We start from the raw sequence: 72,089 nt of genomic DNA, 5'->3' as shown, positions 1-72,089 counted from the left end.
CTGGCTGCAGTTTTAAACTCAGGGAAATATTTACTTTCCAGAGTGCTTTGACATCTAAATTTCATTCAAGATGGTAGATTAGAAAAAATGGACCTATAATAGTTACATTATGACACTGAAATGTCTGTCAATAGAAAAATAATAACATTGATATTAGCAACCCTAAAAGGAGGTGGACACTACTTATAATGTATGCGTTCCTAAGGGCTCAGAATCCAAATGCCCCATTGAGGTAACTGATAATATTCGTGTGAAGCAAGAAGACTTTGAGTTGGTGCTCTAGGTGGAAGAGATCAGTTAATATGCAAAAGAAAGAGAGGCACTAAGAAAAGGACTGGTTTTGAGTAAACTCTAAACCTTAGATTTTCTCTTTCTTTGGCCAGGAGTCAGGTAAATACCAGACTAGGCCACTGGATTAGAAATTCTATGTCACTGTCCTAAAGTGGAATTTATAGAAAGCATTAAGGGAGAATTTATGCTGAAAGTTTTACATTCCAATGGACTTTGATCAGCATAGCCTGGACATCTCTTTCTACTATACTGCAGATAAATTAATGGTTTCTTGACCTAGCTATATATTACAATGGGGGAGTGTCTTAGCCAGTTTATGTTGCTATAAAGGAAGACCCGAGGCTACGTAATTTATAAAGAATTGAGCTTTATTTGGCTCACAGTTCTTCAGGCTGTACAAGAAGCATGGTGCCAGCATCTACTCTGATGAAGGCTTCAGGTTGCTTCTACTCATGGCAAAAGGTGAAGCAGAGCTGGCGTGTGCTGTGATCACATGCTGAGAGGGGAAGAAAGAAAGAAAGTGGGGAAGTAAGAGAGAAAGGATAAAGAAGAGAGAGAGAAGAGTCCCTGGTTCTTTTAGAGGGAGAATTCACTCAATCCATCCCCAAAGGGCATTGGTCTATTTGTGAGAGCTCCATCTCCATGACTCAACCCCCTCCCATTAGGTCCCACCTCTAGCATTGGTGATCAAATTTCAACATAAAATTTGGAGGGGTCAAATATCTAAAGTATAGCAGGAAATTAAAGTTTCTAAAAGTACTACAGACTGACCTCTTAACTATCATGTAATTGGTTCAAGGTGGGATTCAGGCATGGTTTTCTATTAAAGTGCTCCAGGTGAGACTACTATGGAGCCAGGTTTGAGTTTGAAGTTCTAACCAGATGGAGTATTATGCCCTCTAGAATATACCAGTAGTTTGCATATTGTTATTCTAAATGAATAGAGAAAAGGTTGAGTTCCAAATTGTTGGATTACCCTATTGACAAATAAACAAATGTTGTTCAATCTTGTCATTATCAATAAGTAAAGATATCAGCTCTTTGCGCACAACTGTGCTTAAGTCTGGTGACTATAGCTCTTGGCACCATAGGATGCCAACTTTTGGTTCCTAAGAGCAACTCATTTCCTAGGAAGTCCTATTTTCTCAAGAAATTGAAAATATAAGAGAAACACCAAGTCTCTGATATCAAAGCTGGAAGAGACAGAAGACCATGGGTACAAATCTGAATGCTTCATGCCACAAGGAGTGGTACCAAATCCATTCTCCCTCCAGGACATTTTGTAATATTTATCCCAAGTGACTGTGGGATAGGAAAGTGTGGTAAAATTTTTAATGGGATGAGCACCATTTTTGTGACATACATAGGTTTGAATTCTAAACCCTACCTGTACTAAGCAATAGGGAGCCATTTTCAGCCTGTATGCTGGCCAGATAATTCCATTTCTGGTGAGGAAAATAAAAATAAAAATAAAAACAAACTTCGAGGCTAGCTACTAATGTCTAATCTAATGTTTCTTGGCTTTCTTTTAATTATCACCTTCCCAAAAAACGTTTTCAGCTATTTTTCTCCTAATGGCCCCTCCTGCCCTCCTTAAAATTGTAATAGTACAGAGATACTACTATATATCTGTTTATGTACTAGAGAGCCACAGACCACTGTAATATCAAAGACTGTTTCACACCCAACAATCAATTTTTGCTCCCTTTAAAACACTATTGCCCCAACTGAGAATGCATGCTTTAGGCTTTCATATTCTGTGCTGAGTATAAACATTCTTCTAAATGTTAATAACAATTAGACAATGTCACCCTGTGATCATGATAGAACTAAATGAAAACAAGGCCATCTGTAATCATGTGTGTATATAGAACAAAACAAGGAAACTACACAACCACGAAAAATAACTGAACCTCTCCCAGCATCCCAGCTGACAGGAGTGACTACTACTTTTTTACTAGTGGCCTCTCTAACTCTATCTTCTAGAAAACGATTATTAAAATTCCCAATCACTGATTGTTCCTAACTTTTGATAACATTCAATCTGAAATAAACCCCCACTTTCTTGAACCCCTCCCCAAATAATTAAATACAAGGCAACTACAATAAACCCCTTCTAATTTTCTCTTGGGTACCATGGAGTTGCTGAGAAGCATCTTCCTTTGCTGCCTCAAGTTAAAAAAAAAAATCTAACTTTGCGTAGCCACAGGTATCTTCCTTGCGGTCTTTGATCACAGAGGTTTTTTTGTTTGTTTGTTTGATCACAAAGTTTTAATTAGATTTGATAACTTCTTTTCTAAAGGTTCATCTTTGAAATTTATGGGACTTTTTGTCTCATAACAGAAAGATGTAAAATAATAGAAAAAATGTATATTTTAACAGGAGAACATATCCTAATGAAGAACAAGTTTGTGAATAAGCTAAGAAATAAATATAATTAATTCAGAAGGTTTTCAGAATATGCACTCTGGAAACTAAAACTGATGATCAGTTTTCATGTTTTTTTTTTAATGTAGTAAAATGTATTATTAGTAACTTTATTATCATTGTTCCTAAGCAACTTATGCTAATAAACTCCAGGTTCTTTTTGTTTGAATTTAAAAAAGAATAAATTTATTTAAGTTACCCTTTTATAATTTTTTCTGGCTCCACTTCTTCTTTATCTATTTAGGAACAACTCGCCCTTTTTTTAAAGAAAAAAACCTGGGAAAGGTTCTAAGGAGTCCCTGGGAAGAAGAGAATTAAATTTTCTCGTGAAATTTAACCTCTGACTTCTCAGCTTCACTTCTATTTTTTTTTTAAATACACAAAACTCTCTTTCATTGTTGGAGCCAGTGATCTGATAATTCTGTTAAAACACATTCAAAGGGAATATAAAATGCCAAATGTGAGTGTAGGCTGATGCCAGTATTCTTCCCTTCATAGGTGTTGGACATTACTTTTAATAAGATAGAAAAGTTTGGTGCAAAGGTTGATTAGTATCTATTGCTAGCAATCATAAAATGTTTATGCCATGGTGAGTAGAATAATCAAAGTATAATATGCTCTGGCTGAGAAAAAGGATTATTCTGTAAGTTTTGGCAGGTTCCATAATGATGCAATTTTATGCAAACCCCCAAATAATAGATTATTTTCATGCTCAAAGGTTATAAATATTCACCCTTAACCTAAGAATTCACAACACAGCATTGAAGAAAGTTGCATTAAAATCAACAAAATAAAGTTGCTTATTATCACTATTGAATAGTATTATTATTGTATTAAAAGTCTAGGCTAGGCTGGGAGTGGTGGCTCACACCTGTAATTCCAGCATTCTGGGAGGCTGAGGCGTGTGGATTGTTTGAGGTCAGGAGTTTGAGACCAGCCTGGCCAATGTGGTGAAACCCCACCTCTTCTAAAAATACAAAAATTAGCCAGGTGTGGTGGCGCGCACCTGTAATTTCAGCTACTCAGGAGTCTGAGGCAGGAGAATTGCTTGAATCTGGGAGGCAGAGGTTGCAGTGACCTGAAATGGCACCACTGCACTCCAGCCTGGGTGACAAAGTAAGACTCCGTCTTAAAAAAAAAATAAAAAAAAGTTTCGGCCAATCTAACACTATCATATTAGTAGAGTGACTATCAGATAGGTTGTAATAAAATTTTTCATAAGTATAAACAATAACATACTTGAAAAGCTTAACTGAATAAAAGAAAAAATTGTTAAAGTTAATGAAATATTATATAAGAATCAAGTACATAAATATCAATCACAATTAAAAATAGCAGAGCATTTAAAAATATAATACTAATATCTCTAAAATATTAATGTGCTTTCAAAAGATAGTTCCATGATTAAAATTTTGAGAAAATACTCATTTAAAATAATAGAGCTTTAAAAATTCAGGATTCCAGTAGTTATACTAAGCTGATGTGTATTTTGAATCTCCAAGTTGAGTTTTAAAATCATCAGAATTCCATATTATAAAATTGTTCACTTCCTTGAACATCTAACAACATCAAACAACCTCTTGAGGAATGCTCCTGATTTTAAAACACAATGAAAAATGCTGAACTAAAATATACGAAGTGGAAAGAAAAAATATTGTATACATTATAGCAAGAAAAAAAGTAAAAATATTTTTAGGATCCTTTCTTAAATTATTCTGAATATTCTCTTGCAAAGTAAAATATAAAAAATTCCAAAGAGTGGGTGGGGGGAATGGGGGGGATGAGAAATTGGTCAGTGGGTACAAGGTTACAATTAGAAGGAAGCTCTGGTGTTCTCTTGCACAGTAGGGTGAGGGCTATTAACAGTAAGGTATTGTATATTTACAAAATAGCTAGAAGAGGGGCTTTTGAATGTTCTCACCACAAAGAAATGATAAATGGATGGGGTGATAAATACACTAACTGCCTTGATTTGATCTGTATACAACATATATGTATCCAAATAAATCAAATTGTTCAACATAAATATGTACAATTATAATGTGTCAATAAAAATATAAAAAGTTTAAAACACAAATACAAAATTAAAATAGTAGAAAACCTGATAAACAGATAAATATATTTCTAAATAATCTATCCTCCATAAAAGTACAATAAAATTTAGGAAGCATAATTGTTTCAACTTACCTTAAGCTTTCTGCTTTCTTGTCTGCTTTGTATACTTACCTAGAAGTCCCTTGAAAGTTGCTAATCAATCAGTGGAATAGAGTTGAATCCGGGAGGTCAAAGAAAGTAGAAATAATTTAGTGTACCTTTCTCTCTGCTGCTGCATCTGATTTACTCTGATCCCTTACTGGATATTTTCTTCCTTAGCTAAAACATAATCAGTACCTATGGGGCCTTAAACTAAATCTGCAATATTCCTTCACTCCAGCATCTAGCTCTTCAAGATTTAATGAATCATGAAAATGAAATTCATTATGTTTGAATTCAAATATCTCTGAGCCTTCACTTTACATCTATGAATGTCATAGTGAAGGCCACTAAGGTCATTTCTATTTCCGACATGAAGATTTTATTTTAGTTAGTCAGGTACAATGTAAATGGTTCCACCAGAGCCATTAAGCTTGGTAATCCAGGTATTTTGATGCTCTTTGTGGGAGCTAATTCAATGGAAGGAGGGATAAGGACAGTAGCCAAACGTTATAGTAGGCTGAGGATGGATGAATAGTCAGAAATGAAGACAAGGTATGGAGATAATTTTATTCTGGTAGTTGAGAGGAAAATTAGAAAGAAAGTAGCATTGAGTGGGTTATGTAGAGTAATAGAAAAGTCTTATTTCAGGTGAGGAACTTTAGAAATCATTTTTATTAGCTAAGAAGAATAGTATAAAGTAGACGAAGATATGAAGAGTAACACATGCAAAAATGCAGTGAGATAAGTTTTAAAAAATGGGGTATAGCCATCAAGCAGAGAGAAAATATTCGAAATGAGGAACAAGAGATTTTATGGTTTGTCAAAAAATATCAGTATGCAAAGTTCAGAATAATGTATTTTGGCACATTCACAGTGAAGCCCAAATTGTGGATCCTGCTGATTTCTTCCTCTTTAAACTCGTGATTAAAGGGATGGAGATTTCAGCATTGTGTGTCAACATCCAAGTACGCATGGCATTAATAAATAGGGATTTTTAAAGTTGTTTCTTGTAGTCTCAGGATTGTCTGTTTTCAGGCTAGCTGCACAACTATTTTCCTGTGGTATTGCTGTGATGGTTAATTTTATGTCAACTTGGCTAGATCATAGTACCAAGCTATTTATTCAAACACCACTTTGGATTTTGTTATGGATGTATTTTCTCAGATGAGATTAACATGTACATTAGTAGACTGAGTAAAGTATATTGCCCTTCATCATATGGTTGGGCCTCATTCAATCAGTTGAAGGCCTTACGAGTAAACAGTCTGAAGTCCCTTGAGGAAGAGGGAATTCTGCTTCCACACTGTCTTCCATATTGAAGTCTAACATCAATTCTTCACAACCTACTAGGCTACCCTTCAGATTTTGGATGAGAGAGAGACAGAGACAGAGACAGAGAGAGAGGCAGAGGTTTATTTTAAGGAATTTATTTAGGAAATTGGTCCATGTGGCCGGGCGCGGTGGCTCAACCTGTAATCCCATCACTTTGGGAGGCCAAGGAGGGCAGATCACGAGGTCAGGAGATCGAGACCATCCTGGCTAACACAGTGAAACCCCGTCTCCACTAAAAATACAAAAAATTAGCCGGGTGGGATGGTGGGCGCCTGTAGTCCCAGCTACTCAGGAGGCTGAGGCAGAAGAATGGTGTGAACCCGGGAGGCAGAGCTTGCAGTGAGCCGAGATGGCACCACTGCACTCCAGCCTGGGTGACAGAGTGAGACTCTGTCTCAAAAAAAAGAAAAAAAAAAAAAAGAAATAGGTCCATGGGTTTGTGGAGACTGGCAAGTTCACAGTAATTCACTGTGTTATTTGCCACATTTTACTTACCTTTCCTCCTAAAAATAGACAATTAATTTGTCTGCAGTTTTAGGCTCATAAGGAATCTGCAAGGAAAAATCTTATATAAGATTCCTTATGAAAATGTGCATGGTGGCATGCGCCTGTAATTTCAGCTACTAGGGAGGCTGAGGTAGGAGAATCGCTTGAAACTGGAAGACAGAAGTTGCAGTGAGCCGAGATAGTGCCACTGTACTCCAGCCTGAGTGACAGAGCGAGATTCCATCTCAACAAAAATAAAATAAAAAGAAAATATGCAAACCATTTCTCAGGTTTTATATACTTAGAGAAGTGTTTGTCATAGAATATACACAATTTCACAAAACACATTTCGATGTCTTCCTGAATAGCTTTTTAAATTGATACTTCCTTCAGCAGTTCATGAGAACTCTGGGGTTCTTATTTCCAATATTCTTGATATGGTAATTACTTGACTTTCTTATTTTGGCCAAGTTGATGGTGTTAATGTCAAATCTCATTGTTTAACTTTATCTGATTGCTAGTGAGTTTGCACATCTCTTTATATCCTTGTTGGTCAGCCTTTCTCTGTTGTGAATGTTTTACCGTAGTCTCTGTGCTTTTTTTCTCTTGTGTTCCTTCCTAACCTTTGAATGTTTGCATATGAGCCTTACACTTTCTAAAAAATAATCTTCCAGCTTGTTTTCTGTGAGTAAATTTGTATATTGATTTTAAAGCAGCGATTTTCTTACTCATAATATTATGATTACCAGAATGGAAATATTCTGTTTTTTATCCTTCATACTTTCTGTGAAGCAGAGAAAAGATATCTGAATTCTTAAAGTACGTATGTCAAAAATTATGACAAAATTTTTCAACATATCTAGTATTTTGTTTTTAAACTCTAATCAAAATTATTGAAAAAATAAAAGCTTGTCTTTTGATTTCACTTATGCAATCCAAACACTCTGATATATCAAGCACAGTATGGAATTGAGGATTTATTAAGTGCAGATGGGGTCTTTAGTTATTCCAAGGTTTAGTATCTTCAGAAAACCCAGTGAAGAGCAGTGCTTCTCTAATAGCGTGCACACCTGTGTGCTGAGACAATCTTTTTAACCACTCTTACAGATATTCCTGTGATTAGGAAGAGGTGAGAATTGGGCCTACAATCTATATTCCACTCTGGATGTCCATATATACACACAACTCCTTTTAGAATTTGAGGAGTCATTTCCTAGATCAGAGACCAAAATTACTCTATAGAATCACCAACTTTCTTTCTTCTTTTTCACTGACCCAATCTCCACCCATATTTCCCCATTTCTTTCCATTCTTTCTCCCCATGGCTTACGCCTTATGTTATTGTACCCTGATTGCTTCATTTGGATATGACCCAAGAGCATACCCCAGAGCAAACCTGACTGGGCGTGGTGGCTCATGCCTATAATCCCAGCACTTTGAGAGGCTGAGGCATGTGAATTGCTTGAGGTCAGGCAATCAAGACCAGCCTAGCCAATATGGTGAAACCCTGTCTCTAATTAAAATACAAAAATTAGCCAGGCATGGTGGCGCATACCTGTATTCCCAGCTACTCAGGAGGCTGAGGCAGGAGAATTGCTTGAACCCAGGAGGCAGAGGCTGCAGTGAGCCGAGATCGCGCCATTGCACTGAGGCCTGGGTGACAAGAGCAAAACTCTGTCTCAAAAAAAAAAAAAAAAGATCAAGACTGCAGAGATAATTCTCAACCACAGTGAATTCCAGAAGGTGTAACTGAATTATTCTCAGGGAAAAAAGAAAATCCAGCAGAAAAGAAGAAATTTAAAAAAAAAGGTAACATTTATATCTAAATATTTGCATAACAATCAAATTATATACAAATGTAATCACAAACCAGGAAGAAGAAAGAAATGTCAGGATATAGATGTATCTGTATGTCATCTAAAATCAGTAATAAGAAAAGTTAGAATGGTTAAGAACATGATAAAGGGTTTGAAACTGTAAATTAATAGCAGAAGTCAACTCTATGAACTATAAAACATAAAAGGATGCTCAATTACCACAGTGACCTGGAACATGCAAACTAAAATGAAAGCAATGCATTTCACACTCATTAAATCATCAAATACTAGAGATCCTAACATTATTTAGTCTTAATAATGATATGCGTTATCCTGAAGACGCATTCAATGCTGGCGAAATGCAAATTATAACAAATATTTAGAAAGTTATTTGACAATATACATTTTTGATGAAATAACTATGCACTATGACTTGGGAATGCCAGTTCTAGGGAATATCCTAGAGAATCTCTCAAACACATGCATAAGGAGACAGAATAAGCATGCTGACTGAACTGTTGTTTATAACAACAAAAACACAAAGAGCAATTTAAGTTTTGTCAGGTGAAGAATTGATGAGTAAACTGTGGTTTATTTATGCCATAAAATATTACATGTATTCAATAAAATAAATTAACTTGAGCTACATGTACCAATGTTGATAAGCCTCAAAAACATCATATTGAGGCCAGGCGCAGTGGCTCATGCCTGTAGTCCCAGCACTTTGGGAGGCTGAGGCGGGAGGATCACCTGAGGTCGGGAGTTTGAGACTAGCCTGACCAACGTGGAGAAACCCCGTCTCTACTAAAAAAAAATACACAATTAGTCGGGCATGGTGGTGCATGCCTGTAATCCTAGCTACTCAGGAGGCTGAGGCAGGAGAATTGCTTGAACCCAGGAGGTGGAAGTTGCAGTGAACCGAGATCATGCCATTGCACTCTAGCCTGGGCAACAAGAGCGAAACTCCATTGCAAAAAATAAAAATAAAAATAAAATAAAATAAAAACATCATATTGAGAGAAAACAGCCAGATGTGGAAAGAAACAAATACTATTTATACAATTTTAAACTACAAAACACTATGGTAAATAATTTATGAGTATATAAATATGCACTTGAATTAAATATGCGTTAATATGAAAATATCTACTATATTCATAGTATTTACCTCTAGGTGAGAAAGGAGGGAAATCAGATTACAGAGAGTTGTTGCAGTAGGTTATTATATATAGTTTTAACTTCGTTTTAAAAGCTAGGAAGCAAATATGGCAATATTTGAACACTCATTAGTGCTGAACCATGGTCTGGTACTTTGTCTTACTATTGAGCTATTTCTCATTAGACAGTAATAAACAGAATGAGTAAAGAAATGACAGTGACTGTATATTTGTTAAACTTGTTTAAGAAGAAAATGACAGAGAAAACAGGTTTCCACTGTGTTGGATTGCAAGATCATTAGGACGTTTTTAAATATGAATGACTTTGAAGACATTTAGAAGAAGAAAGATGGAGTCCTCAAAGAGAGTTTGTGGGTAAATAAAGGAGAAAAGGGAAAACATGAGGCATAGATGTTTTGTCCAGCCTGAAGAAAGTGAGGTACAGTACGTCTTAGTATAGCTCAGCTCCAGCATTCAGGGAAACTGAAAAAGCCTGGGAAACAAGCCCTGCAGTTTAGGGTTGCAATGAAGAAAATACATTTGTGTGTGAAGAGCAAAGGCTGCCAAGAGGGAATGATTTAGTGGAAGTTATGAACAGCTCTGTGAGGGGAGGGACTGTGGAAATAGACAAGAGGCTCTTGGGCTTTTAGGGCTGCTTCACCAGCTGGTCCTGGGCATGGAGAAAAACAGAGTTAAGGTTAGGAAAGGATAAAAGTCTCATGATTCCAAAGTGGCTGAAACCAAACCAAAGGGCTAGAATTAGCACATTTGCTTAACTTACTGAAGTAGATGTTGAACCTTAGGAGTAACCTGACCCACTGCCCAATCTAGTCCAATCTAGCCCCTGTGGAGGAGCTTTGTGAGGATGAAGACATTTTCCTTTGTTTGGCCCCATCATCACCTGCCCTCCAAAACGTGTAACAGCCTAGTGAAATAAAAAGAGTTTGGAGTGCTGAAGAAGAGGTATAAAGCATTAGGAAAACCTGTCTTTGGGCTCTGATTTCCAACCTGCTCGTAACCCGTTCCCTGGGCTCTGGTAGATACATTTCAGGGTGGCGAGGAGGGATTTGTCAGTTTATTAGTGGATGTTGAAAAAGGAACTGCACTTTCCCCTGGCAGAAGCAAGAAACGGGAAGTGCTTAAGGGTAGTATAAGGCTGTCAACATTGATCAAGGAGAATGAGGCAGGTCAATGATCAGCATTTGAGAGGTGGCAGTGTTCAGTTGTTATCAGTTAGTGTCAACTGAAAGAGCAGTGAGCTTGTTGAAATGTCCAAGGTGAAAAGGCCAGTTCAGTCAAATGAAAATTGAAAGGAAAGAAGAAAGACATTTCAAATTTTATAAATCATACAATGATTATAATTTATGGGGGCTTATCTGACTATGCTGGATGGAGATCTTAGGTTGAAACTTTCAAAAGAGTGTATTTCTGATATTAACACTGCTTTGATATACTCATATTATTTGTAAAATTTCAGATAAAATTCTCCTTTTAATGGCAAATATCTTTCAGGCAATTTACAAATAGAAGGCTAGAGGAAAACAAATTATGTACATAGAGTTAAAATACCAAAATTTGGTAATTATAGTAATAGAGGTAAAACAATATGCTAGAGAAATTCAGGAGAGAGACATCTATTCTTTCTGAGAGATGTTGGGAAGATGTTTTAACTAGGTTGCCAATATCCTGGAAGAGTTGTAAGGTTTCAATCCTGAAAGCTGATTAAAGAGTGCTCATTGAGGGCAAGTCTTTAATTCAGCACATATTAGATCTACTACATTCCTATGTTAGATACTTTCTAGGAAATCAGACAGGAAAAAAGCAAATAAATAAGTTATAACCAAGAAAGATAAGTGCAGGTTAATACAGAAATATTTTATATAAAAGTAGCATGAGATGGAAAGAAAAATAAAGAGAGTGAAAGTTGCTCAGAAGATAAAAAACTAAACTTTGAAGAATAAAGAGCTATTTCCCAGATAAAAAGTTACAAAAATTTAATTTTGGGGAACATAACCATAGTTATTAGATAAAAAGGAAAATGTATTTTATGTTAATAGTATAGAATTTATATTCTTGAAGTAAGAAGTCCTTTTAAAAATAAAACCAAAATAACAAAAGGAAAGATTGATTAATTTGGTTACAGACAATATAAATTTTTGCACGAGCAAAGAAGTGCCATTAAAAAATGACAATTCAAATTTTAGACTGAGAAAATTTAGTCCTTATATAAAAGACAAACATTCCTCTAATATTTCAACATAAGAATATTTTTCAAAAATGTAAAAAATTATAACTAAATTGCAGAAAAGAGACATTTTAGATAAAGGAAAAATAAGCATGTCTAATGCTCAAAATTTCAGATTTAAAGAATCATAATTGAAAAATAGTTATTTTTTCACTTACAAAATGATGAAGAATAAAATGACTAAGAACACTCAGCACAAGGTCCTTCTTCGGGGAGGCAGCCAAATTCACCATTCTTGCTTTGCTCTCTTATGGAAATGGCCTTAGGCACACAGAAGTGGGCATCTAACCATGGACTTTTCTAAAAGAACTCACCTGGCTAGAGAAAATTGATTTTTTTTTTAAGGCCAAAAAGTCCTGAAACACACTAGGGCAACCATATTCTTTCTTTCTAAAATTTACAATTTAGGAAAAATTGCCTCAGAAAGGGACCTTCTCTGTTGTAGTAACAGCAGCACACACACATGCACACAGACACACACACACACAAAAAAACCCTGTATACTCTCAATGTTGTGTCACAGAAAGTGTCCTCCCATCCTTTGATTCCTTTTCTTTTCATTTCCTGAGATACACTGGGATCAAGGCCATATATTTCTGTCTTTTATTTATAAAGTCTTGGTAGGGTATAGACAAACAAAGTATTTCAATGTCAGTTTGTTGGCAATATCTATCAAATTAGCATCATTTTTATTTATTCATTTATTCAGAGTCTATCCAATTTTACATGAATACTAAAGTGGAGATGCCTGCATACTCCTTGCAGAATTGTAATAGAAAAGAATATGAAATAACCTATAGAATGGAATGCTACACTCTCCTTCAGAAAGTATGAGGTAGATGGAAATCCATAAAATGCTAGAGTTCTAGAAACATACTTATGTTTAATTTTGTGCAAAAATAATTAAGTTGAACAATAGTATAAAGAGTAATATTTGGTAAATGGTATACTTTCCTTTTTATATAATATCTTGCACCCTTATTTGGATATATTTTTCAGTAAACATGAGTCATGCTGTAAAATTTTTATTCAGGTTTAATGCAAATACATAGATATGCACCAATAATAATTATCAATTGAAAGAATGACCACAGCATGAACAAATATATGTAACCAGTGCTTCTATTAATAACTAGAACACTACCAATGCCTTAGAAGTCTTCATCATATTAATTCCCATTTACTACCCCTTTTCTCCTTCAGAAAATCGTAATTCATAATGCTGTATGTTTGTCTGCTTTTGTCATATACATTAAATCTTTGCTATGTATCTTTTTGTATCTGGCTTCTTTTTTCCCTAATTTATTTATTTATTTTATGTGACAAAAATTCTGTGTATTTATCATATACAGCATGATGCTTTGACGTGTGTAGATATTGTGGATTTAGCAAATAAAAGATTCAAAGTTTGTATGTACAGTTTTATTTGTGAATTATGTCCAAGTTGCTCTTTGGAGCTATAGTTTTTATATTTTATTGCTGGGAAGTTTGTACTGTTGAGATTCCAAATTATTGATCAATTTTACTTTTCCTGGGTATTTGGAGTATTTCCAGGTTTGGCTTTGGAAAATAAATAGCCTGCTGTGAATCTTGTTCAACAAAACATTTGAACATACACCTAAAAATTAGGGGGGTATATACTTGGAAGTAAGATTGTTAGGTGTACTTTGCGTGTATATTTTTTAACCATTGAAAAAACTGACAAAGTTTTTTCCTAAGTTTGTTGTATATAAAAATTTATGCTCCCATCAGCATTGCGAGAGAATTCCCACTGTTCCACTTCCTACTGTCATTTGGTATTATCGCTCTTCAATTTGTGACATTCTGGTATGCATTTAGAGGTAGCTAATTGCTGTGTTAATGTGCATTTCCCGGATGACTAATGAAGCTGAGTACTTTTTCACAAATTAATGACTTTTGGCTATAATACTATGTGAAATTGCTATTCAAGTCCCATGCTATTTTTTTTCCTATTGGGTTGTCTGATTTTTTCCTTATTATTTGTAGGAGTCTGTCAGTTATACGTGTTGCAAATATATATTCCCTGTATATGTATTACTAACAGAATTCTTTCTCTTGTCTCTTATTTTCTAAAACATTAAACATAATTGCTTGAAATTCATGTCTGAAAACTCCATTACAGTGTGTCTGAGTCCCTTGTAGTTCTGTTTCTCTTCCCCACCAAGACACATTCAAAGGGAAGTCGGAAATATTAAATACAGTCATGTGTTGCTTAACAGCAGGGATTCTTCTGAGAAATATGCTATTGGGCTATTTTGTCATTGTGTGAACATCATAGAGTGCACTTACACAAACCTAGGTGGTATAGCCTACACACACATAGGCTGTATGGTATAGCCTATTGCTTCTAGGCTAAAAACTTGTACAGCATATTACTGTACTGACTACTGCAGGAAATTGTAACCCAATGGTAAGTTTTTGTGTATCTAAACATAGAAAAGATACAATAAAAATATGGTATTATAATCTTATGGGGTGTCCATCATATATACAGTCTGTCATTCACCAAAACATTGTTGTGAGGCACATCACTGTAGTCAACTCTGACTCTGAATCATGAGGAGATGGGAATATTGTAAAGAAATATAAACAGAGAAGAGTAAAGAAGTAAAACAGAGAGCTGAAGTGGTTTAAACACAGCAGGTCAAAACTCATGTGTTATACAAAAGCTTAACTCTGTAATGTTTAAACTTTCCTTTGTAATCATCTATAATGCTGTGTTTTGACTCTTCTTATATTTTGAGTATTTAGTGTGGGTTGATTTTGTTATATTATAGTCACTTCCAGATGTACACTTTTGCTGCTGTAACTTTCTTTCAGAGAGATTATTCTATTTCAAATCATTTAAATGGTTCTTATAATGGTTTTATTAAAATATAATTTTTAAAAGAAAAAAAGGAAAAACAGTGGGGTGCTTTTTGGTCCTTAAACCACAGAATTGAAAGGAAACAACACACACCTGTCAAGTAAAATTAATATCTAGGAGAAGCTTTTACTAGGACTGCCCCATTTGGGGTTATCTTGGCATCTGTCCCGCCTTGTGAAAATTGAATCGCTATGGTAGGGTTAGGGTGAAAATTGTTCTTACACATGTAGTAAACACAATCATTCTGGAGTTTGCTCCATTTTTTCAAATATATGGGGTAGGAAATTGGTAGGGTTTTTTGCCAGATATCAAAGAAACTAAGAAAATAATATTATATAATCTTGAGTCTTTGTTTCCAGGAGCTTCCAGGTTTCACTAGTCTATTGCATTTTTTACTGATCTGATCAAGTTAGTGTGGTTAACAAAATGGACATCCATTTTGTTTTCCCTACTACAAGCATTGTATCAATTTTGTAGAAACTAATGCCTGGGGTAATCTAGAGTTTACTATCTTATGCACAGTCTAACTTTGACTGGATTGAGAATTATTCAGGCAACCTCATCACAAATCGTTCTTTCTGCCCTCATCATTTCTCTTGCTGATGTGGGCTGTTCAATACAGAGAGCAGAACAAGACATTATCAACAACTTTAGCATTTGAACCATCTTCCAACATGTAAAATATGCACACTACAGGAAGTTGACATATCTCATACCAGTTCCTCCTATTGAAATGGGAGTTTTCCCTTATCCTCCTCACAGGGTGTGCAATGGGGGTGTGGCTCGCTTCTTCAGAGTCCAGCTGCTCAAACCTCTAGGGAGAGCATGCAGACAGGCAGGTTGTGGGAGTGTGGGCTCCGACCCCACTGCAGCACCTACAGTTGAGTGTTTATAGCTTCCGAAGCCCCAATGGGCGTGTGTAACAGTGTGTTCTTTCAGCTTAGCTGTCCGCAGGTGGCTTGTGTTAATCAGCTCAGTTAGACTCTCTGCCTTATCACAAGGACAGAGAAGCCTTTCTGTATCCCAGAGTTCTTGCCCTAGCGTCCTGGAAAAATTGGATCATTTGTGGGCTTGGAGAATGAGTGCAAGGCTTTATTGAGTGGTGGAAGTAGCTCTCAGTAGTTGGTTGGGGAACCAGAAGGAGAATGGAGTGGGAAGGTGGTCTTCCCTTGGAGTCGGGCCACTCAGCAGCTGGGTTTTCCTCCAACTGCCCTCGACTGAATTCTCTTAGGCGTCCAGGTCATTTCATTGTCGATGGTCTACCAGAGTCTGTTGGTGTATTCTTTTGCACATGTGTTCCTCTCAATGTCCAGCCACTCATGTCTATGTCCACTAGGGTCTTGGGGTTTTTTATAGGCACAAGATGGGAGCATCGAAGGCCAGAGTGGTCTTGGAAAATGCACCATTTGTGCGTAAAAACAGGAGTGCCTGTCCTCACCTAGGTCCCTGGGCACAGGCCCCAGGGTGGAGCCCTCGCCGGGTACCCTGCCTGTCTCCTCCCAGCACTTCCCTGCCCACCTCGCGTACCACTATTACTAACATCCAGCGTTAGAATGTTATATTTGTTAGAACTAATGGATCAATATTGATACATTATTATTAACTAAAAAACATATGTTATTCAAATTTTCTTAGTTTTTACCTAATGTGCTTTTTCTCTTACAGGATACCACATGACATTTAATAGTCACATCTCCTTAGATTCCTCTTGACTGTGAGAATTCTTGAACGTGTTCTTTGTTTTTCATGACATTGATAGTTTGGTGAGGTAGTTTGGACTAATAGGTGTAGTTTTAAATTTCCTCAACTGGGATGTGTTTCATGATTAGACTGGGGTTATATCTTCCTGAGAGAAATACCATAAAGGTATAGTTTCATTTTATTTCATCAGATCAAAGGTACATAGTAACAACTTGACATCACTGTTGATGCTAATCTTGATCACATGTTGACCTTTCTTCACTATAAAGTAACTATTTTCATTTTAGAATATAATCTTTAGAAGAAATACACTCATTAGAAGAAGTAACTATTTACAGTCTACACTAAAAACAGAGTTTTGATCTACCTCGAGGGTAGAGTAGCTACAAAAATAATAATTCTTCTGTATGAAAAATTTCTATTTTATACCATATATTTATTTATTCAATTATAAATTTGCATCAAATAGAATCATATTTATTTATCTTATAGCTAGAATTATAATCTAATACTTTTTTTTATTATCATACTTTAAATTCTGAGATACATGTGTAGAACGTGCAGGTTTGTTACATAGGTATACAAGTGCCGTGGTGGTTTGCTGCACCCATCAACCCATCATCCGCATTAGGTGTTTCTCCTTATGCTATCCCTTCCCTATTCCCCCATCCTCTGACAGGCCCTGGTATGTGATGTTCCCCTTTCTGTGTCCGTGTGTTCTCATTGTTCAACTCCCACTTATGAGTGAGAACATGTGGTGTTTGGTTTTCTGTTCCTGTGTTAGTTTGCTGAGCGTGATGGTTTCCAGCTTCATCCATGTCCCTGCAAAGGACATGAGCTCATCCTTTTTTACGGCTGCATAGTATTCCATGGTGTATATGTGCCTCATTTTCTTTATCCAGGAAACAACATATGCTGGAGAGGATGTGGAGAAATAGGAACAGTTTTACATTGTTAGTGGGAATGTAAATTAGTTCAACCATTGTGGAAGACAGGCAATTCCTCAAGGATCTAGAACCAGAAATACCATTTGACCCAGCAATCTCTTTACTGGGTATATACCCAAAGGATTATAAATCATTCTATTATAAAGACACATACACATGTATGTTTATTGCAGCACTATTCACTAAATAGCAAAGATTTGGAACCAATCCAAATGCCCGTCAATCCAATACTATTTTTAAAGATAAATTGTTTCAGCTTTGGCTATTGGAACCTTTTTTAGTTGGCTTCTGTGTCATTTGACATAAACTCAAGGTTGTGTGTTTTATTGCATGTTTTGTTTTGTTTTCCTAAGCACTTCATTATTTCCTGGTCTTACAATATGCTTCAGGTTTATCTTGTATATTTTCTGCCCTAGTCATACAATCAGCCATTTCTTCAATAGTCCTGGTTCCTCTTATTGGAATATAGTATTATCAGCAAGATCTGGGTCCTAGGTAGTAGATGTTATTAATACTCATTGCTACTGTGGTATTGGTGCTTCTAAGCACTCTCAGCTAATAGAGCAAGGAAATATATGTTTGTGTAATAACCCTTATATATTCACTTATCTATAGTTTTTTCTATATGTAAAAATCTGTATCTATATTAGGTTAAATATGAATTCATGTGCTACCTCCAACTCTAATACATTGCTACATGGATCATTCTACTTTCTTTCTCTTGCTTAACCATAAATCCTCACTTCAACAGTTTGAGATATCTGTTGCATTCCCTATTCAACAGCCACTTACTTGTTTAATTCCAGTACACATATACAGTAGAAAGAAATTTTTGGTCCATCAGAATTGTTAATCTATGGGAAACAACTTTACAAACTAGAATATGGTGCTTACGTGCAACTTCTTTCACGTTTCATTTTAGAGAATTCATTCATTTCCAAAGTTACTTAGGTTAGCCTGTCCATACCCCCTTCCCCTTCAGTGACATTGTTTTACATGCTTATAATACTGTTAGATTGTTATCCCCATGTTATACATTCTATCCTGGGTACCCTGACCTTATAAAATATTTTTTTAATTTGTATTAATTGATGTTAACTTTTTTTGCTATAAAGGTTTATTGGTTTTGACGAATGCCCAATGTCATATATCAATCAGTAAACTATTCTACAGAATAGTTTCACCACCCTAAGAACCTCCTCTTCTTCAATTATGCAATTATCACTCTCAAAGCCTGATCATTTTACCATCTCTACAGTAATGCTTTTTTAGGAATATCATATAATTGGAATTATATAATACATAGCCTTTCTTGGCTGGCTTCTTTTACATAGCAATATTTATAAGAAATTTATGTATATTTTTGTGGCTTGATAACTTATTTATTTTTATTGCTGAATAATATTATGTTGTATGAATGTGCCTGTTTGTTTAAAAATGCATTTATTGAAATATATCTTTGTTGCTTCCAGTTTGTTGGTGGTTATGAGTAGAGATGCTATGAACATTCACGTGTAGGTTTTTGTGTGGTCATAAGTTTTCTAATCAGTTGTGTGAATACCTAGGAGCAAGATTGTTGAATTGTATTTTAAGACTGTCTTTAGTTTTGTAAGAAACTGCCAAATTTTCGTCCAAATTGATTGTATCACTTTTCTTTCTTTTTTATTTTTATCATACTTTAAGTTCTGGGATACATGTGCGGAACGTGCAGGTTTGTTGCATAGGTATACAGGTGCCATGGTGGTTTGCTGCATCCATCAACCTGTCATCTACATTAGGTATTTCTCCTAATGCTATCCCTCCCCTAGCCCCCCACTCCCCAACAGGCCCCAGTGTTTGTTGTTCCCCTCCCTGTGTCCATGTGTTCTCATTGTTCAACTCCCACTTATGAGTGAGAACATGCGGTGTTTGCTAAGTTGACTTTTTTTTTTTAACATTTCTAGTTCATTGAGAGTTTTTATCATAAATGGTGGTGGTGTGTTTTTTCAAATGCTTTTTCTATGTAATAGAAGCAGTCGTATGATTTCTTTTTTAGTCTATTGGTATGATAGATTATACTAACTGATTTTAGAATATTATCTCAGACTTGAGTAACTGACATAAATACTACTTGGTTGTGGTGTATAAATTCTTTTTATACATGGTTAGGTTCAATTTCCTAATATTTTGTTGAGGATTTTGCCATCTATGTTCATGAGAAATATCCCACCCTTATAGTATCTTTCTCTGATTGGATTCATTGGATAAATTAGAACGTGTTCTCTCTGCTTGCATTTTCTGGAAAATATTTTGGAGATTTAGCATCTTTTTTCCTTAAATGTTTGGTAGAATTCACCAGTGAAATCTTCTCGTCTGGATGCTGTCTTTTGTGAAACGTTATAAGCTATTGATTTTTTAATAGATTGTCTATTTCTCCTTGCATGAAATTTAGTTTCATCGATTTTCTCTATTTTTTTGCTTTTAATTTCATTGTTTTCTGCTCTAATATTAACTGTTTCTTTTCTTTATCCTACATAGATGTAAATATTTCTTTTTTTCTCTAGTTTCCTAAGGTAAAAATAGGTTATTGAGTTTAGATCTTTCTCCTTTTTGTATGCACTTAACACACTTAGAAAATTTCCTCTACACACTGCTTTCACAGCATCCCTGAAATTTTAATGTTATATTTTCATTTTCACTTAGTTCAAAATAATTTTTAAGTTTTCTTGAGCACTCTTTGTCCCATGTGCTACTTAGATGTACATATTTCATTTGTGTGGGATTTTCTAGCTGTTGCTCTGTTATTAATGTCTAGCTTAATTCCATTGTGATAAGAGAACATACTTTTTATGACTTCTATTCCTTAGAAATGTTTCAAATATGTTATGGGTCAGAATGTGGTCTCCCTTCGTGATTGTACCATTTGAGCTTGAGAAGAATTTGCTTGATAGAGTTAGATACAAATATCAATTATATCATGTTAATTGATAATGTTGTATTGTCTACATGCTTGATCTTTCAATTAATAAAAGATGGGGAAGAAGTCTCCAACCGTAATAATCTATTGGTGTCTTTATTCTTACAGCTTTGTGAGGTTTAGCTTCATGTGTTTTGATGCTCTGTTATTAGGTGAACACATGTTAGAATTATGTCTTTTTGGAGAGTTTACCCCTTTATCAGTATGCATACTCTTGATTTTCCTCATAATCTTCCTTTTTCTGAAGTTGAATTGCCTGAAATTAATATATCTATTCTAGCTTTCTTTTGATCAATGTCAGCATGGAATATTTTTTTCCGTTTTTTACTACTAATCTATCTGAGTCTTCCTGAAGTATATTCTTATAGAAAACGTATAGTTGGACCTTGTTTAATTTTATCTATGTGATAATCTTTCTCTATTAAATGGTGTATTTAGACCATTCACATTTGAAGTAATTATTGATGTATTTAGACTTTTACATGCTATGTAACTTTTCTATTTGTTTCAGTTGTTTTTTTTTTCTCCCTCTCTGCATTTCAGTTTGGAAATTTTTTGGTTTACCTTCAAGCTCACTAATTATTTCAAGCTATGTGTAGTATACAGATGAACCCATAGGATATATATTTTAATTTATCTTAGAGTGTTTTATTTCCAGCATTTATTTTGGATTATCTCTTAGAATTTCCATCTTTCTGCTTAAATTACTATCTATTCTTGCATATTCTCTACTTTGTCCATTATAACTCTTAATATATTAATCATGGTTAGTTTTAATTCCCTGTGTAATAATTCTAAGATCTGCATTGTACCTCATCCCGACTATGATACTTATTTTGTCTCTCCAGATTGTTTTGTTTCTTGCTTTTTGGCATGCTTTAAATTTTTTGTTTAAAACTGAACATATTTTAGATTGCAATTGGAAATGAGGTAAATCAGCCTTTAATTTGAGAGTTTATGCTGCTTTGGGTAGGAACTGTGCTGTGCCTAATGTTTATTGTATCTGCAGATGTCTTAGGTTTCAAATTCCTCTAGCATTCTTATTTTGCCTCCACGCTTGGATTTGTACTTCTTCATGTATTCTTCCTTAGAGAACATCTGCAGCTTGTACCTCTTAAGCTGCAACTCATTGTTCTTACATTGGAGGCTTATTGGTGTTTTTATAACGTGGGAGAAAGAAAGCATTTTACAGTCTCATGATTAAATCTTAGACCTTCAGTGGGCTATGTGTCTGGGCTTTGACCTTCATAAGTGTTTCTACAGTGGTATTTTCTTTTCCTTCTTAGATGAGACAGGAAAGCTAGCTTGGGGTAGAGGAGGAGTAATGCACTTCTTCTAGGTGGAATAGGCTCTGGAAAATGTTTTCCCCTAGAGAGTAAGCTTTGACGTGGAAAATGTTCTGAGCATATATCACTGTGGGTTACCTTCTGTTTTCATTGTTGGTGTCATAAGGGAATATTTCTAGAATATTCACTATGAGAAATAAGAATTGGGTAGGGTTCCTGGAATTAATATTCAGGAAAGCATGGACGTGTTCCTAAGACTGTTCCTCCCTGGGGTTGTTCCATTATCATGTTTGTCTACACTCAGCCTCCAGCAACATATCAAAATTACCAAACAAGTGTTCCTACCAAGTTATGTCTCTAGCAACTTCTGTCCTAGGTTAGTAGAGCTCAGCCGTGAATCTGTGCATCCATCTGTCTCCAAGATTTCAAAGTGGAAGTTTACTACGCTACTTCAGTTCACTAATTGTTCCAGGTAAAATAACTGATTTTCAGTTTTTTCTTGTTTAAGTACAGGCCTGACAACTTCCAAGTTCCTTTTATATCTATGCTGCAATCAAAATTCTTGGATATTTATTTTGATTTGATAACTTCCATAAAGACTATTGTTGTGGGATGTTCTAAAATAAGATTATTAATTCATTTTTAAAAATAAGAAAATGGCTGAGAAATACAGCAAGCTAGTCTTTAGGAGACTATTTAGGAGACGTACCAGGACTTTCAGTGTAATCTTAGTGTATGTTATCTATCAGCATTAAAAAAGTGTTCTGAAGTGACCAATAAGAATCTATTATCAGAATATGGGTTAAAAAAGTAGCGAAACATGACTTACTGTGAACACTATGCATTTGATGAACCTCATGACCAAATAGTATGTGGTTTAGAGGTATCTAGAAAAACCATTATTAACACTGCACTTATTGACTAGGTGATTTTGTGAAAAAAGTGAGTATGTTTGTCTTAATTTATAGTAGTGGGAGGTGACAATGTGCTAGCAGCCCTTGCTTACTGTGAGTACCTCCTCGGCCTCAGCGTCTGCTCTGGCCATGCTTGAGGAGCCAGCCCTTCAGCCCACCTCTGCACTGTGGGAGCCCCTCTCTGGGCTGGCTGAGGCTACAGCTGGCTCCCTCTGCTTGCGGGGAGGTATGGAGGGAGAGGCACGGGCGGGAATCGGGGCTGTGTGTGGTGCTCCTGGGCCAGTGCGAGTTCTGGGTGGGCGTGGGCTTGGCGGGCCCTGCACTTGGAGTGGCCGGCTGGCGCTGCCAGCCCCAGGCAGTGAGGGGCTTAGCACCTGGGCCAGCAGCTGCGGAGGGGGCGCCAGGTCCCCCAGCACCGCTGGCCTGCCTGCGCCACACTCGAATTCTCAACGGGCCTCAGCCACCTTCCTGCGGGGCAGGGCTCAGGACCTGCAGCCTGCCTTGCCCGAGCCCCAGTGTGGTGGGCTCCCACAGGGTTCCAGCTTCCCTGATGGGCACCACCCCCTGCTTCGCAGCGCCTAGTCCCATCGACCACACAAGGGCTGAGGAGTGCAGGCACTATGGCGTGGGACTGGGGGGCAGCTCCTCCCGTGTTCCTGGCACGTGATCCACTAGCCAAAGCCAGCTGGGCTCCTGAATTGGGTGGGGACTTGGAGAACTTTTATGTATAGCTGGAGGATTGTATATGCACCAATCAGTACTCTGTGTCTAGTTCGGGTTTCATGGATGCACCAATCAGCAGTCTGTATGTAGCAAATCTGGTGGGAACTTGGAGAACTTTTATGTCTAGCTAAAGGATTGTAAATGCACCAATCAGCACTCTGTGTCTAGCTCAAGATTTGTAAACGCACCAGTCAGCACCCTGTCAAAACAGACCAATCAGCTCTCTGTAAAATGGACCAATCAGCTCTCCGTAAAATGGGCCAATCAGCAGGATGTGGGTGGGGTCAGATAAAGGAATAAAAGCAGGCTGCCTGAGTCAGCCCAGGCAACCTGCTTGGGTCCCCTTTCGTGCTGTGGAAGTTTTGCTTCTTTTGCTCTTTGCAGTAGATCTTGCTGCTGCTCATTCTTTGGGTCTGCGCCACCTTTATGAACTGTTGACACTCACCACGAAGGTCTGCAGTTTTTCTCCTGAGGCCAGCGAGACCATGAACCCACCAGAAGAAACATACAACTCCAGACACACCATCTTTAAGAATTGTAACACTCACTGTGAGGGTCCGCGGCTTCATTCTTGAAGACAACATGACCAAGAACCCACCAATTTTGGACACAATAGGATCATTGCAAGAGCACATTTGTTCTTACATCATTCTTACTGTATTTATGAATGTTCGTTGCAGGAGAGATGTGATTATCTTGGATATCTTGATAGTGGGACACTTTGAGAAGGCAAGAGTTAACTTGATCTTAGCTGATGTGGTGAACTGGAGAAATCTTACCCTACTATCACATGGGGATTGAGGCAAGGTTTGGGGTAGTAAGTTCAGTTTAGAAGGTTTATTTAGAATAAAATTCTGAAGTCCAAGCAACCTATTTGTTGTCTGTCATTATCAAAGACTTATTTTTTTATTTTTTACAACAAGCCATAGTTCTTCTGAGTGGGAGGGTTCTTGTCATAACAATAAATTTCAGAAGTCAATAGTTACGCGCATTTTTTTTTCCCTTTTACACACATAAAAATTAGTTTTGGCTTTCTTAAAAAATTGATGCATAGAAGAGTAAACAAGATAAAGAAGGAATGAAGGCTAAGGAACAAGTAATGTGTAATCTCTAGGGACTTCGTAAGTGAGTGTGCAGGTTTAGAAAATTTCAGCTCTTGGTGGAAAGCAAAATAAACTGATTCAAACTAAGTTAAGTGAAGAGCAATTTTTCCGAGGAGACTGGAAAGATAATGTCATATATAGAAAAATTGAAGGTTAGCAGAAACAAAGGATACTGATAATGGAGATGGCCAAGGTCGGATCTTAACTGATGTTTTTCTAGTGATCATTATACTCACTCCTGTTCAGTTTTCAAAGGCTCAGGTTGGAACATTATATTGGCTGACCTTAATCTACAGATTGATTGTGATGACATCTTGAAGATGGCCTTTTGTGACAATTCACACATATATCTCCCTCTCAATCTTAGATGTGCAAGAAATACAACTTTTCAACATTTTCTGTAATTCAAGTTATTTTGTATGTTAAGGTCTCATTCAGATGAATCAACAAGAATAATCTCAGTGTTAATGAGCTTTTTACCACTCTTTTGCCTCTTATAACATTTATGTTTATGGTGTAACTAAGTAGGGACAGATTATGAAGGAATTCCCACCTTATTCTCAGTTTTGTCTGGTCCACACTCATAATTAATGAGTTTGTCCTTCATCACATTTTATTTCTGGCACTAGTTCAACAAGGTAATTTGTGTAATTGAGCTTTCATTCTCCACTGGCAAGCTTCTTCAGTATTGTCATTGGCTGTGTCTGATCCTTACTGGTTCTTGAGAAATTTTCTGTAGTCTTGTAAGTCTAGTGATAATTGAATGCCATCATTATGGGAAGACAGCATTCTGTTCTTCATTGCTCTGAATTGAGAATATCATTGCAAAGCTTTGAACAACCTATGTTTCCTGGGTAAACTGCCATCCTCTTTTCTCTCCTGCTTTATTGTTTTCTGTGGGTTCTGCCCAAGATGTAAGGAAAATAGTCACTTCTAATTGTAGATCTCGTTTTAAGAGTTTTGGCAAAACAAACTCGCCTATATTAATTATAGTTATAGTTATTACAATAACCTACCTAATAACATGTATAAAAGTTAATTTTTGATCATTATATTAATATTTCAAAATGATTTAAATCTTGATGGATAATGTGCACTTGAGAGAAATCTGAAATAAAAGGTAAATATAAGTTTCTTAGAATTTGTCAGTAAGAGACACATTTTAACTTACATAATCCCGGGATCATTTTCAGCATTCCCATTTTTTTGTGTGTGAATATAGGTACAGACACTATGAGTAACAACAACAATTGGAAGTAATCCAACTGTTTCTCACTAGTGAAAAAGATAAATACAATTAGTTTATAATGCATGTACTAAATTGTAGCAATCAAAATCAACAAATATATTTCCACAATAATATATGTTTAAAATAATATTAAAGAAAATGTGAATTTGTGAAGAATTTAAGGATTCAAAAATGACTTAAATATATTACATATAGTTTATGTAAATAGCTATTTTATATAAAACATTTAAAAGTCAAATAAATTTGCTAGCATTTTAAGATTTTTGAAAACTTTTTTATAAGTAATATTGTATAATGTATTTCCTTTTACTGTCTTTTATAGTTTGGTTTTGGTGTTATAGTAACTCTATTGAAACAGTTGTTGAACAGTTCATCTTTCGTGTTTTTTGTTTTTTGATTTTTTTGTTTCACTCTGTTTTTGAGGCAGAGCCTTGCTCTGTCACCCAAGCTGGAGTGCAATGGCATGATCTTGGCTCACTGCAACCTCCGCCTCCCAGGTTCAAGAGATGCTTGTGCCTCAGCCTCTCATGTAGCTGGGACTACAGGAGCGCACCACCATGCTTGACTAATTTTTGTATTTTTAGTAGACACAGGGTTTTGTCATGTTGGCCAGTCTGGTCTTGAGCTCTCAGCCTCAAGTGATCCACCTGCCTCAGCCTCCCAAAGTGCTGCAATTACAGGAGTGAGCCGCCACGCCCGGCCAAAAAGCTTCTGTATCACCAGATATAGAATGATAGATTGCAAAAAAAAAAATACTAAATCCGTGATTATATCTGGATTAGAAAAGAGGAAATTTGGATCAGAGAAGATTGTCTTGCAGATGAAGAAAACTATGGTCATTTATATACATAAATACTAAATTTCTCCTGAAAAATATGTATTTTAAAATGTATTATTAAAGATACAATATTTGATAATATTTGTCAAAGTTAAATCTGGAGCCACATTATATTAGATTCAGATCCTTTTTTCTTTGAAATATTTCATGACATATGAGAAGTAAATGTTAATTGTTAAAGTAGAATTGGCAAATATGCACTCCATAACCTTATCTAGGGAGGAAATGAGAGGCTTCAAACTAAAATTGGATACAGGATCAAGGGAGAACATTTGTGTGAATCAGGAGACATTTAAGCATATTTAGGAGAAGAGGGGCTGGAACCTACAAAGACAAAATAGTTGTAGTAGAGAAGAGAAGTGAAGAAGAGACGTGAAGACAAGACGTGCTTATTGATTGTCTAGCTTGGGAGATTCATCATGGTTAGTTGAATTGCATATGACAATGGCCTACAGTTTTCACAGTAAAGACAGTGGAAAGAGGTTCAAAAATGAATTTTGGAACGTTTGGTATCCCTCAGGAATAGGCAAGGAAGGGAAGGGAGATATTCTAGTAAGGAAAAGTACATTTCTGTGAAGGCCAGCACTGTGAAATCCACACTGAGAGGCTTGTGGGGTTCTCTGGGTGGTTATATTAGCTCATGAGTGACAGGAATGAGGCTGGAATTTTAAGTGTGCACTTCCTACCCAGGTGTAGCTTTGAGGCAAGAAATAAGGAAAGCAGTGTTTGGGTAAAGAAATGAAAGGAAAAGTTTAGAATCGGGACCCATCCATCCCTAAAAGAGGAACTCATTGTCACTCTGTGGTCACCTGAACCAGCCCTTTTTGTTCAGGTGTTACTTTGATATTGTTCCTGAGGAGGTCCATTATTAAAAAGCATGACGATTACTTTCAATTTCCCAGTCCTTAGCTTCATTTCAAGAAAACATATTGCCATGGTGTCTGGAAGGGAAAATATTATATTAAGGTCGGGAACATTTAGGAACTGTCAGAGGCCTTCCGAAACAACTAATTTTTGGAACTGGTTTCTAGACACTTTTTTTTTTTTTTTTTTTGCAGGCCCTGACTACAAATTATTCTCTGTAATTATTGTAGGAAATTAATCTCAGACTGTTAGAGATGATGTGTGAGATACTTTACAATTAAAAAGAGGCCTTCCTAGCAGACAAAAAAAAAAAAACGAGTTAAGTACTTTAGGTCAGTATACAGTGTTGCCAAGGGGAATGTGTGAAACAACGTGATTGAGAGGTGGTGGTGGTAGTAACAGATGGTGGTAGTGCTGAGACTGCGTGTATTGAAGATCAGTGAGTAAGTGGCTAAAATAATCACAGTGGAAATACATTGAATTACATTAGTGAAATCAGAATGTAAAACGTATACTAGATATATTTTAGAACCATATTCCAAAATTATCATTACTCTAGTTTGCTTATATTTGAAATAATTGTAAAGTCTCAAATTGTTAAAGAACTTGTTTAAGAATTACAATGCACAGCAAAGTAAGAAATATACTAAAACTTTTTTCTCTTTGTTAAGAATAGCTTCATGCTATTTTAATGAAGATGGATGGATCTGATCTAACCCTTTTTGGGGGCCAACGACGTACAATACAATTTTTAGAAGACAGTAAAAATAGGAAACACTACATACTTTATATAGAAATTTAAGTGTTATGATAGAGGTAAAAACCATAATTCAGCAGAGATTACAGGAGTGATAGATATTAATTTTGACTGAGAAACTGAAAGATATACATGGATCTTTTTTAGGAATTGCCAAGCTGATTCAAAAATTTATATGGTATTGTAAAAGATCTAGAAAGCTAATTTAGTTTTAGAAATAAGAAAACAGAGTTGGAGGACTTCTACTTTCAAAACTTATAATAAAGATATAGTTAATTAGGCAGAGTGTTATTTTTATAATATAGAAATTTAGATAAATGAAAAAGAATAACAAAAATTATCCTACCTGTGGTCAGTTTATTTGTAACAAAAATACAAGGTAATTTAATAGGAAAAAAAGTCTTTTTTACAAATAGATTTGGAACAACTGATAATCTGTATGGAAAATAAATTAGCCTCGATCTTTACCTTATACCACCTATAATATTAAATTTGATCATATACTTATGTGTTAAATTTAAAACTCTAAGCTTTTTAGAAGAAAAATAGCAGACTATATTCCACTATGATTTACAGAAACTAAATTGATCCCAATAAGCACAATAGACATTGTGTGGAATGACATTTGTTGACGGGATGCTACTATTTCTACTTTCAAGGAAACATAACACATCCTTGCTAAACAAACACACCTTTCCTGTTACCGGTGTATATAGAAAATCCAAAAGAAAAAAAATAAGAAAACTGTGTGATAAACATGGAATGAAATCAATAAAATTTTTCAATGTTCTTTGGAAATATGTCTGTAAAAGGTCCTAATACATGATCCCTCTTTACAAAGAAAATACTGAAAACAACTTTTTCACAGTCTTCAAACTGGGTATGTTTTGGTCTGAATAAGACAATCTGGTGCATTTGTTTAACTTCAAATAATAACCAAAGTTTATTTAATTTGTTCTATAATTCACTAAGATAGACTCCTCCTCAAAAACCAGTTATTTCTCCAACTTCAATCTGGCCATATTTTCCCATCTTTAAGTAATAAATTCAATTATCTTATCAATGATCTCACTGGCTTTATCTTGGATTCATCACTCTCTCCTTCTTTGCAATCCCATAGTACTCTGGAAAGTCTATATCCTATGGTGGATTTCCATAGCCTTCAGCACAAATCTTAACTGACATTGTCATTCAAGAAACTTCTTCACTTGGAGCAGCTAGCGTCTCTAAGCATTTTTTTTTTTTTCCTGCCAAGCCTTTCACCTATATTTCTCCATGCTCTATCTGACACACCTAAAGAGGCTGTCTTGGGACACTAGGTGCCCCTTTCATGGGTTATCAGAGCCCATCAGAGGCTCCTTTCCTAAATGCACATATCAGAAGCATAAAGATGTCCTTGAGCCATCTGGACCTACAATTTTCTTTTCTTTGTGGATGTGGGAGTCAAAACAGTGTCCTCTATCCTCTGGCGTTACTCCTGTGAATATGTTACATTAAATAACACAAAGGACTTTACAGATCTTAAGGTGACTAAAGAGTTTACCTTTTTATTAGGGTGAGTCTGATATAATCACATGAACCTTTAAAAGCAGAAAGCAGCTGTATAAAAGGAAGTCAGAGAGATTCAAAGTATGAGAAGGATTTTATATTTCTATGCTGACTTTGAAGATGGAGGGGACCACATGTCAAATAATGTGGGTGAGAATGACCTCTCACTGACCTGTGAAATCTGAGAATGACCTCTCACTGACATCTAGCAAGGAAACAGGAACTTCAGTCCTACAATGCCACAGAACAGAATTCTACCAACAAACTAAATGCACACACAATGAGATTAGTTGTTCCCCAGAGTCTCCAGATAGGAACTTAGTCGGTTGACACCTTGATTTAGGTATTGTGAGACCCAAACAGAGTACAAGCAGAGGCTGCCCGGACTTCTGAACTGTAGAACTGTCAGATAATAAGTGGGTACTGTTTTAAGCCACTAAGTTTGTAGTAATTTGTTACAGCAAAGATAGAAAAATAGAGTAGGAATATTTAATTCTGAATTCAGTGTCTTTTAGCATGGGGCTATTCAGATTTTCTTTTTTTCTTGATTCAATTTAAATAGGTTATTTAAACTATTTGACACATTTACCTAGGTTGTTGAATTTATTGACATAACATTTTTCTTTCATTAAATTGTGTAGGACAGCAGTCCCCAAATTTTTTGGCACCGGGGATCAGTTTCCACGAAGACCATTTTTCAACAGATGGGGAGTGAGGATAGTTAGGGGATGGGATGAAACTGTTTCACCTCAGCACATTAGATCCTTTTTTCTTTTCTTTTCTTTTTTTTTTTTCTTTGATGGAATCTCGCTCTGTCACCAGGCTGGAGTGCAGTGGCGTGATCTCGACTCACTACAACCTCCGCCTCTCTGGTTCAAGCAATTCTCCTGCCTCAGCCTCCTGAGTCGCTGGGACTACATGTGCGCACCACTACGCCCAGCTAATTTTTGTATTTTTAGTACAGACAGGGTTTCACCATGTTGGCCAGGTGATCTCTCGACCTTGTGATCCACCTGCCTCGGCCTCCCAAAGTGCTGGGATTACAGGCATGAGCCACCATGCCCAGCCAGCATTAGATTCTTACAAGGAGCATGCAACCTAGATCCCTCACATGTGAAGTTCACAATAGGGTTCGCTTTCCTATGAGAATCCAGTGATACAGCTGATCTAACAAGAGGTGGAGCTCAAGCAGAAATGCTCACCCTCCCACTGCTCACCTCATGTTGTGCGGCCTGGTTCCTAACAGGCCATGGACCAATACCAGTCCTTGGTCCAGGGGTTGGTGACCCCAGGTGTAGGGTGTGTATTAATGTTTCCTCTCTTATTCCAATATGTTAATTTGTGTCTATTTCTTCTTGATTGGTATAAACATTTATCATCTTGATCTTTTCAAATAAACTACTTTTGGTTTTACTGATATTATATTATGTTTTACATTTTGTTTTTCATTGGTTTCACAATTATTTTTAGTATTTCTTAGTATATATTCACTTTGAGTTTATGTTGCTGTCCTTTTTATAACTTCTTAAGGTAGAACCTTAGTTAAGCAATTTTTAACTTTTCTTCTTTTCTAATATAAACATTTAAAGGTCCAAAATGTCCTCAACAATTGCTTTAGTTGTGTCTTACATATTTTGATATATTGTATTTTATTTACTTATTTTCCAATTTCTACCGATAATTTACATACAATCCATTGCTTAATTTTTAATCATTTGGACTATTCCAGATACCTTTCCATTATTGATGTCTAATTTAAATCGGGTGACGAAAGATAACATATGCTATGCCATTTCACTGCTCTTAAGTATATTAAGAGTTTTTTTATTGTCCAATATATAATCTGTCTTGGTGAATATCCATTTGAACTTGAAAAAGATGTATGTATACTCTGCAGTTTCTTTGTGTGTATGTGAATATGTTGTTCTGTAAATATGAATTAAGTGTTATTGGTGACAATGTTGTTCAGGTCTCTTATATCTTTTTTGATTTTGTGTCTACTGTCAATTACTAAAACGTAAGTGTTGAAATCTCCACCTGTAATTGTGGATTTATCTATTCTCTTCTTACCTTTGTCAAGATTTGTGTAAGTATTTTAAAGCTCTTTCACCTTTATCGTTGTTATTTCCTGTTGATGAATTTACCCATGAAGTTTCTCTCTATTTCTGGTAAGGTTTCATGTTTGGAAGTTTACTTGGTCTCATTGTAACATAGGCACTTCAGTTTTTTATGTATGTGATTTGCATAATGTATCTCTTCGTATCATATTAATTTTAATCTATCTTTCTATACAATCTATAATTCATTCTTATATTTAAATGACTTTCATGTTGACAGCATATAGTTGGATCTTGCTTTTTTATGCAGTCTTGCAATCTATGTATTTAAATTGGTATACTTAGCCCTTTTAAATTTAATTATTAATATGGTTGGGCTTAGTTCTTCCATTTTGCTACTTATTTTGTAATCATTAAATCCCTTCCCTCTTTGTTTTCTAGTTTCTTCTAAATAGTAGAGAACTTTTCAGCATTCCACTTTATCTCTTCTAGTTAGATATCTATTATTATTTAATAAAACAATGAATTTACAGTATATTTTTTAAACTTTTTTACATCTCTTAAATATCATTTTATAGATTAATATATTTTTAAGACCTTTAGAACTACGTGTTTCCATTTCTCCCCTGTAATCCTTTTTGCTATTATAATTATACCTTTTACTTTTCTATATATTATAAATACCACAATGCAATACAGTAATAATATTTTGCTGTAAACCAGCAAAGAAAATAAGATAAAATTTTATTTCACAAAAATAAGATGGAGTCTTAAAAATAAAGTAAATAAAAAATAAGATATTATCTTTTATTTTTTCCTACATGTTTTCAATTTCTAGTTTCCTTTAGGTAGATCCACACTGCTATCTGTTACCATTTTTATTTGGTCTAAAATATTTATCTTGTGTTATAGTATAAGTTTGCTAGTAATGCATACTCTCAAATGTAATTGTCTTTAAATTTCACCTTTTTAAAAAGTGTATTTTTCCTTGATTAAAAAATTTAGTTTAGCATACTTTTTTTTCTTGTGTCATAAAGCTGCTTAACAGTCACGTAATTTGCACAGATTATGCATTCATTCTGCTATCATTAATTTTTATCATTCTTCTTTTGTTTATAATGTCTCTCCCCACTTCCTTGGTGATTTTTATGTTATTCTCTTTATAGCTGTTTTCTTGTCACCTAATGATACATCTTGTGTGTGTGTGTGTCTGTCTGTGTGTGTGTGTGTGTGTGTGTAAGAGAGAGAGAGAGAAAGAGAGAGAAAGAGGTGATTACAGTAATTCCCTCTTATCTGCAGTTTTGATTGTGTGATTCTGGTTACTTGAAGCCAACAGCAGTCCAAAAGGAGCTAAGTAAAGTATAGTAAGATATTTTGAGAGAGACTGACCACATTCACAGACATTCTATTATAGTATATTGTTATAATACTTTTATTATATTAGTGAGTATTATTAATCTCTTACTGTGCCTAATTAATAAAATGAACTTTATTATAGGTATGTGCAGTAAGTACAGAACAAAACATCATATATATAGGGTTTGGTACTATCTGTGGTTTCAGGCATCCACTGAGAGTCTTAGAATGTATCCCTTGCAGATAAGAGGGCACTTCTGTATTTATTCTGCTTAGATCTGTTCATCTTTAAACGGTAGTCTTGTAGTGTTTGTCATATTTTGAAAACATCCAGTAATTGTACAATTGTTATGACTCTATTCATTATCTATTGTTTCCCTCTGTTTCATTTTGGATAGTCTTTGTTTTCTGTTTTCAATGTCAATAATTTTATTTCTTCTGCATTAATTTGATGTCAATCCCATCCACAGAAATTTTACCTTAGCTATTAATTTTAATGTCTAGAATTGCTATTTGACTGTCCATTTGTTTCAATATTATATTCATGTTTTCCTTTGACTTCATTTGTAAAATAGTTATAACCTTTTTAAGATTACTTCCTATGACTTCCATCACATCTGTCATTTCTTTTTGTTTCCTAGAAATAAAATATTTGTCACATTTTCTTCTTTTTTACATGCCTTGTAATTTTTTATTGTTTTATCTAAAATGCTAATTGTACATTGTTGACATGAGTCTCAGATTCTGTTGTATTACTTTAAAGATTGTTGGATACATTATTCTAGAAGGCAGTTAATTTATTTACAAGTCTGTTTGATTCTTTGAGGAATTGCTGTTTAGGCTCTTTATGTTGAATGCACAGCAAAAGCCTTTCACAGACAGTTAGTATAACATAATTAGTTATATGTATTGGCTTTTCCTTTCCCTACTTCCTTAGTGATTTCATGTGATAACTAAGATATTTTTTCATCACCATGAGAGGAAAGTGAATTCCAAGTATTTCCATTTCTTACAGGAAGGGGAACATCACACACCGGGGCCTGTTGGGGGGTGGGGGGAGGGGGGAGGGGGAGAGGGGAGAGATAGCATTTGGAGATATACCTAATGTTAAATGACGAGTTACTGGGTGCAGCACACCAACATGGCACATGTATACATATGTAACTAACCTGCACGTTGTGCACATGTACCCTAAAACTTAAAGTATAATAAGAAAAAGAAAATTCTAAATTTTTTTAGTGTTCCAAATGCAAATAAGGCTTGCGGTGATAAAGATGTGTGACTACATTTTGTCATGTTTCATTATGTATATTAGAATTAGTGTCCTTTCCATACACTCGCAATATGCTTGGGGTATGGGAGATTGTTAAATCTCAAACTGAAAAGGCAAGTAAGCAGTATTCACTTCTATCATAATGCCCTAAAGTCACTGGAATAAATAAAATGGTATTTCAGTTCTGAATTCCTTTTCTTGAAAAAATGTAAAAAGTGCTAATGGGTTTTGCAATGCATGTTCTACATTAAGAAATACTCTCCCAATGTCTTCAGAACTCCTGTATCATCACGGGTAGACATTTTTACTCCATCATATTATTGGGGCCACTTGGAAGACTCATAGATCTCTTAAGACTCCAGACCCAAGGATACTTCACCAGCTTAACCGTAAGTCACAGTTTGACCAAGAGACTCCCAGGTTTAGCAAGATTATCTTGTTCATGCCTGTTATCAAAGTATGATTGTTAATCACATACCTTTACACTCTCAAATGTGTCCTAGTTATAATAATAAAAGCAAATGGTCACTGTAACTGAACCAGTCTGGGACATACAATAAGAATTTGGGATGTCTGACTTGAGATGAGTAAATCTAAGAAATTTACAGAACACAGTAAATGTGTCAGAAAATATTTCTTTCTTTTTTTCTTTTTCTTTTTTTTTTTTTGAGATGGAGTCTTGCTCTGTCACCCAGGCTGGAGTGCAGTGATGCGGTCTCAGTTCATTGCAACCTCTGCCTCCCAGGTTCAAGCAATTTTTCTGCCTCAGCCTCCTGAGTAGCTAGGACTGCAGGCGTGTGCGACCACGTCTGGCTAATTTTTGTATTTTTAGTAGGGACGGGGTTTCACTATGTTGACTAGTCTGGTCTAGAACTCCTGTTCTCAGGTGATCTGACCCCCTCGGCCGACCAAAGTGCTGGGATTACAGGTGTGAGACACCTCGCCCGGCCAGAAAATATTTTTTCTTGAACAGGTTTCTGTATCCTTAGATTTATCCTCCATTCTTCTTGAGCTTTACGTATTTTCAACATTAAGTGCTACTTTTTTATTTTATGAAAAAAGAAGTATAAGGAACAAACATATTTTAGTACAGTATATTCTCTTAATAGCAATCTTTAAATTGTTTAGAGACAAAAATCTCTAACAACATTAATAGACAGAATTTAACCTTCTTAAGTATAAGAACTAAACTTCACACAAATAATATATAGAATATTTTTAGTTGAAATTGTGGGGAAGTCCCCATGAAAGTCAAGACTCTAAAACAATACAGTTAAGCAACCGCAAGGGAGCATCTTGAAGCAGAGAGAAGAGAGGATTCTACAGCCAGAAAACCTGGTTTAGAATCATGCTCTGCCATTTTAAAATGGTGTAATGGACAAGAGAGTAAGCCCCTCTGAAGGTACGTTTTCTTATCTGTAAATGAAAATAATTTTTAAAAATCAGCCTAATAGGACTTCTGTACATATTCAATGCATTTATACTTGAAAAGAGCTTGTAAAAATGCTTTGAACATAGCACAAAGTATGTGTTTGTTAAAAATAAATAGCAATAAAGAGGGTTATCTACCCATAATAACCCAATAAGATAGATTTCCCCCTCTCTCATTGTATTTTTCTTTATATTTATATGCAGATCAATTCACTATTTAAAGAAGCCTGAGTCATTTTGCCCTGTGACACGGTTGCTTAGCTTATTCCAGGACCTGGCAAAATACCAGTTACCAATCAATGTAAACTGCTGAAAATAAAGTCTCAAAAGATAGAGCTAGGTTTGGTGTTCTGTCTCCTCTGCCATCTCAGGACAATGAAGCGTAGTGAGGGGCCAGCCGATGTCTTAAGATTAATAAGTTTCTGATATTTTGACTTATTTATTTTATCCTGAAAGCAAACATAAGATTTCAGAATTAAAGGCACACTATGATTACTATACTTACAGAAATAACCACATGCATTATTCCCCATGCATCTTTCATCCCTCAGAATGATGAGATGAGTGCCACATGGATCTGCATGCAGAAAGATTGTTGCACCAAAGAAGAGGAACTCCAAATTAAAAATTTAAGAGTTATACAGGGACTGCAGCTTCCTTTCTCTTCTCCTGAAAAAAGAAGAGAAACCATAAACCTTCTGTGGGGAGAGAAGAATTTAAAGGAATGTCTCTGAGTTGTATCTCCCTTCATGACATGAAACATAGCTCTAAGGGGAGCTGAATACTCTGAATTTTGCTGCAGCTCTCTTGCTCTCTGCGGGTTGCTATTCAGTTTTAATCTCCAGAGTTGCGCTTCCAGTCTGCTCTCAGTTTATTTGCTCAGAAAACCCTAACCATGCAGAAATGTGGACCTGTGTCTTCAACAATTCCACAAAATTCTCTCATAGCACTACATTTTCTCCTCTGATGAATATGCTCTTTACATGTTAACACATGACCATAGAATTGGGAACATAAATCTTCAAAATCACTTCACCTAGCATTAATTTCTAGAAGTGTTTTGGAGATCTGTTTTCAATAACTTATATGAGATGTAGATAGATACGAGATTTGTTATGTGTTTCTTAATATTTTTGGGGTCTCATATCCCATCTTCAAGATATCTTATTTTGCCAAATGACCCTGCAACCCTTTCTGTGTTTACCTATTTTTTTTAAATAAATAGTAAATGGTTCTAACATGATCGTATATGAAGATTGGGACGCATTTGATGACCTTTGAGGGAGTTGTAAGCATGGAAATACGGAGATTCCATGGACTGTGGTGAATAGTAGTCACTTTGAACCAGAAAAAATTCCAGTTGTAGCTGAACCCAGCAAACCTTAGAGTGAGAGAAGCATGTAGCTATTGTTTGAATGTATATAGGTAATTCCTTTTTGTAGTAGGGGATATCGGAGTTTTTTTATCCTAAAAGGTAATAGCAAAGAGTAAGAATGTCAGGATAGTTGATAAATAAATCAAAATATAGAGGGGAAAGGGAGTAAATAAAATGGGTAAAAATGAATAATTATAATGTGATGATTAAGTAAGTTATTAGCTTGAAGGTTTAAAATATAGTCCAAGGTTTATTTGCAACCGAAATTATAGAAAATTGAGATTTGAGGACCCATCCAACCTCCTCTCCACAATCCTTCAGATGTTTACTAACTTTATCTGAGGGTAGAGAATAAGCAGACACATCTTTAGGTGCTCAGAATGGAAGATTTATAGTAGTGGTTCCTATCATACCACAGGCAAGATCCTGGATTTTTCCACTCACGTTTATTCCCTCATTTAATAAAAATAAATATTATCTGATCCCTTCCTCTTCTTTTGCACTGATACTCAGATAACATTTTTTAAGCTACAACCTCCAAATTCCCAGATAGCCTAAAAAGTCTTCTAATCCGTCTTCCTGTCTATGATTTCTCACCTGTCCATTCTATCCCCATTCTGCTCCCCCAAGATATGGCGTTAAATTCAGTTTAAGATCCTCCCCAATGATATTCTATTGCAAATATATTCCTCAACAGAATAGCAACCTGTTAAATTTTATGCATTTGTGTGTGTATGTGTGTGTGTGTGTGTGTGTGAGAGAGAGAGAGACAGAGACAGAGAGACAGAGAGAGAGAGAGAGAATAAGTAGCATAGTTTGCCTGAAAGTCTTATATTCACATGGAAATCAAAATATCTAAACCAGAACTTATCCTTTTCCTTCAGTTTTGTTTTTTTCTCCTGTGTTGTCTTGTTGAGGGCAGGACAACTCTATACTTTCTGTGTTAAATTAGAAATGTAGCAACAAATATTATGTCCTTTTACTTCTCTTTTTATATTTTTCAATCAAAAAGTCCTAATGAATCCACTTTCTAAATAGTTCTGTAATTAATAGGCTTCTTCTTGAATCTACAATTCAAATATTCCAGAAAAAATTTGTCGTTACTCTGGTCTGACACAATAGCATTCTAATTGAAGACATTGCTTGTGTTTCTCTTAGAATACAGAACAAATAATTTCACATGAATTTCAGAGACAACCAATATTTCTCAGATTATTTTGGAAGCATCAGATTCTTCTACATATTCTTTCAAGTCTTCACACTTCAACACTTTCATGTCCTGTTTCTTTTTATGCCTAATATGCTGCTCTAATATCTCTCACAGATTATTTCATCTGAGTAATTCATATTTATATTTCAAATTTCAATTGAAATTTCCATTTTTAAGGAAGATCTTTCCTGACAGAGGTTCCTCATTTAATAACGTTTATTAAAATTAAAATAACAGGAGTTTCTAGCATTCTCATGAATTCATGTCCGTCAAATTAAATTTTTTTTTTCTGAAAAATGAATATAGCCTTGAAGTTAAGGCCCACCTGAGTTGAAGCACTTTTTAAGTCCTTTCCTTATCTCATATGACTACAGGTAGATAAGATCTTTTCTAAGTTTGAAACAGTGAAAATTCCAGATGGGCACTGTGTTTTGAAAACTGAACAGAAGCATACAGAGAAGTGATTGTGCCTGGAGCAAATTACTAATTCATAAAGAGGATTTAATTCCAATTCACTATTAATGCAGTTAGGCAGACTGCCTCAGAGATGTTGCAAGTAACTTAAGCTGGTGCTTCCTAAGCTTTAATGTGCATATAAATTACCTGAGAGGCTTGTTAAAATATGGACTCTGATTCTATAGATCTGGGGTGAAGTCTGAGATTCCGCATTTCTAACAAATTTCCAAGTTGAGTTAATGCTGCTGGCTATTATATTATACTGAGGCTTGAGTAGTAAAATCTTAAACTGGATTTCTTGGGAGGGGAAAGGCAATATATAATCTGTTTTGAGAGGAGTGTAACTTAAAAGGAAAGTGACTTTTACACTGGTTAAGGCTGCTTTTCTTACAAGAATATTTGAAAAACCTTATGCTAGGATAAGAAGTTTATAGAAATCCTCCAAATATATAGAATTTTTCTGCAGATTAAATTTAAAACATATTCAGTCATGAAAATAAACACACTAAATGTGTATATAAAGACAAAAGATTACAGAGAAACAAGAGGTGAGAAACACAATTATTAAAGATATATTAGGGATATTGGGAAGGCAATGCCCCTTACAAAAAATGGTAAGAATAGAAAGATTAGCCAAGGAAGTAGGATTCAATGGTGTCTAATTTATTGTCAGTTTCTGATATGCAGTAAAGTTAAGATGAAGAGTTTCATTTAAAAAAAAAATTAGCCACAGTGAGTCATTGCCAGCTCATGGATGTCGTAAGAAAACTACAACTGTAGGAAATATTAGTAAGTTTTCAATAAACACAATGATTGTAGTAAAGAGAAACTAATGGTAGAAAAAATATATATCAATTATAATCAGCAAATAGAAACTATCCACTCTACTCACCCAACACGTATACAGTTTGACCTTTGAGAACTGAAACTATCTATTCCCATACACAACTATGCTACCTCTACTAAGACTTCATTCTTCTACCTTCTTTAGCATAACTTCAGTATTTCAGGAGACTTTTCCAGGCAAATAACTTGGTTGTTCACTTCTTAAAAGGCGCATCAACTCTTCCATAGAAAGAAAACTTCGGCTTGTATTATCTGCTGTTTGAATCTCAAAATTCTCACCTTGCTGTGTCCATCAACAGTAAATTGTTACATCATAATTCTTATTCAACCTTAATCAAGCCCCTGAATTAAAAGAAAAGTCTTACAATAAACTTTCAATCCCTAAAATTCTTATCTTGTATTTCTCCCTCTGAGACACTACTAAGTCTTTGAGTTACCAAAGTAAACAATAACAGAGCTTTTGCTTATCAGCGTGTTGTATTGTGTTATTTGGGGAGATGGAATTCAACAAACCAAGCCCATGTGAAGGAAGAACAAATAAGGGGAAAGTGAAAAAGATTGAATAGAATGATCGAAGAGCAGAAGACAGATTATAGACATATTTTAAAAATTAAACTGTGTTGCAGGACTTTTCCTTAGTTCTGCTAAAGTCAGGGTCCTTGTCCAACAGCCACGAAAATTCAGGCTCACAGACAATTTGAATGGTGAGTAATACAGGGTTTTATTGGGTGAAAAGTAAGAAATGGAAGAAACAGGGACTGTCAGCAAGGCCAGAATCCCTGCTAGAGCACTCCCCTCCTCACTATATGAATTCCTGGTTTCACACAGGAAGAGGAGGGGCCAGGCTCCACCCAGCCACAAAGGGCATACATTTCCCAAGGCTCCACCCCAGCACACAGGCTGGCTGGAGTTTTGCCAGGCACCCCCTCCCACCTGGCTGTCTCAATTGCATTATCACTGGGATATAGGAGAGCATAGGGACAAAGTAGAGGAATCCTGTAACAGTAGGCTAAATTAATGGGAACCAAATCCCAATTAGGCTCTATATTTTAAGAAGTTGACTGTGCCATCAAAAAATTTCTTGGAGTCCTTGGCTAATTAATTCAAAGGACATGAGTCGATTTGCTTTTTTAAAGCTATCTTAAGCTACTTTAAGTACTTTAAATTTTGATTTTAAAGATTATAGTCAGCTGAGTTTTGGTAAAAGTTTATAAAGGAGCAACTGTCAACACCTCCAGGCAAAGACCACCAGGAATGTACCTATAGTTGAACAAGTTGGATTTTACATGCTATGGGGGATTAAGAGGTGTCTGGGTAGCAGAGTATTAAAAAGCTGTTATTATAAAAGTTGGTTTGCACTAGGTTACTTTGTGTAGATTTTAAGAAAACAAGGCTTTGTTCTGGATTGGATGCTGTCAGGAAGCAGAGGTAGTTTTATTCTTGCGCATGTTTAACCTTAAATAACAGAAGGAAATATTTGACTGGAGGAACGAAAGGAATGAGGATAAGGGCATCATTGGGCAGTCACTCCTATTAGTCAAGGCAGGGAAATGTTCAGTTATTTTTGTGTCTTCAACAATGTTAATATTTTGTACATGTTCAGATATGATTACAGAGTGGTCTTGTTTTTGTCTTGATCCATTATCCTCACAAAGGGATCTTATTTCAAGTTAATGGTCTGTGAAAAATTCTAATCTTCAACAGAAATACAATAAGAACTAGCTTTCTATGCCAAGCCAGCTCGTAACAACACCAATTCCCAGCTGATAGCAACCAGGCCAGCTCCTGGATTTTAGGGGCTGCTTTTTCCTTTTCACAACAAGCCAGATTTTAGAATATTTCTACCAAACCAAGGTATTTCCTTGTGCCTTTTTGCAGTTATTCTCTACCCTTAACCTATGACCAAGGACACTACTGATCTGCTTTCTGCTGCTTTAGTTGTGCCTTCGCTACAATTTCATAGAACTAAAATTTTGTGTAGTGTTTTGTCTCTGGCTTCTTTTACATAGCATGACAATACTGGGATTTATCTCTGTTGTTTGGCACATTATTACTTTGTTCATTTTTTATTGTATTACTTTGCATGGGATATACCATATTTTATTTTTCCCCAAGCTGATGTACAATTGAGTTCTTTATACTACTTGGCCATCCAGAGTATTATTGACATATACATTCACATAAAAATCTTTGTGTGGATATATCCTTTTTTCTCTTTTTAGGTAAATTAACAGAAATGGCATGACTTCATCATATGGTAAATGTATGCATAACTTTTTAAGAAATTGGCAAGCTGTTTCCAAAGAGGGTAAACAATTTTGTAATCATACTAGTAGTGTAAGAGGGTCTTAGATACTCCATATGCTCAACAGTTAGCATTTGTTTATATTCTATTGGATATACGGTGATAACACACTGTAGTTTTAATTTGCATTTCTCAAATGACCAAAGATGTTTAGCAACTTTTTATGAGTCTGTTGGCCATTGATATACACTGACTCAAAATGTTTACTCATTTTTTATGTGTCTGTCTTGTTATAGTTTTACAAGCATCATATTCTAGATAGAGGCCCTTTGTTAAATACAGATTTCAAAAACATGTTGTAACAATCTAGGATCTGGCTTTTGAATTCTTAAATTGTGTAACTAGCAAACGAAAGGTTTAAACTTTGATAAAATGCAGTTTAGTAATTTTCCCTTTGTAGTTATGATTTTCAGACCATATTTAAGAAAATATTTGCCTAACAAAAATATCACAGTTTTATTCTGGAAGTTTTAGGTTTTAATCTTGTGTTTATGTTTGTGATCTATGTTTTTGTATAATTTTGTTTCTATCTAATGTTTGCTACAGCTTTAGGTGCCAGAGACTTCAAAATTTTGTAGTGTTCTTTTTCTTGCATCCCCTCTTAACTTTGGGCTTTTCCACATAACCTCAGGGAGTCTGTTTTGCAGCTTTTTCAGCTGTAATCCACTGTTTTTATACTAGAACCCTTTTGGTGGTGTTGTAACATGTGTGGGAAAGGAAGTGTTCTGTAATCATATTATTAGATCTTCATCTTTTAGTGGGTCTCTATCTTGGATTTTGGTGGTGACTCACTGGATTAGCCTGTCTTTCTAGACTTTACAGTAGCAGTCTGCTTTGCAGACTCACTTGTCTGAGGAGGACATGAAGATTCCTTGATGTTAAGTTTCCTCAGTGTTTACATGTTGTAAGAATGAGGCAGATGATTTCCTTTTTTTTTTCTTTTTTTTTCTTTTGGACACAGAATCTCGCTCTGTCACCAAGGCTGGAGTGCAGTGGTGCCATCTTGGCTCACTGCAACCTCCACTGCCCATGTTCAAGCAATTCTCTGCCTCAGCCTCCTGAGTAGCTGCGACTCCAGGCGTGCCACCATGCCTGGCTAATTTTTGTATTTTTACTAGAGATGGGGTTTCACCATATTGTCCAGGCTGGTCTTGAACTTCTGACCTTGTGATCCACTGAGGCTGATGATTTCTAAGCCCCTTGATGTTAGAGATGAAACCTAACCATTAACATTAGAGCAGAAGTTGTCATTTTTAATGTATGCAACTGTTCACTGGAGATCCAACCACATTAATAAAAATAACTTTTTAGAAAAAAGTACGTTGTTTTCACACTTGGGAGCAAGGATCATTCCAGTCCCTCTCCAATGAGAATTAATTTTCATTCCAGGATGCAGATTGCATTATAGACACAAATACATCTGTGTAGAGAAGTGGTCAACTCTACACAATTTTTTTAGTTCTCCTTTGATTTCTTCCAAATCACCTGACCTGTTCCTAATAATTTCAATGAATCTAAACTCATTAGTGCATAGGCCTTTGTGGCTCATGGTTCATCATCAACATTTATAAAATAATGCATCTGTATATATGAGAAAAACCTCAATAAGAGTGTGATATGTAAATTTATCTGTATTAACTATTTTTCTCAAAATAAAAAAGGATATATGTCTATATATATATATATATATATGGAATACAAAAATTTGTATTCCAAAAAAAAGATATGAAACCTCTAGCTCAAAACATTTGACAGCCAATATAAGACTTCACAGAGTAAGAAAAACCAATTTATAAAGATTATTTTTTGTAAAATGTATTATTATTATTTCGAGTATTATTCAATATAGTTCTTGAAAACTGATCAACAACAGAAAAAATAATTAATTCGTTACCTTTGGATAAAACAGTAATTGTGTGGCTGCAAAGGAATAAAGCTCTTTTTAAGAGAGTAGATGATATCAATTTAGAAAATGTCAGAAATTGAAAAAAATATTGACAAATCATGAGAGTCGAATAATTCTGCACTTATAAGCCAATTATACAAAATCAATTGTGTTTATGATAACATGATATTGGTGAAAAGGAAGATGTGGACAAGCAATCAAAGTAATATTTTCTTAATTATATTTGCTAAGATTTTAGAGTTTCTAAACAAGATATTGTTTCCCTCAAAAGAAGGATTTGACAATAATATAACAGTATAAAATATAATTCTAATAAGCAATTTTTTTACTCAGGAATTATTTGTGAGTAAATATGCTGATGTATACTCAGAATCCCTAAATTGGGGTTTAGAGAAGCAAAATTTTCCAAATATACTTAGAACTTTGGAACATATATTGAATCCTCTTTCAAATCTCCCCAAGATTTATGGTATTTATTCATAATTTGGCCTTCAAATACCAAGTCACCCTCCTCATCTCACTTCTCAGTGAATATGGACATAGGCATCTAAGTATAAGTTTTGCATCAATTTGAAGGAAGGTTAGAACAGGGAACAAGAGTGTCTAATTTTTTACTCACAATTATAAGCAAACACCAATATCTTTTTCATTATGAAACAAGTGAGATAGGAAATAATTCACTGATAAAATAAGAAATTATATATAATTTACATCTAATTATTAAAAACCTTGAAAACTATATAAAATAGTATTAAAATGCAAAAATGCAACAAGGACTTGTGGAAGGAAGACTGATCTGGTTTGATTTATAACAAGACTACTTGTTGAACTGGTATTTAACCTGAAATTGGAAAGGTAAGAACAAACAAACAAAAAAGAAACTGACACTCTTTGAGTGCTTACTGTCTTGTAGGGATTAGTCAGAGTTCCTTAAATGTTTTATCCTTAGCTCAATGTCCACAGAGTGGGCTCCAAATTAGCAGCATTAGTATCACCTTAGAACTTGTTGGAAATGCAAATTTTTATGCTCAAATCCAGAATCATGAATTCTTGGGATCAGGCCAGGAATTTCTGTTTTAATAAGCAGGTGACTCTGATGCCCACTAAAGCTTGAGAAACTTCCCTTAGCTAACCTTCACAACAAATTAATAGGAGAGTAACATTGTAAACCTTATACAGATCAGAAACCTAAAGTATCTGGATTTTAAGTGACTTGCTTAAGACCAAATAACTATTAAACCACAAAGTATAGGTTCCAACTGTCTTCAAATACTGCCTTCCAAAGTCAGGAATGTTCTAGTGTGGCCTATTGAAAATCAAAAGAAAAGTCAGTGAAACTATATTGCGTAGAATGGGAATCAGAATGATATAGTGTACAACTTGTTGAATGAGGATTCTATTCATTAAGAAGAGACTAGTAGAGGATGCATTTGAGTGAAGATGAAGATCAGATTGACTATCTATACAGAAATATCAAGTAGAGTCCAATCCTACACTTGATAAAGTGAGCTTATGTTAAATTTCAGAGACACAACTCTAATGCCCAAGCTCTTAAATGTTCTACAAACTGAATCAATATTGAGATACACAAATATTAATGGGACAGAAAGACAATCCTATATATAAAATGATTTCCCCAATGATATTTACATATATATAATCTCTACATTTCCTTGTTGTCCTGAAATGCTTGGATAAAGGATGTCAGGAACACGTAGCCCTGTTTATTGGTATGGTGCCTTATTCTAATCCAGTTTTTAGTTATAGTCCACCAATTTTTCTTGCAAGCACTAGTAGCATAGAATTATATTAATAAGAATTATATTATCAAGAATGCCAAAATCACTTATTAAATAAGTGAATGAAAGAATGAATAAATGATTGACAAAGTCTCCCTTGTGCCCCCGTTGGTTTTTCGCAGTGCCTGACAGAAAGCCATTTCTTCTTTCCATTGGAGTATCATTTCTCTCTTTACTGTAAGCCTTATGAGCATCTCTTTCAATAAGTCATCAAACCTGGATGTCTACTCATTACTTCTAGCACCCTTTCTGGGATAGTATTTAATATTTTGTAATATTAGAATCTTATTACATACTTTACATTATATGGTATGATTAAAATTTGTTTGTGATATTTTATTATTACTGCCATTCAGTTGTTATAAGTGATACCTCTAACCTGTCCAGCTCCCCAGTATGACCCATTTCCACTGCTATCTTCATGGGCTAGACAGTAAGTAAAGGACGGCTTCAGCACATGACATCCTTAAATGTGAGATTCTATTTTTAAAAAATTCATTCTGAACTTCTGATTCACACTTGATACTAATATCTCTTGCTCCACTATTAGAATATGTCACTTAGCCTCCAGTGTAAAGTGTATTTTTTGACACAGCACAGAAAAATACATCTGATTCTTTTTCAGTGTTTTGCTTTATGCCACATTGAGTGAATGCAGCATTCACAATGCATAAAGTGGTCTTCTCACTCCAGCCTTGTCATCTAAACAGAAATTACAGTGTCATCACCTGCTCTCTGAACTCTCATTTTTGTTGCAATAAACTGGAACAAATGATTGAGAGATGTAAGTGTGTGTGTGTAATTGAGGGGCCTAGTGTCAGGGTTGATAATTAAACACATTTCTTAGGGAGATGAATTTATGGAGTCAGAGAGTGTCGGTGAAAGAGAATTTATTTCTATAGACAAATTTGGCGATTCCCCACTACTGAAATTCCTCTTTGTCTAAAACAACTTCACAGATCTAGACAAATAAACTAGTCTGGTGGGCAATGATAATCTTATTTTTCTTTCTCCAGCTGGTCCTCCAAAGAAGCAGACATAATTCTGGAAGAGAATATGATTCCTTATCTCTTTCTTCTATTGTTTCAATAACACAGTCAGTCAGCACACAGCGTATCATAGGAGGATGGCAGGATGGTTAACTTTGCTACTTGAGCTCAGGTTGGGTGTTATTAGGTGTATAATTAGAAAATGCATGAGTATGAGTTCATTGCTCTGTATATGTGATAATTAGATACATTCTTCAAATTCTGATTCTTATTTTATTTTTTCAGCATCACTAACAGCTCTCCCTAAAAAGGGGATGACTTACCTCTCTTTCTTTCTTCATGTTGATATTTTGCATGTTTCCTCAGATCTTCCTATTGGGCTTCTTATTCATCTTCTGAGACTCAGAGGGACTACCTCCATCTAAAAGCTTTGACTTTGACTCTTGTAATTAGCAGAAGCTCTTTCCCATATCTTCAGATGCTAGTCTGTATACTTTCCTATTATTTCACTTCATAAGATATGTTATAATAATCTCTTTATGCATCTATGCACCATGTAACATTCCAAGGGTATATTTAGACCCAGGTGTATTTAACTCATATTCTCTACTATTGACACCTGTGACAACTAAAGCACCTGACATTTATTCACACTTAATTTCCAGGGATTTTACTACTTGCATTGTGAATATCGTCTCATTTAGTGTTACAAACAAAGTAATGAGGTAGGTTAGTCTTACTCTTTCCATTTCACAGTTGAAGAGGCTGTCACAGACGTGTAAAGTAATTTTTCGAAGAATACCCAGTAGAGAAATTTGAGGTCCCTGAGCTTTGAGTTCTCTGATGTCTGTTGTTCTATTGTATATTTAAGTTTGTCTATTACAGTGAAAGTAAAAAAGAATTTGGAAACACACAAAATGGCCCACACTGTAAGAATTTAATTGCCATAAAGGAGGGAGACATGTGCTATCATTACCATGCCTTTTTTTTTTTTTTTTTTTTTTTTGAGATGGAGTCTTGCTCTGTCACCCAGGCTGGAGTGCAGTGGCCCGATCTCGGCTCACGCCCACGACATTTTAAAAGGATAGTTTTAACACAGTAAATGCACATAATGTGTTAAGTAAAATCTAATATTAAAATCATGAAACAACGTACTTTCTTCTGCTCGGTATATATAGGTTGCCATAAATGTTTGCTAAATGACATTTTAACTGTAGATAAATATACACTACATATGTGGATATGACAGAATTTAAAAAGATTTAAAAGACATGGTTTTGTATAACATTTTAAGTATTTCATACAATGTAGATTTAATGTAAACCTTTCCAACAATGCCAACTTGTTATTACATAAATCTTTGCTACAAAAGAGAATTTTGAAATACTAATGTAGAAATGTATGAGAAATGCAAATACTTATCTAGAAATATGGCAGATTTCGCCATCCTCCCATTCTCAATAAACTTGTATATTTGAAAATCTAAGCTTTGTATTATAAAACAAACAAGCTCTAATTGGGAGGCACTCAAATTATGAGCTTACAGTCAAGGATTGTTTTCTGAAATCAATGCAACTGAGTATTTTGGAAAAATAAGATAAAACCTAAACACCATGCTGAATTCACAAGAATTAAAGAGCTAAGGAAACAATGACAGGCCATACTTTAAAGTAATTTTAAAAAATAAGTCTATCCATGGGTTTTTATTCTCTGAAGTTCTGATACTTCAAAACATGAAGTAGGCGGTTGCATATATCTTGATGTAATTTATACTATCATTGTTTAAAAATCTATTACCATTTTATTTCACTGGTTAAATTAAGGGTTTTCTGCTTGTTATGCTCTATTAATTTCTTTTGTTTGCAAATGTTAAAAATAATGTAGTCGTTTCATTTCTTGGGAAATCATAATTAAAAACAAAATCTCCCAACCTGGAAAACCTCCACAAAAGTAGAAGTGAATGAAAGCATTTTATTATTGAATAAAGCCCTAAAACAGATTATGTCATCCATCACAGATAATCTGCTAAAAGATTGCAAAGACAGAAAAAAAAATCTTACTCTTTTATATAACCAAGCAGACACAACTCATTCTGTACATGTGTCTAAGGTAAACAACTAGTCCTCAAATAAGAGGACTTGACAGCACCATTTGTTACAGCAGTTTACCCTAAATTTACTTGGTAATTGGAGTGGCCATCTGTGTTAGCTAATTGATTTTATACAAAGGAAAAATAAACTTCTCATATCATTAAGACAAGAGGTAGTTTTGCAATTTAGAGGGAGGCACCAGTTAGGCTCCTGTCCTCTCAGAGAAAATGGGAGATTGGGGCATTATCTTTATGATGATTACATTATAAAAAGATGGTTCCCTAGTTTTTGAGAAAGGCATTCATGGATGTGAAAGCTGGCAGAAGCCTTAAGTTTCTAAAAGACTTACATACATTTCAAAGAGACAGAGAAAGAATTAACAATCACAAGTTTTCTAAAGTATATGTTCTAAAATGGAAGGAGGATGTATCTTCCCTATTTTTCAAGGAGAATTAAACCTGTTATTTTAAATTTTTATTTTCCTTATATATGACGCTTTTTTAAAAAGCATGAATACAAACATGGTAAAATTAGCAGTAGTACTAAGGCAATTTACCAAAGGAAGCCAGAAAACCTCGTTAATACTGAAGAGAAACTAGCTGTGTCCTCAGTTGACCTGATTGTTCTCATTTATTGAATATGCTAGAAAAATATTGAACTCTTCAGTTAATTCTGTTTGTGCAAGCCACAAACCATTAACAAAAAAAGCCTTTGTAAGATTTTTATGAGCGTTTGATGATATTTTTCCAGGGATGATAAAGTGTATTTGTTTTGAAATTTTATTTCACAAATTCTCTGTTGATAACATTTTGGTATTGACTGTAGTATAATTATCTAATTAAAATGATCAAAGTAAGCAAAGTAAGCAAATTGACCATACCAAATGCCTACAAAGCTGTACATCTGAGATGATTAGGAATGAAACAACATCTTGTTGATATGGTCAGTAAAATTAATCTGCACAAAGAAGAAAACAATATTCAATGAGCCTTACCTTAAGTAATCATTTGATAGGGTGTTAAATTTCTGAAAGGTTTATATTTCATGGTTAATTTAACTTAATTTATTATTTTAAACCAGGTTTATTTTCATATTCATCTGTCTCTGCTTGATAGGAATGTTTGCATTATGACCATGGTAAACAAAGCCCATGATTTCCCGCTTATAATCTTCAAATTAGCAAAGATAATCATAACCCCCCCAAACAATGAGCATTCTTTCAGTCAATAATGGAGATGTACCTGTCAGCTGGTACACTATCATTAATTTGAAAAACTGCCCATGTAATGCTCTCATCAAGAAATTTGAATAGTGTATGGGACTGAGCCAAGTGTTGCATTAATGGAGGTTTGACAGGCACGTGCTAGTTGAGCTAGGCAAGGAGGCATTCAGTGCAAGAAGGATTTCACAGTAGGTAATGCAGATAATTTCTGGAAGTGAATAAAGCAAGTCAAAGGTAGTCCATGAAAGATTTAGATAAACGGAAACACAGGAAAAGGAGTTGTCTAATAAAACATGGTAACAGCAATCAATATTTGGTAATTCTAAAAACTGAGAAAGAAGATAAGGCTCAAATTCTCATGGACAGAAAACCAGTTTTGGAGACAAAGGCAAACATCCAGCTTGGTGGTAATATGTGACAGGATTTTCAGTTGGATACAAATGAATAGAAAAACCTGGAACCAAGTTAAGAGTCCAGCTGGGTCATTAAAGTATTAAGAAAGCTGCCTAGCTTAGCTTCCGTATTTCTTGTCCATGTTTGAAATTGAGACAGATCTATATCTTAGATAAGCGTAAAAAGGTTTCAGTTTATATTTATGGTCAGAACAATGTACAGAGAAAAACAGAAATCAAATTATGAGAGATTTTACACGTTAATAGAATTTCAAAAGTATAGCCAATAGAATATATGTAGTTACATTTTTTTAAGTATTGAAATGTTCAAATTATGTGTTTGCTCATCTGAAATAAAAACATAACATACATACCATGTATTGATAAATTAGTTGCTAAATTAGTTCTATGTTGGATTATATACATTTTTTTCCCAGTGAAAAGACAATAGGGCTCAGCATAGCTGGGCTTGATTCCTCGCTCTGGCTCTTACTATGTAAATATGTGACCTAGGAGGGATTAATAAGTCAATCTCTCTGTGCCTCAGGTACCATTTCTCTAAAATGAGATGTTAACAATAAAGTTAATTTATAAGGCTTTGAAAGTATTAAAGAAATGAAAAATATAAAGCTATTAAGAAAGATTATAGCCGGGCACGGTGGCTCAGCACTTTGGGAGGCTGAGGCGGGCAGATCACGAGGTCAGGAGTTTGAGACCAGCCTGGCCAATATGGTGAAACCCTATCTCCACTAAAAATATTTTTAAAAAATTAGCCAGGCATGGTGGCACTCACCTGTATTCCCAGATACTCAGGAGGCTGAGGCAGAAGAATTGCTTGAACCTGGGAGGCGTAGGTAGCAGTGTGCCGAGATTGTGCCACTGCACTCCAGCCAGGGAATGCTGACAGAGCGAGACTCCATCTCAAAAGAAAAAAAAAAAAAAAAAGAAAGAAAGATTATATATATGTTATTATATATATAATCTTTGTTAATAAATATATAATCTTTCTTAATAGCTTTACATGTTTTATGTGCATGTGTGTGTTTGATATGATTTGATGTGATTATTAAATTGACAACATATTTTTGGCAAACATGTGATTAAACAGGTGGTATGTGAGAAGAAAAACTTGCTTTGCTTTATTAATTCATAATTAAAAAATTAAAAATGTATCATCTTAGAAATGATTAAAACCTTACTATTAAGTTATTATATACGCTGTTAAAATGCATATATATTTCATTTAAAATCCTTGGAATATATTTAAAATGTGGATAATTTAATATGTATTTTCTAAGACATAGTCATTTATTAAAATTTTTTCCTCTTGAAATATGATTGTTTTCTCATATCTTCATATTTCAAAGGCCAGAGCAAAAGGGAAAAACATGGATAGCCTGTTAAGTAATCAATAAAATAAAGAAACATTTTGAATTCTGCAATAAAATATGAGTAAGCTGGGGTTACAATTAATCTTAAAAAATTGTAAGCTGTCTTGTCAGATAGAAGCCTTGAGTGTTATTTTAATTTCCTTAAGATCTCACTTTTCTCAGGTGCATTTTTCCTCATAATAAAAATGCCAGCTTATAACCCCACCTTAACAGCACCACCAAGCAAATCAGCTTGCAAAATAATTTTCCTCACCAAGGTTCCATATCTATTAGCAGTCCTCATCATTTTATTATTTCTAAATTGCAGCTTCTTAAAGATGTTCTTAATTGAGATCTTGACTGTGTGCTAAACTTACCCACATAAATGATTCTGAAATTACTATAAACAAGCTGTCAGTTAACTAGATCAATTATCAATGTTAAGTACAGATCTTTTATGAAATTAATTAAAAGATTCTCATATTTTCCCTGACACACTGATTTCAATTCATTATAATATGCACTTCTTTTCTGAAATAAATGGCATAAGTTTTATGAACAAATAAGGTAAAATTTTCTTTTAAACCTTACACTGTTTTAAATAGCACTTTCAAATATGGTGATCTAACTTCACAGTATCTTTATAGACAGTTACAGTCTCGTAAGTGTATAAAATATATATCATGTTCAATGTAATATTTTCTCTTTGAGTTATTTTATTACCTCATGTATCACAATAATTTTCTCCTCTCCCCCATTTTTTTTTTTTGCTAGTACCTGGTGTCTGTCAAGCATTCACAAGTGTTCAATCAGTCAAAAAAAAAAAAGGTGAATCTATTGTAAAATGCAGCCCTATACATGTTAATACTTAGACTAAATTCATTAAAAAGACATTTTTAGGCAAGAATACTAATGAATCACCATATTATATTTTTTCTCCTTTGAGTGGGTGCAGTGGTCTTCAGTAGCAGCAAGAGGCAGGGAAAGCAATTAATTTATTAAGTTGCCACTATCTACTAACTAAAGAAAGCCATTAAGTAGTTTCTCATTTGGAATGGAAGAGGAAACCAGGATTTATAAACACTTAGTCCATTTACCCTAATCATAACCACACTTTCCACAACAAAAAATATCAAGCAGGCATTTTAGTGAAGATTCTTTCAGGAAAGCTAGGTATATGCATTCTAATTTTGTCAGTTTGCTAGGGCAGCCATAACAAAGTATCACAGACTGGAGGGTTTAGTCAACAGAACTTTATTTCCTCACAGCCTTGGAGGCCTGATAACAAGCTGAGATCAAGGTATAGGCAGGGTTGGTTTCTTTTAAGGCATCTCTCCTTGGCTCGTAGATGACCCTTTCACTCCAGTGTTCTCATATGGTCTTTTCTCTGTGTGTCTGTGCTCCAACCTCCTCTTCTTACAGAGACACTAGTCATATCAGAGTAGGGCCTAACTGTATGACCTCATTTTACCTGAATTTCCTCTGTAAAGTCCATCTCTCCAAATACATTCACATCCTGAGGTACATGGGTTAGGACTTAAACATACGAATTTTGCAGGGACAAAATTCTGCCCATAATACCAACCACTAAAACCTTTTTTTCCTCTATATAATGACAGGCTTAGTTTATATTCAGACCTCTCCCAAATTCTATGGCAATCTTTGCTTAAAGACTGATTTAACTAATTATGTGATACTCTGCACCTGTTTCTGCTTCTCTTGATTTTTTTTCTTCCTCAAGAAAAGGGCTCTGAAAACTGAGGCAATTTGAACAGTACTTGCACTAGGCTTGAATGGATCTTACATTAACTTATTCTAATTTTGATCTTGTTATACTTCACATTTATAGTCACAAGAAATCATTATTTTTTTGTAGCCTCTACCCCTTTTTCAGAATTTCTTCTCCTAAATCATAAACGATTTATAATAGTACAATATATGTGGTGTTTTAAGGATAACAAAATAGTTGTTCATATGCAAACCTTTTATATAAATTTTATAAACTTATTTTTAGCATGTGTTTTTTTTTCTCTTCAAATAATGGGTTTCCCTTTTTATCAATAATTGCCAACACTGAATATTACATGATGAGATACAAAGTACGTGTAGTATAGAAGGTGGTTCTACTATAAAATACAGTTTATAACCATAAAGCCGGATTTCTGTGGCAGCCCTTAAACCTTAGCACCTGAACCACTTTTCCGAAGGTATTCAAGGTTAACTGAGCTTTTACAGTTGAAAAGGCACTAGAGAGACAAAGATGGAAATATATTTAAGGGAAGTCCTGGAGAGACAGTGCCATGTATGGTGAAGGGTGGTTGGTTAAAGCAGCACAGTAATTATTCAAGACAGTTCCAATATCATGTTTAGGGCAGGAGATGCGTCTCAAATACTATGCAAATCCCAGTTTGTAAAGAGCCTCATATGTTAATTTAAGTTAATGGTTTGTTCATCCTGAAGACAGCAAGAAAAAATGAACAATCAGAAAACATTACATACTCTGTCTCTGTGTCTCTCTCTCTCTCTCACACATGCAGACACACACACGCCACCCATTTGCCAATGATAAAAGTTTCTCATTCTTGAGAGTCTTCTCTTCAGAAAAGTCCATAGAGTCTAGTAAAAAAATAAGCAAATGTTCCTCATAGACTAAAGATTGTCATTTTATTGGATGGTGCACGGAAAGGCAGCAGCATAGAATAGGGAAGTTGCTTTACCAGGCAGTGCCAGGAAATAAATCTGACCAACGTTTTAAGACAAAGCTTTGGATTTTTGCATATTCTTGACAAAACCTCCATCACTTCTGTCCATAAACCACTGCAAGTGTATCTTCTTCTCCCCAACACAGATCAGTTCTGATTTTGTTTTAAGGCATAAGACCCTTTCCTGAAGACATCCTTTGTCTTGTCGCTCTCATCAGTGGTGACTGGTTACTCCCTCTCACTGCTCATATCACTGGGACAGGGTGTGTGGTAGGGTAGGTGTTCTCTGTTACTGATTTCTCTCTTCTTCTTCCAGATCATTCCAGACCATTCCCCTTTCTCACTCCAATTTCCTTCCCAAATGCTTTACATTTATGTTTTAGATGATACCACGCACTACCTCTGTTTGAGAAGTTCTCTGGTATAGAATTTACATAAGAAGTCAATTTGTTAATTATAGTGTTCTCTCTATATGTATTGGATTATGTTAGTTAATAAAGTTGTTCAAATCTTCTATATCTTATTGATTTATTGCTCCTTGTCTTATCACTGATAGACGAGTGTTAACATGTTTCACGATGATAGTAGATCTTTCCTAATAGTCCTTTTAGTTCTGTACATTTGTGATATATATGCACATTTCTCATAGGTTTTTAGTATATATATATATATATATATATATATATATATATATACTCCAGAATATATATGTGTATATATATACACATGTGTGTGTATATATATATATTTGAATTCATGTAACATTAGACATGTTGCAGCTTTTTTTGGTGAATGAAAGCATCTATCCACACAAAGGTGCATATATAAATGTTCATAACAGCTTTTTGTAATACTAAAACTAAATATAACACAAATTTCCATCAGTAGGTAAATAGATAACCACATTTTAGCACTGAAATTCAATGGACTACTACTTAGCAATTAAAAGTCGCAAAGTATTTATAGATACAACTTGAATGAAACAAAATAATTATACTAAGTGAATGAAACCAGACAAGAAAAAGTAGGTACTACATGATTCTTTTTATGTGAAATTCTAGAGAAGCTGCAGTGACAGGACACATAGAATTTTTTAGGGTTGGCACAGTGGGAAGAAAAAAGTTACAAATGAATAAAATGGAACTTCTACGGGTGAATAATATGTTCATTATCTTGATTGTGATGATAGTTTCAGGTATGTGTATACATGTGCCAAAACTCAAATTGGTCCCTTTAAATTTGTGTAGTTTATTGAAAGTCAGGTATAACTCAATAAACCTAGAATAATTCATTATGACTGATATTCTTTTAATCTGATAATAGCATCTAGTTTCTGTAGAATACATTCCAAGCTCATTGTTATATCCCTAAGACCTCAAGCCTCTCTTCTTTCTCATTTACTACACAGATACTGAGCTCCAGCCGCACTGAACATTCCCATTCTCCAATAAAACACTATTTTTTTCTAATGCAAAGAAAAATACATCTGAGACCATGGAAAAAATATCTCTGCTGCAGCATTAAGCTTATTTATTTGTAGGTCTAGTAGAGATTTTTCATTTTTGGCTTTTTTTTCCCTCTCCCCAACCCTTTTTAGGTAAAGCAAAAGAAAGGGCTATGAGAAAACTCTCCAGAGAGAGAGTTAAGCATATTTTTCAAGCATGATAGCCTTAAAGAACATGATGATGCATTTAGAATGCTATAAATAGTACTGGGTAATCAAAGAACCTAATTTTCTTTGGTGTCTTCATCAGTGAGAAAATATCAACCTGAATGGGCATTACTCAAGTCTTACACATAATTCATGTTCCTATTATACCTTCTGACTTGGCATTTCACAAAATTTGATTTGAAAAGCCAGACCCAGTTTCCCAAGACTTTATAAACTGTAAAAGCATAGGTAAATTATTGAAGACTCACTGAAAATAAAGGAAAATAGGAAAATTTATAAAATGATATTTTGTTAAACATTAGGACTTTTATCAAAATGCAGAAGTTACATTTGATAACTGCTAATATTTCAAAGAACATTTTAGTATGCGTCGTGGCTAAGATTAAAAGTTGTTTACAAATAGATTGTCTTTAGAAATTAATTTTTATTCCAACTAAGTAATTGGAAATTCAACTCCATTTTTGCCTAATAGACATATCTTTAGAAGGAAATACAAAACCATACCTCTCACCCTTTAAAGATTCTTCAGTCCTTTCCACCAAGAAGAATTATTACCATAGTGTCATCATAAATTTGATTAATTATACTATGTAAACCCAGAATTCTCCTGCGAGTCCAATTGGTTATGGTATTATTTTTTCACTATGCTATTATATAAATAGGCCACTAATGATAAGTAATGAAACAGTTCATTCTCCCATATAGAAAAATTAACAAATGCTGTCATAAGAATACATTCTCATTTTATGTTTGAATATGTGAAAAATGAACAATGAAGCAGCTCATTTCACAGTTTATTAAGGAAAACAAATAAAGAAACCGTTAATTCAAGTAGTTCAATAGCTCAAGCCTTACACACAAAAAAGTGTATGACAGCATACCCAGTGCCTATCCATAGGCAGCCATAGGATGAATCAAGTCAGAGCCCTAAATATAGTGAGATTGGCATTGGCTGAAAGTCTGACAATGCATGAAGTATGTTGAGTCGATTGTGGTGATTTAGTGACAGTCTGAGAATTAGTTTATTATCTATTTTTGTCCACTAGAATTAAGTTTCATAAAAGCAGGACAGATTTTTGTTTACTCCTGTAACCCAGTGGCCAGAAAAGTGCCTGACACAGAAGGGGAACTCAGGAAATACTTGCTGATGGAATGGGTAAATATGTTAGTGAAGTTATGAGATTACTGCACAAAGATAAAACAAGTAGGTAGACTATATTTGTAAAAGGCTCAGCTAATATTTATAAAGGCCATCTATCCATATAGAAATAGAAAAGATAATAAGCAATAGAAAATTCAGATAACTTGCAGAAGTTTACATGAGCAGACAGGGCAGGCCAACATAGATGTTGGAACACTAAGACAATGACAAGTATGCCACTGCTATTCCTAGAGTGCAAGGAGAAAATCAAGACATTAATTATGGTGCTGGGCACACAGTAATAATTCATATAGGTCTGTGTAAACTTTTACATTGTGAATTGTTGAGCTATTTCTGTACTTTTTCCATTCCTATACTGAGACTACAAATAAACTATTAGAATTAGTGAGTGAATTAGTTAAGGTCAGTTTGGAAATATCAATTTTATTTCTATATGTAAGCCACAGACCAAAAATACAATTTTAAAAGAGGGCAATTTAAAATAGCGTTAAAACATATAATAAAATATGTGCAAGAACTTTTCCAAATAAACCATAAAATATAATATTCAAAAAGTAATTAACTTAATAAATAGAAGGTTATACCATATCCTGGTTTCAATGAATTCAAAATTTGATATTATATTAATAAGTTCTCCAAAATTAATTCATAGGTATAGAACTTTTCATTCATAATATCAGGAAGTATTTATTGTGAATAAATAAGATGATTGAAAAGTTTATATGGAAATGCAATGGGTAAGAAAAGCTAATAAAATCTTGGATAAAGAAAAAGTTAGCTGAATTTCCTCTGCCATACATCATGGCTTATTTTAAGATTATAATAATTGAAACAGTGTAGTTTTTTTTTTTTTCTTTTTTTTTGAGATGGAGTCTCGGTCTGTCACCCAGGCTGGAGTGCAGTGGTGCGATCTCGGCTCACTGCAAGCTCCACCTCCTGGGTTCACGCCATTCTCCTGCCTCAGCCTCCCGAGTAGCTGTGACTACAGACACCCACCACTGTGCCTGGCTACGTTTTTGTATTTTTAGTAGAGACAGGGTTTCACCATGTTAGCCAGGATGGTCTCGATCTCCTGACCTTGTGATCTGCCCACCTCGGCCTCCCAAAGTGCTGGGATTACAGGCGTGAGCCACTATGCCTGGCCAAGACAGTGTAGTTTTAATAGAACATGATATGGTTTTGCTCTGTGTCCCCACCCAAATCTCATCTTGAATTGTAATTCCCACATGTTAAGGGAGGGACTGGGTGGAAGATGATTGGATCATAGGGGTGGTTTCTCTCATGCTGTTTTTGTGATAGTGAGGGGATTTCTCATGAGATCTGGTTATTTGGTAAGTGTCTGGCATTTCCCCCACTAGGTCTCTCTCCTTCTGCATTGTGAAGAAGGTGTCTGCTTCTTCTTAGCCTTCTGCCATGATTGCAAGTTTCCTCAGGCCTCCCCAGCCATGCAGAACTGTGAGTCAATTAAAGCTCTTTTGTACATCAGTTACCCAGTCTCAGGTAGTATCTTTATAGCAGTGTGAGAACAGACTAATACAAAGAACTGTTATCAGCAGAGTGAGATACTCTCATAAAGATGACCTGAAAATGTGAAAGCAATTTTGGAACTGGGTACAAGCAAAGGTTGGAACAGTTTGGTGGGCTCAGAAGAAGACAGGAAGACATGTGGAAGTTTGGAACTTCCTAGAGACTTGTTGAATGATTTTGACCAAAATGCCAATGGACAATGAAGTCCAGGCTGAGGTGGTTGCAGTTGGAGATGAGGAACTTATTGGGAACTGGAGCAAAGGACACTCATGCTGTGTTTTAGCAAAGAGACTGGTGGCATTTTGCCCCTGCCCTAGGGATCTTTGGAACTTTGAACTTGACAGAGATGAGTTAGGGGTATCTGGTGGAAGAAGTTTCTTAGTAGCAAAGCATTTAAGATGTGACCTGGCTTATTATGAAAGCATTCAGTTATATGCACTCACAAAGAGATAGTTTGAAATTGAAACTAATGTCCAAAAGGGAAGCAGAGAATAAAGGTTTGGAAAATTTGCAGTGGATCATGTGGTAGGAAAGAAAAACCCATTTTCTGGGGAGTATTCAAGCCAGCTGCAGAAATTTACATAAGTAACAAGGAACTGAATATTAATAGCCAAAACAATGGGGAAAGAGACCTTCATGGCAACAGCTCCCATCACAGGCCTGGAGGCCTTGGAGGGAAAAATGTTTTTTTGGGCCAGGCCCAGGGCCTAGCTGCTCTGTGCAGCCTTCAGACTGATGCTTTATGTCACAGCTCTTCAGCTCCAGCCATGGATAATAGGTGCCAACATACAGCTCAGGCCATTGCTTCAAAGGGTGCAAACCCCAAGCCCGGGCAGTTTCCACGTGCTGTTGGGCCTGCAGGTGTGCAGAAGACAAGAGTGGAGCTTTGGAAACCTCTGCCTAGATTTCAGAGGGTGTATGGAAATGCCTAGATGTCCAGGTAGATGTCTGCTGCAGGGGCAGAGCCCTCATGGAGAATCTCTGCTTGGGCAGTGCAGAAGGGAAATGTGGGGTTGGAGTCCTCACACAGAGTCCCTGCTGGGGCATGGCCTAGTGGAGCTGTGAGAAAAGGGTCACTGTCCTCTACACTCCAGAACTGTAGATCCAATGACAGCTTGCACCATGCACCTGGAAAAGCTGCAAGCACTTGATGCCAGCCTGTGAAAGCAGCCATGGGGGCTGTAACTTGCAGAGCCACAAGAGAGGAACTTCTCAAGGCCTTGAGAGCTGATATGGTTTGGCTGTGTCCCCAGCCAAATCTCATCTTGAATTGTAGCTCCTACGATTCCCACTTGTTATGGGAGGGGCCTGGTGGGAGGTAATTGAATCATGGGATGGGGTCTCTCCCATGCTGTTCTCATGATAGTGAATAAGTCTCATGAGATCTGATGGTTTTATAAGGGAGAGTTTCCTTGCACAAGCTCTCTCTTGTCTACCACTAGGTAAGACATTTCTTGCTATTCAGTCATGATTGTGAGGCCTCCCCAGCCATGTGGAACTGTTAGTCAATTAAACCTCTTTCCTCTATAAATTACTCAGTCTTGGATATTAGCAGCATGAGAACAGAGTAATACAGGAGCTCATCCTTCACATCAGCATGCCGTGGATGTGAGACATGGAGTCAAAGAAGATTATTTTGGAGCTTTAAGATTTAATGACCACCCTGTAGGCTTTCAGACTTGCATGGGGCCTATAGCTCCTTTGTTTTGGCCAATTTCTCCCATTTGTAATGGTAACATTTATCCAATGCCTATATCCCCACTTTATCTTGGAAATAACTAAGTTGTTTTTGATTTTACAGGCTCATAGGTGGAAGGCACTTGCCTTGTCTCAGATGAGACCTTGGACTTCGACTTTTGAGTTAATTTTGGAATGAGTTAAGATTTGGGGAGACTGTTGGGAAGGCATGATTAGTTTTGAAATGTGAAAAGGACATGAGATTTGGGAGGAGCCAGGGTCTGAATGACATGGTTTGGCTCTGTGTCTCCACCCAAATCTCATCTCAAATTGTAGTCCCCACATGTTGAGGGAGAAATGTGATATGAGGTGATTGGATCATGGAGGCAGTTTTCCCCATGTTGTTCTGGTGACAGTGAGAGTCCTCATGAGATCTGGTTGTTTGATAAGTGCCTGACATTTTCCCTTCTGGTTCTCTCTCTCTCCTGCCACCTTGTGAAGAAGGTGTTTGCTTCCCATTCACCTTATGCCGTGATTATATGTTTCCTTAGGCCTCCCCAGTTATGTGTAACTGTGAGTCAATTAAACCTCTTGTGTTTACAAGTTACCCAGTCTCAGGTAGTACCTTTATAGTAGTGTGAGAACTGACTAATAAAGAATAACAGAAAATTAGACATTGAAGTAGATGTTAAAATTTATAATAATGTCTTAGGTTTTTAAAAATTGATACATAATAGAGGTACACATTTTTGAGGCACATATAATATTTTGATACATTATTTTAATGTGTAGTGATCAGATTAGGGTAGTTTGGATATTCATTACCTTAAATATTTACCATTTCTTTCTTCTGGGAACATTAGAATTCTTTGCTTCTAGCTATTTTGAAATATATAATAGATTATTATTAACTATAGTCACCCTACTGAAATATCAAACACTGGGTTTTATTCTACCTAATGTATTTTTGTTCCATAAATCAATATCTTTTGATCCCGTTTCCCTCATCTTCCTGACCTCTGGTAACCACCAATCTACTCTCTATCTACTCTCTATCTTTGTGAGACCCACTTTATTAGCTCCCACACTTTATTGAGAACATGGAATAATTGTTTTTCTGTGCCAGTAATAATATCCAGTTCCATTCATGTTGCTGCAAATGACAGGATTTCATTCCTTTTTATGGCTGAATAATAGTCCATTGTGTATATATACCACATTTTATTTATCAAGTTATCTGTTGATAGACATTTAGGTTAATTCCATATTTTGGATATTGAGGCTAAAAAACACCATAAAATATCAAAAAAACAAAAAGTTGTTTTTTTAAAGATAAATACAATTGATAAAGTATTAGCTACACTAAGAGAAAAAGAGAGATAACACAATGCATACAATCAGAAATTTACAGTGAGACATAACAATTGATATCACAGAAGCACCAACAATCATTAGAGACTATACACCAACTATACACCAACAAATGAACTATACACCAACAAATTTTAAAACCTAGGAGAAATGGATAAATTCCTGGACACATACAACCTACAAAGATTGAAACATGAAGAACCAGAAAATCAAACCGATAAATAACTAAAAAGGAGATCAAAGCCATAATAAAAAGTCTCCCATCAAGGAAACCCAGGACCTAATGGCTTCAGTCTGCATGCCAGCAAACATTCAAGTATAACTAATACCAATTCTAGTCACTGTATTCAAATAATTGAAAAGAATTCTTCCAAATGCCTTAAATTTTGTTGCCCCAGAAATAGACACTGAGGCAAGAATTCAAGTGTCAGTCATTAATTTTGGAAGTGCAAATAAGTAACCAATTAACAGTGGAGGTATGGGGAAGCACTGAGTGAAGTGATAATGTAGAATGTCTTTTAAAACTACATTCTGCTGAAGGTCCAAACAATTGTCCCTTTCAGAAAATGGAAAATGAGCGTGCTCTTTGGAATGCAGTATTTGTCCTAACCTAATTTTATCAAGTAGAATATCTCACCTAGAATCAATGTGGGTGGAGGAAAATCAGAAAGCCAAATTTTTTGTGCTGTATTTGTAATATATTACAATGGAATATATTTGTAATGTATTACAATGGAATATATTTGTAATGTATTACAATGGAATATATTTGTAATGTATTACAATGGAATATATTTGTAATATATTACAGAGTGTCTGTATCACCATAGATACTCTGTAAATGATTTAATCAAATGAGCTAATTGCAGGCCCATTTCTATCTCTTTTATGTATACCCTTGAGCAAATCATTTTCCTTTCAAACTTCAACTGAACCATCTTAAAATTAGAGGCAGTCATAATAGTCACTGTCTTAGTAAGTATTAATTTATCAGTGAGATGAAGTAAAGCAAAACCTATACTGGATACCAAAATTTGGAGGATTTTCTTTTTCTGTCATATATAATAAATCTATATGCAGACAATACATGATGGGTCTAGTGTTCAGTGGGGCCTGGGTTCCTTCCAATTTTTTTTTCTACCATTCTATTCTTAGAATCTCAGTAAGAAACATATAGATCACTTAAATTAGGATAATTTGAAAATAGTTGGTTGGTAAAATGATTACTCAAAAGGGTGTTTGGAATATACTAAAAACTCAAGGCCAATAGCAGCCGTCATTACTAACCTTGGGCCCAGAAGTGATAGAGTTGGGAAAACAGTTACCTAAACCCAAGAGAAGAGAGCCTTATAGTAAAGGCTACTTTGTGAAGGGTTGTGACCCTCAATTGAGGACACTGTCAGCACAAAGTGACACAGCTGAGGGGAAGCCAGTGGGAAATAACCTGAGCCTACTCTCATTTCTTTCTCCAATTTACTGCCTAGATTTCCCTTTGTTTAAACTCAGTTGGAAACCAGAAGGCCTGGTTATGAGCACATAAATGAGCCTGTTAATGGCACACATACAGTTCAGCCTCCTAGGGCACTAAACAAGATAGAGAAGGATGGAGAATCAATCTGCAAGGGCAAACAGAAAACACAAGCACAGCCATCCTCAACACAGTGCTCTGCCACTAAGACAGCTGCTTGATTTGCAGTTATAATATCTATATTATATCTGGCAGAAAATAGTCCAGAAAGCAAGGAAGGAATGCCTCCTTCCTTTAGGGACACTTCCCGGAAATTGTCCTCATCACTTCTACTTTTGCTTGGTCAGAGCTTAGTTGTATGACTAATTGCAAGGGAGGTTGGGATATTTTGTTTTTATTTGTCAGCAAACAGACTCAAGCGAAAATAAAAGATTTACTACTAATGCAAAATGGGAGAATATCTGGGTATTTGTTCCCTGCTTCTTCCCCTCTTTGAGCCACCTTTCTGGATATGACTCAATCCCTCAATGATCACATTTTCTGTCAAGAGGAATCTTCTCCAGGGCTCCATTCTCACCAGTCTAAGAATATACTACCTGCCCTCTAATTCCCTTGGGACCTGTAGTGACCAGAATGGCTTCATGTTGTTGCTGATATCTGGGTGACTTGGCACACTCTGTTGTTTCCTCAACATCCTCGCACTTCTAGAGAATTCCATTTATTAAAATGATTTGAAACTTATGAGCTGAATATTTTTTCTTATGACAAAAAATAATTTTTTTAAATCTATCTTTTTAGTTTGTTTTATTTTTTGGAATATATAATTACATGGCATGTGACTATCTCTTGTGAATTCTAAACTAGTATACAGATATTACAGTTAAAATATTATAAAGCTACTTTTAAAATTACTCCAAATATTAATATTTTAACAATTTTTAAACTGGCACTTTCTCGTTCTATAAAACAGGTAATCTAGCTTAAAAATATAATTTTTCTCAGTAACAAAATAAATTTATTTTCATTTTAAAAGGGAAAATGTATCTTGAATATAAATTTTTATGATTTTAAAAAATAACTTTCTTTGTACATCTTATATTCTTACCATTTTAAAAATAATTTCTTAATACAGATATGCTTATTTTCAAGATGCCATAGTGATTTATTTAGGCATCCCTTTGATTTGGGCAAAATGGTAAATGATGTGGTTTTCTTTAATTAAAAAAAATTGCTATTTTACAGTAAAAAAAATTGGAATTAGATGGTCAAGAGGTATCAGAATATTTTAGAGATGAAAGTATATCCTTAAAATTTCCTTGTGGCTTATAAAGTTATCTAATTTAAAGAGTTTTACTTACAAAGAAAATCTAATAAATATATACAATTAATTATATCTGATTTTTGGAATGTTTCCATACACAACTTAGAAAAAAGTAAATACGTAATTAACACTTAGCTTCAGTAAAATGCATATTGAGAGACAGCATCACAGAAAAAAACATAATCCAAGGATAGAATAAATGCTTATAAAAATAATTCATATATATACAAATATATACACATACATATACACATATACACTTATATGTGTATATAATTTAAATTTCATCTTTGTTCAAAGATCCTCAAAATGTATAATTGCAGAATCAGATAATAGACCCCTTATAGCAAAACAAACTTTTTTATTAAGAAAACAAAATAAATGCAAATTGTTAATACTCAACATTACTCAAATATTTTTGTTTGGGTGTTCTCTGAACTAATAAATCTTTACTCTATTCTAATGAACGTTGAAGTCCCTAAGATAAATTGCAATGATAGTGCAGACACTTCCACTCCCCCTATCTAGGTATTGGTTTTTACGCTGGTTAACTGGACCACTCCTTCCTCACCCTAAATGGTGTTTACTACACTTTTGTACTTAAGTCATGCCATCCTTTCAATGCTCTAATATGCCTCAAAGTAATTCCAATGAGATAGTCACTATTCAAACTAATTCTTTGTAACCACAAAGCCATTCTGTCTTCAGGTTACATTGTATTACAGAGATTTCAGTGAAGAATTATGCATGTCAGATCCGTCTTGTATAGTCTGCTTCACGCGTGTACCGTAGGTCAATCTGAGTGACAGATGCCATTATGTGCATAAAACTTCTCCATTCCCCTACTGTCTCATGTTCTTTAAAGTAAGCATGCTTCTTTCCCAACATCTTTGTCTCTCAGGCAGTTAGGACTTGGACAGTCTTACCTGACACAACATCTTTGATTAGCCCAGTTAATAAACTAGTCAAAACCCCACCTCCTTATATATTCCATACAAATTGTACAATTTTCCCTAATTTGCCTGACTTCTAGCCAACTTTTAAAAATGTGTAGTTGTTTAAATTCAGTAAAATATTTAATTTTTATTCAATTATAAGCTGCAAATATAAATAATATCTCTAAAAAGTCATTTTCTGATAACACCATCGATATGGTATGTGAAAGATTTTATATCTTTTCAACATAAGGAATTATAAAACAAGTTGAACTCATTTAGTAATTCTAAGTTTCATTGGTTGTGAGAGCAAAGGGGAGTTAAGACAAGGGTCTATTTGTAAATTTTAATTAAGTTTAGCTGTCACAGTAAGTAAAGTTATTTTTTTAAATAAACAAAGACATTTTATATGGAAGCCTGGGAGAAATAATAAATATTTCACTATACAATGCCATTTTATTATTGATTTATTTGATTCTCTGATGTCATACTTGAGCAAGCAAGATTAAGAATTGTTACATGACGGGAATGATTTAATTTTATTATTTAATTGGATACATTAGCTAAATTACAAATTAACAAAGTTGATAAAATGATTGATAACACTTAAGAAGATACCATTATCATTTATTAAATTACTACAATTTGCAATCAATAGAACTATACTGAAAGAATTCCAACATTTTGATGATTGTGATAAAACCATGGACTTAAAAGAAAAATTTGTCCAGTAGGCATGTGTGTTTGTGTGGACATGTGTGAATTTATATTCTGAAAAAGTACACTCAGAATGAAGGAGGATGGAGGGGCAGTAGCTACAAAAACAGTGTAACTATAGAATAGTTGCTGTTTATAGATTTATATCAGAAAAAAATCATTTTTGAGTAAAAAAGTATTAATTTTTGATATTGCCAGTTCCCACTTTAAAGATTGACCATAATAGTAACTTTTAATCTAATTCCATAAATATGTATCGAACTTCCATCATGTTAAACTCCTGGCATGATGGCACAAGATTTAAGGCTGAGTTTTCAAACTTTGGCATTATTGACATTTTGGGGTAGATTATCCTTTCTTGTGGAGCTGCCTTGTGCCTTGTAGAATGTTTAGCAATATCCCTGGCCTCTACCTACAAGATAACAGTAGCTTTCCCCACTCAATATGACAACCAAAAATGCCTCCAGATATGGCCAAAGGACTCCTGGGGAGGAATCAACCCATTTCAAGAACCATTGATTCAAGGTAATAAGTCACTCATTTAATCTGCATGCACAAAATTTACAATTAGAAATTAGGCTTAAGCAAGAAAATAGAAAACCTGCTTCAGGAAGTCAAATCTGGAAAAAAAAAATGAGTCTTCTTTCCAACCACAGCCTCCCAGAAACCAACCCTGGCGCACACACACACAACACACATACATTCTCCCTAAGAATCAGTGTCACAGTAACAATACATTGCTTTTTATATATAATATGAAAGAATAACATTTTGGGGATGAGAAAATGGAAATTTACCATTCTAGTGTTACTCTTATTTATTTACTTATGGTATATATCTGAATGTACCATATGCAATATAAAATCATTTTTCAAAAGTTTATTGTTTTTATTTTTTGAATTTAAATTAATATATTTATTGTGGTAAGATCACAACAAGAGATGTATGTTCTTAACAAATTTCTAAGAGCAAAATGCAGTATTGTTAACTATAGGCACAATGCTGCACAGCACATCTCGAGAACTTTTTTTATCTTGCATAATTAAAACTTGAATTTGTTTCATAGTCACTGCCCATTTCCCTTTATCACCCAGTCCTGGAAACTATGTTATACTCTATGTTTTTATGAGTTTTGTATATTCTATGTTTTTATGAGTTTAACTATTTTAGACACCTTATATAAGTGGAATTGTGCAGTATTTACCCTGTGACGGCCCTTATTTCACTTGGCATACAGTTTTTCAGGTTCACCCATGCTATCAAATATGGCAGGATTTCTCCCTTGATTAAGGTGAATGTAGCATCATTTGTATATGCCGCATTTTCTATATCCTTTCATTTCTATATGGAGATTTAGGTTGTGTCCATATCTTGGCTATTGTAAATAATGTTGCAGAAACACGCAGGTGCAAATATCTTTTTGAGATCTTCATACAAACTGTCCAAAGCAATCTATACATTCAATACAACCTCTATCCAAATCCCAATAGAATTTTTAAGGAGAATAGAAAAAAGTTAAATTCAGATGGAACCACAGAAGAATCCAAATAGTTAATCCAATCTTGAGAAAGAAAAGCAAAGCTGAAGACATCATACTTCCTAATTTCAAATATATTACAGAGCTACAGTAATTAAAACAGTATGGTACTGGCATAAATGTAGACATATATACCAATAGAACAAAATAGAGACCCAAGAAATAAACTCTCACATATACAATCAATTTATCTTCTACAAGGATTCCAAGAATACATGGTAAGGAAAGGAGAGTTTCCTTAACAACTGGTGTTGAAAAATTTGAATATCAATGAGCGAAAGAATGAGATTAGACCCTTATCTCACAAAAATATCAACTCAAAATGGATTCGACTTAAAGCTCACTTTATATCTACCTTTTTTTTTACTTTTAACCATTTACCAAGCATTATGCAAAAATCTTCATATAGATATAAAGAAATACATATGCAGATATAAATTCATGTGTATGTTTAAATAATCGGTACATATTATGCACATTCCTTCATAAGTATTTGCATTGCATTTCATACATAATATTTTAAGAATCAATTTACTTTTAAATAAAATTTTATAAAAGGAGTACAAAAGCCACATTCTTTCTACTCTATAGCTTTCACTTACAAACCTTGTAATGCCATAGTACTCAAATTAGAAAATAATGAATTATTTCCTTTAACAGTGAATTGCTTATTCACCTTATAAAACTTAATATGGAGATAAACATATATATTTATGAGAATTTTGTTTTCCCTGCATGAAGAGGAGATAAATAAATTCAGCCATAACTAATTTACCCATTAATAAATCACCCCTTAGGAAATATTATTTAAGTTCCTGCCATGCAAATCCCTCTGCTAGGTGTTTCAAAGAGGGTAGAATTAATTAGATAAGATCTTTGCTGACAAAATATTTACATCATAGTAAAATGGAAGGCAAATATGCACAATATTTTGCTACATGTAATACTCTAATATATATTAACAGATATTTAATGAGATCACCAGAGTTAATCAGAAGAATAAGAATAGTGATAACAGAAGAAAAAGTGTTCTTTGAATTATTCGGGGTCTTGGAAAAAGAGATAGTGCATAGTAATTTATTAGTAAATAACTTGATAGAATCTCTATTTAGCAAAGGTGTAGGGATAGTAGAGAAAGGATGTTGTCCACGGAGCTGGCATGCATCATCTGACCCTCTTATGTCTCAAGGGGTAAGAGGAGAGATCACCACTAAGCCAGAAAGAAAAGGGAGCCAAGTGGTAGAAGCTCTGGCTTTGGGTGGTGTAACAAAGTGCCATCAAGAACACTGTGGAGAAGTCAAGAGAATGATAGCTGCATATCAGTCTTCCATCACCTGATATTTTGCTAGTGTTCATCACTAGTCTAACCCGGCAAGAATATAATGGGCAAACTGCCTAATGAGGTGGGCTAACTATTCCAAACTCTTGACATGATGAAGTATGGGAAATTGATTTGAAATGGCAAGGAAAAACAGTCCACATACTCCCATATATACAATTAGTCATATTACATTTGGCCTAATTGTTTTTCCCATAGAGCAGGAAAAAATCACCCCATTACAATAAAGGCAGTATATTCCATAAGTAATGCTAAAATGTTAACTAAAAAATAAATCAATAGATGTTTTCTATAGAGGATATTTCAGTAACTCTTTAGATGAAGATGGAATGAGGTAAGAGGGCTGCCTTGAAAGATCAAGTTAATCTTCTGAGTCAAATAGTAGATATATAGTGGATAATTTAAATGTATATGGGAATTTAGATTAAAGCCATTTTCCTAATAAAATAATAACTGTAACCTTGACAATGAGTAAGTACACATTGCTTTCCGTAATATAACAATGTCTCTCTTTCAGAATAGAATATTAATTATTCCAGGCCATTACAGCAGGATGTCAGTGTCATATTTCTAAAAGAGGAAAATATTTGTTCAGAATCAGTTTTCACTGGGCATAAAGCCCTGTGAGCAGAATCCACATTACATACTGAATGTCAAATTGAGTAGGAATAAAGGGCAATGAGGTTTGGAGATTATATGTATTGTTATTTGTTTGTTTCAGTAATTTTCTGGAGTTAAGGAATTAAAGTGGGGAAGAGGACCGTTTCTCTCTCATTTCTCTCCTTTATTACAACTCCAGGGACATCAATTAGCCACAGTGGTCTTGGGAAAAACAGACTGCCAATTAAACCAGAAGTTTCCTTGAAGCCACTGTGGAGCATTGCCCAAGGAGCCCAGCTGGTTTCTGATAAATCTTGCCTGGCTTATATTTACCAGACCTAGTAATAACAATGTCAAAGAAGAAACTATAAAAATTATAACTATTCTGAGATTTATTTTTAAAGTATTTATTTTGAAATTTTAAATAATTAGCTGGCAAATTAAGGTATTACATCTATCACTGAAGTGTTCTATATTATTATAATAACTCATATTAAAGCATAACACTGATTATAAACAGAATATACCTATATTTAAGCCAATATTAAAAACACTGTGTAAAATCACTTTACTATAACCTCTTAAATGCCAATAAATCACTTTCAATAAAGAGGATGATTGAATTGTGACATTGCAATATTGCAATTTTTGTTTGAAAAGATGAAAAAATACTTCTCTCTGCTATTATATTTGATGAGATGTCTTAATGCATGCCTTTCTCATTAAAATATTCATATCATACAGTTTTAAATGAATAACTTCAATATGATATATTGTTATATTAATACAATAAATGTAACTACAGATATAGCTTTCAATAACATATAATTTTCATAAATGTGTACAGCTATTTAAATAACTGTCATATTATCAGCCCACTACAGAGCCCCACTTACTGTATTTAGTTTAATGACATCATTTATTTGAAATCCCAAATGGTATTTATTGACAATAACATGTATAATTAAATTGTATGAAGCAAACATCCATAAATTAAGAACTATTTCTGTCAATTCTCCTGACATGACTTTTAATGTCCTAATTTACAGAGGAATGATGAATTGTCAAATTAAATTTCTTTGGCCAGTTAGATTTGCTCTGTGGCTTATATTACCACAGTTATATTAAGTCTTGTCATAAAGTGCTATAATATTGTTCATGTTACTTATGTGATATTGCTCATGGCACTGATCACCCATACTGCAAGGAAAATATTAGTTTTAATCTTACTGTTGTACTGGTGTAGAATAATGGCTATTGAATAGTCATGTTTGTATATTTCTTGATGTGTATTTTTTCTCCTTTTTCTCCTTTCTCTATTTGTTTGGTCCTCTTCACTAAAATGTAAGTCAAATGAGAATGAAATGTTTGATTCATCCCTGTAACACCGGCTCTGAGAACTGTGTGGCTAACATTGTAGGGACTCAATGTTACATAAAAGAATATCATTATATGTTAATTACTTTAAACCATATGGAGTCATATGTAAAATATATTTTATTCTTTAATACTGTCTCTTTACTAACACTTAACAAATGCTATAATCATCATCAAAGTTCACAGTATATATGGTTTCATTTAAAAAGCTATCCCTGACTTTTGTTCAACTCTTCCAGACCACCTGAAATTAAGCATCTTGCCTTTCCCTCTACTCCTAATTTCCTGGAATATTTTATTTTAGTTATAATAATCACCTATAATATTTTTATCATAACTATATACACGCATATAGTATTTTCTCCAATAGGGTTCAAATCCTTAGAGGAAAAAGTCCAGGATATTTTATGCCTTGTATTTTCAAAATTTGCCAATATGAGACTTAACGCACAGCATGTATTCCAACAGTCCTTTCAAGTTTACTATTTACTCATCCATACACTCACTCATTCACTCAAGTCTTATTTTTGGCCATCTGCCAGCCCCTTTGTTAAGTGCTTTAGGATCATAAAAGAAGAATAACGTATCTTCCAGTTTCTGTCAACTGAAACTTCTGTTGTTCCCAGCCCTATGACAATATAAACCTAAATATTCAGGGCAGTCCTAGCTCTTCCACTATTTATACCTGCTATCAACAAACTTTTTTCGTTTTTTTTTTTTCTAAAAATCATGCAGTAGACATCTACTTTCATTAGCTTAGAATCCCTTTTGTAAACAGCCTTTTCTATCACATGTCAACTTGTCTCACCTTCCTTGCTAAAGGTATGGGTATATTGTTTAGCCATCAAAATCCTTTTTAGAGATTGTATAAATACTGGAGGAC

General features: G+C 34.8%; 1 long non-coding RNA gene across 1 annotated transcript; it reads right to left on the bottom strand.

The window, feature by feature from the left end:
- Nucleotides 1-25,055: 25,055 nt before the first annotated feature.
- LOC134739954 (uncharacterized) lies at nt 25,056-39,996 on the bottom strand. Its single transcript, XR_010127116.1, has 4 exons — nt 39,865-39,996; nt 36,347-36,510; nt 25,481-25,576; nt 25,056-25,371 (listed from the first exon to the last, which is right to left on the bottom strand). It is a non-coding gene; the product is annotated as an uncharacterized LOC134739954 (long non-coding RNA).
- Nucleotides 39,997-72,089: the final 32,093 nt, after the last annotated feature.

This window comes from Pongo pygmaeus, chromosome 7 (genome assembly GCF_028885625.2).
Source record: "Pongo pygmaeus isolate AG05252 chromosome 7, NHGRI_mPonPyg2-v2.0_pri, whole genome shotgun sequence".
NCBI classification, from domain to species: domain Eukaryota; kingdom Metazoa; phylum Chordata; class Mammalia; order Primates; family Hominidae; genus Pongo; species Pongo pygmaeus.
The sequence above is the reverse complement of the archived record's forward strand: the minus strand, read 5'-3'. Positions and strand labels throughout refer to the sequence as shown.